The sequence below is a fragment of the Mytilus edulis genome, chromosome 4 (assembly GCF_963676685.1).
Source record: "Mytilus edulis chromosome 4, xbMytEdul2.2, whole genome shotgun sequence".
NCBI classification, from domain to species: Eukaryota; Metazoa; Mollusca; class Bivalvia; order Mytilida; family Mytilidae; genus Mytilus; species Mytilus edulis.
In genome coordinates this window covers 44,789,014-44,861,102 of record NC_092347.1, presented here as the reverse complement: position 1 = coordinate 44,861,102, position 72,089 = coordinate 44,789,014, and the positions used below count along the sequence as shown (strand labels likewise).

Here is a 72,089-nt window from a genome sequence, read left to right as displayed (position 1 = left end):
ATAAATAGATGGTCTGTTAGGCATGAATTCAACCTCCGTGGATCCTTTTTAAATATACATGCTCATGCCAATTTCGGAAAACAGTAATCATAGGTGCAAACAAAAAATACAATATATATTTGCGATTGTACTGGCATTTAAGTTTTAATGTTTCTTTTCGATTTTTCCGAATAGAATAAAATTACTCTGATGACGTTTTAAATAATATTTGATTGGCTCATGTTAAATTGTTCTTGGTTTTAAACAACTTACTTAAATCACACTGATACCGTTAATATGTTTTGGTGCTTTATGCTGATATGGTGAGCCGAGCGATTCAACTTATTTTAACAGTTTGTTCTACTGTTGCGACGTTACGCCATTGTCCCAGGTTTAGGAGAATGAGTGTTCGAAAACTTGATTTAACCAGTCATATTTCGAAAAAGAGCAGGCTAATGCCGCTACAAGGTATTACTCGCACCCGCAAAGTGGAAAGGGTTTAATATAAGTTGCAAAACTTGTTTCCCAATCCACTATAAGTAAATATGTTTAAACTAAGCAGTCATATGTTTCTAACCAGGAGCCGGTTTTATCAGTGGTTGTCGTTGGTTGCCTTGTCGTATATATCTGCTTTTTTACTACTCAATTAATGTGCTTAACAGTTTAGCAGTTCATATTTAGTGATGTCTTAATTTAATAATAATACCAAGTGCAAATATTTGAACTGATTAAGATGATATTGTAAGATCTTACTTCAATTTTTAATTGATAACCTTAATGTATAAGTTTATTCAAAGGATCAATAAGTGGAAGGTTTAGCAAGCTATAAAACCAGGTTTAATCCACCATTTTCTACCAAAGGTAATTACTGTTTCAAGTCGAGAATATGACAGTTGTTTTCCAATTCGATAAAAACATAAATACCAAAAAGGGGAATTTTTTAAAGGCCATTATTAATAGGCGCATTTTTGGTCCAAGAAAGTTTTGATAGGATCTTTAGATTTCCTCACACTATAGATAAATGCAAAAATAATAAGAAGAGATAGAAATAAGTTTGATAATGTTTTATGACGTGATACTTACGGGGCGCCGAATGGGACTCTTGTGGTTTTGTACAAAATTCAATTCTGTCATAACAAAATCATTTTTGTCTTACAAAACTATGTGCTACAGACTTGTTTTGTGAGAACTTCAATTTTGTGATGACAAAATTCATTTGTGTAGACAAAATTCATTTTTGTCATGACAAAATTCATTTTTGTAGACAAAATTCATATTTGTCATGACAAAAGTCAATTTTGTCTAAAAGGTATGCAAATATAAACATATTTGCATACAAAATTGACTTTTGTTACCTGATATGGAAATTAAATCACAAAAGTCAATTGTGTGAGGTAAGATTCAATTTTGTGAAACAAAATTGACTTTTGTGAGACAAAATTGACTTTTGTGAGACAAAATTAACTTTTGTGAGACAAAATTGACTTTTGTGAGACAAAATTCAATTTTGTCAATTTTGTTGAGACAAAAGTCAATTTTGTTAATTTTGTTGAGACAAAAAGTCAATTCTGTCAATTTTGTTGAGACAAAAATCAATTTTGTTGAGACAAAAGTCAATTTTGTTAATTTTGTTGAGACAAAAGTCAATTTTGTTAATTTTGTTGAGACAAAAGTCAATTTTGTTAATTTTGTTGAGACAAAAGTCAATTTTGTGACGACAAAATTCATTTTTGTGACGACAAAATTCAATTTTGTAACAACTAAATTGACTTTTATGAGACAAAATTGACTTTCGTGAGACAAAAATCAATTTTGTTGAGACAAAATTCAATTTTGTCAATTTTGTTGAGACAAAAGTCAATTTTGTCAATTTTGTTGAGACAAAAGTCAATTTTGTCAATTTTGTTGAGACAAAAGTCAATTTTGTCTCACAAAAGTCAATTTTGTCAATTTTGTTGAGACAATTGAAAAGTCAATTTTGTCTCACAAAAGTCAATTTAGTCAATTTTGTTGAGACAATTGAAAAGTCAATTTTGTCTCACAAAAGTCAATTTTGTCAATTTTGTTGAGACAAAAGTCAATTTTGTCAATTTTGTTGAGACAAAAGTCAATTTTGTCAATTTTGTTGAGACAAAATTCAATTTTGTCAATTTTGTTGAGACAAAAGTCAATTTTGTCAATTTTGTTGAGACAAAATTCATTTTTGTCAATTTTGTGTAACAAAAGTCGATTGTGAATCAAATTAGTTCACAGAAACCAAACTAAACTAATTTGAATACAAAATTGACTTTTGTCGCCCAATTTTCAAATTAGGTAACACGCAGGTCCGCTGATAGATAATTTTGTATGACAAAATTTTAAATTTGTAGTATGATACAAATTTTGTTAAACTGAACTTATTTTTGTTGAACAAAAGTCCCTTTTGTCCGTACAAAATTGAATTTTGAGTACAAAACCACAAGAGTCCCATTCGGCGCCCCGTAATACGGGGCGCCGAATGGGACTCTTGTGGTTTTGTACAAAATTCAATTCTGTCATAACAAAATCATTTTTGTCTTACAAAACTATGTGCTACAGACTTGTTTTGTGAGAACTTCAATTTTGTGATGACAAAATTCATTTGTGTAGACAAAATTAATTTTTGTCATGACAAAATTCATTTTTGTAGACAAAATTCATTTTTGTAGACAAAATTCATTTTTGTAGACAAAATTCATATTTGTCATGACAAAAGTCAATTTTGTCTAAAAGGTATGCAAATATAAACATATTTGCATACAAAATTGACTTTTGTTACCTGATATGGAAATTAAATCACAAAAGTCAATTGTGTGAGGTAAGATTCAATTTTGTGAGACAAAATTGACTTTTGTGAGACAAAATTGACTTTTGTGAGACAAAATTGATTTTTGTGAGACAAAAATCAATTTTGTTGAGACAAAATTCAATTTTGTCAATTTTGTTGAGACAAAAGTCAATTTTGTTAATTTTGTTGAGACAAAAGTCAATTCTGTCAATTTTGTTGAGACAAAAATCAATTTTGTTGAGACAAAAGGCAATTTTGTTAATTTTGTTGAGACAAAAGTCAATTTTGTTAATTTTGTGACGACAAAATTCATTTTTGTGACGACAAAATTCAATTTTGTAACGACGAAATTCAATTTTGTAACAACAAAATTGACTTTTATGAGACAAAATTGACTTTCGTGAGACAAAATTGACTTTCGTGAGACAAAAATCAATTTCGTTGAGACAAAATTCAATTTTGTCAATTTTATTGAGACAAAAGTCAATTTTGTCAATTTTGTTGAGACAAAAGTCAATTTTGTCAATTTTGTTGAGACAAAAGTCAATTTTGTCTCACAAAAGTCAATTTTGTCAATTTTGTTGAGACAAAAGTCAATTTTGTCAATTTTGTTGAGACAAAATTCAATTTTGTCAATTTTGTTGAGACAAAAGTCAATTTTGTCAATTTTGTTGAGACAAAATTCATTTTTGTCAATTTTGTGTAACAAAAGTCGATTTTGTATGCAAATTAGTTCACAGAAACCAAACTAAACTAATTTGATTACAAAATTGACTTTTGTCGCCCAATTTTCAAATTAGGTAATAATATTCAAGTCTGTGTAACAAAAATGAATTTTGTCATGACAAAAGTGACTTTTGTCTGCTGATAGATAATTTTGTATGACAAAATTTTAAATTTGTAGTATGATACAAATTTTGTTAAACTGAACTTATTTTTGTTGAACAAAAGTCACTTTTGTCCGTACAAAATTGAATTTTGAGTACAAAACCACAAGAGTCCCATTCGGCGCCCCGTATTTCTGCGCTTAAAGAACAATAATATCGTAATATTTAGGATTTGAAATACCTTTTTAATAAGTTTTCTACAGGTCAATGTCTAAATGTCTAAATGTTTAGTAGAAAATTTAAAGCTCGATCATATCTTCACATTTCCAGTAATTGTATCTAGCATACTTTCCTTTTTCGTTACATAAAAAGTCTTTCAACGAGTTTCAACAAATAAATATGCAATGAGATTTTTCAAAAGATTATTCAATTAAATATGAAAACTTTTTCTTGATAAGATGATCATGAGATTGTGTGGCAGTGTAGTGTCTAGAGTAGACAAAACATTACTGTCAACAGAATTGAAAGGGCCATCAAAATCATGTATTTTCATCACTCCAAAAATAATTAATACCATTATTTTCATAGAGTTTATTACAAAAGTTAATAACAAGTTCTTTTATGACTGTTTGAATCACTCTCCCATTTTTTTCAATATAGCGGAACTATATTGTCATACGAGTGGGAGCTAGCTGTAAAACGAAGTTTTTTTTCGAAAAAGTCTGTATCAAGCTAGGAATAGAGCAGTTGTTTTTCATTTGTTCCGTTGATTGATAGCCTTTTCAGGTTTAATGGAGTTCTCCTTTTTCAATTTGCATTGGAGTTCAGTATTTTTGTAATACTTCTTTAAATAAATTCAAAAACATTTTTTTTTAAGTAATTATCTTTGTTTTAACCCGCACATTGTTAGAGTTAGGAAATAAAATCTCTCTATTTCTAAAATAGGAACTAAGTAATGAATATGAATCAGTACCAGTTCATAAGACTGTAAAAAAATGTTGTGTTGTTAAAACAAAGTCTCAAGTTAAGTATTTCAAATTTCTAAAACTACGTTTTGACTAATTTATTCCAAAAAGATGTTATAAAAACCGTTTACTCTCAATCCTCAACATCTTCATATGACAAATCAAAATCGGAGTGTCCGGATTTGTATTTAGTATTTGAAGTACATAAAACTCGTAGCTCCCTCTGATTATTAGCTCCTAGCAAGTAAGGTACAATTACTGCTACTGTTGTTTTGGATTCTTCTAACCCAAGCACGTACTACCACTGCACTGAAATCTACGAAATTCAATATATTAATAACGTCTTTCAAAACACAAATCTCAATTCTAGATCAGTGTAAGAAATTCTCTTGAGATCATAGAAAAACTTATCTGATTGCTAACACAATTCTATATTAGTTACACAGTAATTGCTGTATTATACATAAAATGCCATAATTACAAACCTGATTTTGAACTATATCAAACTTTTCGAAAATTATCGTGACGTCACTTTTACCTGTGACGTCATTTTGTAGCGTAGCGTTATTCTGTAGGTGACAATGCAAGGTTATTTTGTACTGTTTTATGTTTTTGTTTTAATTCTGTGGGAAGTCATGAAAATCGCTTATATGGTCATTTTTATAAATTTACTGTTTGCAAAAGTAAAAACTATTCTAAATACTAAGAATTTTCTTATCCCAGGCATTATAGATAACCTTAGCCGTATTCGGCACCACTTTTAGAATTTTGGGTCATCAATGCTTTTCAACTTTGTACTAGTTTGGCTTTCTTTACTATTTTGATCTGGGCTCACTGGTGAGTCTTATGTAGACGAAACGCACGTATGGTGTATTAAATTATAAGCTTGGTACCTTTTGATAACTCTTAGCATGTTGAAATGTCCTATTGTAGTGTTTATTTGTGTATGTCTTTGTCCTGAATGTTCACTGTGCTTAAACGGCTGTGGGTAACTCAAGTTACCCACAGCCCAAGATGGAGCCGCCTTGCGTCGGTTAGATACTTTTCTTCTATAGAATAACAATACCACGAATGCATCAATTAAACAACTGAATTTAAAAGTTGTATTAATCGTTTAGGGAAACCCCTAAACTGGAAAGGTGATTAAATTCTACAAAATAAACGATCACAGCACGATTTTAAAAAACACTTAGGCTGTCCGTAACTTCAAAACAACTTGTCCGTAACTTTTTTCATCATACCAATAGAGATGTCCGTAACTTTCAAAGAATCGACATACGCGGATGTAATGTTTAAACTGATGATAGAGATTGCATCGAATACATATTCACAAAACGAAGTAGATGTCTAGTATGATATAATTCATTGTATCGATCGAAGACAAAATTGGGAAAAATATGAAAAAAAATCACGATAAATCCGCAAAAACTCGGGTATCATTTTGTATAATGTCGGGGTACCCGAATCGCCTAGTTCGGAAGGTTGTTTCCGATCATAGCAGATAAACTGTTGAAACATCATTGTTCGTTTTTATTTTTGAACAAGTAGACTACACAAGTATTTTTTACACATACATGTAGCATGTATACACTTACTGATTTTCTGCCAGCAACGACAAGGGTAGCGTGAATCCGGGATTTTGGAGGGGGACCCAAATTGCCCAGGCATGCAGTGGATAGACTATACGAGACTTAAGTGCACAAACTTTTCCCGTCTTTTTGAAAAAGCCAAAAACACTTTTCTCTCATCCCCACAAAAACAAATTCCATCAGCATTCACAGTAAAATAAAAGGGGTGTCAATCTGGACACACTGGGACGTTGCGCACGGTGATATTGCGGAACCCTGGCGAAGATTTACAGTAAATGGGAAAACTTAAAAAAAGGACATTTTGTATAAATAAATAAACCTAGTTTTACAGCTAGCTGCATATTTCATTTGTATGCAAGTTGCATTAAATCTCATTAAACTGAATAAAACTAAAAGACACAATAGGTAAAAGTCAGTGACAATAAAAGGAAAAGAGCAGTCAACATAGTGTAACAATTCGACATAGTATATAAAAATATAAATAACTACGTAGGACAACAGGGTAATTTAATAGTCTAACAACCCCTGATAACATACAAAGAGAGAAAAAAAAATATACTAGGAAACATATTCAAAAAATCATAACACTATAACTAACTGGTGGGATGTATAAATACCGAGCCGCGTCAAAGAGTATTCATCAAAATACACATAGAAAGAAACAGAGGTGAAGGTAAACCGCAAACATATAATTAAACTCAAAACATTAAAGAGTATGGAAAAGCCTTGGTCTGACAAGCGAAAAACGTCGATAAGATGCACATCAGTAAATAAAAGTTCAAACCATAACCAGGATGGAGTACCACAAACCCCACATAAAACTTCTGTGGTGTAAGTATGATGCGTTAATAAAATCACATTTGGTGGTGAATGAGTAGTATAAACTGCCGCGAAGGTTACAAATATGATGCTAATTGTCTTCTAATTGTTGAAATTATAATTCTTAAAATTTTAAATCAAAAGTTACCCACATCTAAAAATAAAGTTACGGACAGTCTGCTTAGTTCCGATCAAAAAGTTACGGACATCTTATGCATTTTTTAAAGTTGACCTTGCGCTTTAGTGAACTCTATATTAACAAATTTATAGTAATTGTTAGTCATTTCTTTATTCAATAATCCTATAAATATTTACATTCTGCATGAAAAACGTCGCAAAAGGTAGATTTTGTATGAATCAAATGTCAACGAGTTTAGAGTCCGCCATCTTGGGCTGTGGGTAACTTAAGTTACCCACAGCCGTTTAAGCACAGTGATGTTCTTGCATCTATTTGTACTGTATTCCTGTCATGAAATTATAAGAAATGTTAAGCTTTCTTCACGTAATTTATCTTCTTTTGCATTGGATAAATTATTAATTTCTTTTCACACGTTTATAAGTTTAGTTTAAAAACTTACATTTGACCTTTGCAACTGTCGCGCCGTTTACGAACTTATAAAACGCTATTGATACTGACATGAATTGTCATTGATATGGTTATATTTATAAATTTACTGTTTACAAATTTTTGAATTTTTTGAAATACTAAGGCTTTTCTACCTCAGACATAGATTACCTTAGCTGTAAACTTTTAGGAATTTTGGTCCTCAATGCTCTTCCAACTTCCTACTTTATTTGGCCTTTTTAACTATTTTAGATTCGAGCGTCACTGATGAGTCTTTTGTAGACGAAACGCGCGTCCTGGTGTATACTAAATTTAGTCCTGGTATCTATGATGAATTTATTTGAAATGTCATGCGTTAATTTGGTATAAAGATTAAAAGCTCTATGAGATACAATATCAAATTCACTATACCTCAAATTGAAGCACTCTGCATCTCTTAATATCTCTTGACTCCTTTTACTCTGTCGACAAAAATCAGAAAACAAACGTTGAGCGTATCGGAAAATCAGAGCAATTGTAGGTTTAATCGAGATCCAGCCAGCGTTCTAAAATACTCATATCAAACAAAACTCAATAATGAAGGCTTGTACTTGTAATCATACATAAAAAAAATCCTAACGAAGTATTCATAAAACAATTTATAAATTCAATTAAAGAAGGGCGAAAGATTCCAGAGGGACATTCAAACTTATATACCGAAAATAAACTGACAATGCCATGGCTAAAATCGAAAAAGACAAAAAGACAAATAATAGTACACAAGACACAACATAGAAAACTAAAGATTGAGCAACACGAACCCCACCAACTGGGATGATATCGTGTGCTCCGGAAGGGTAAGCAGATCCTGCTCAACAAATGGCACTCGTCGTGTTGCTCATGTTAGTGCAAACCGGATAAATAGTCTTTTTCGGTAGGTCATAATCGTGAAAAGGAAAAGTAAAATGTTACCAATGAAAACCTTGTAATTAATACGATGAACGCTTATACAATAGGTAGTTAGGTAAGTGACCAAGGCCCGGGTGTTGTAACACTCAGTGTAACGTTGTTGCATGCATAATACATGCATTTCTAGAGGAGATCACCCAGGCCCTCAGATTTTACATATTACTGCTTCTTAAGCAAAAATTGTATGAATATGCTATATGGGAGATTTCCAATAAAATGATATACGTACGCAACTCGACTGGGGCCTTTTATTGATAACCTATAATATAAGATTCTGATTTATTGTCAAATTCTGGTCAAAGATTTTGAGTAGAAATAAAGTCAGACTTTTTGAAAGTTTAGCAAAATCATAAAAACCTAATACCCCGTTCACACTATATATATATGCCTTTTTAAACCGGGTTTCACCCGAACTGATTAATCTGGGTTAAATGAAGTAGTGTGAACGCCTTGACCCGTATTAAAATTACCCCTCAATTGAGGGGAGTTAATGTTGGGCGAATCCGGGTTTCCTCATTTCTAGATATACAGTCGACAGATGCGGGTTACAATTTTGGCGCTAACATTTCTATTTGTGTTGAGTGGGAAAATCCCAAACCGGGTTAACCTTTTATCAAGTGTGAACTGGGGTAATTAATTCGGGTTAACTAACCTGGGTTCAACCCGTTGCAGATTTTATAGTGTGAACACGGTATATGTAATGTTGCATTGATTATCATTTAACGGTTGACAAGTGTTTTATTCAACTCAATCATTCAAAATAATGATAAGTATTGTATGTTTTGTCTTCATGGTCATAAATAAGTTGCAATGTATCTGCCCTAGTACGAGCGATGTCAAATGATAATTTTATTTACTCATTTAAATTATCATTGATTTTGACATGTGTTATAGACCAATAATATCACAAATTATTCATAGCCATGCCTTAATCATTAACATATTTAATGCATGCACTCAAAGTTACGATTCGTAGAAGGTGTGATAATATTACGTTTATCTCCGGAATTTGCGTTCTATATGTGATATAAATCTAAGGTATCTTATCACAGTAATTCAATTCCCAGAAAACTAGCTAATCTCTTAGAGATGTGTAATGTCATAATCATTCTTAGAAATGTGCATCCTTTATCTATTATATTAAAGTTCTATGTAGTCTTTATATTGATCTATTCTTACTAAATTACGTAATTGGATATTTTGAAAGTTATACTTCCTCTAGAACTATATGTTGTCAAACATCAGGTAAAATGGGTATTGAAACATCGCTTGATTCATTTTACGATCCCAATGCAGAACATGTATGTATACAAAATATGAGTCGTCCATTTAGTTGAACAAGGTACATTATTTCTTAAAATTTTAAAATTAAAATGTCAAATGTTTTTTAATTTAAATACAATCGTCTTTACGTCAGCCATTTCGACAAGATCGGATTTGTTCCTAAACCCTAAAATAGTACAATATGAGAATTTCCTATGATTATTTCTTTTCAATTCAAACTTCAAATTGTAAATATATCTGAGTAATAAATCTCAAAGAATCGCGAAAATGTGGAGATTATCAGTTCACAGTTAATTGATTCGTATATATTTAGATGCCCCTTATATCGATGATCTATTTAAATTTTACTGAAATGAACTCGAAGTTAATGTCAAACTTTAAAAGGCCCCAAATGATATACTACTATATTTATAAATCAACAATATTTGTATATATATATATATATATATATATATATATATATATAGTAAGACGATATATTCTCTGTAAAGTAATATATAATATGCAATGGAAATTTATGCATCTAGAACTACTCTACCGAAGCCTAATTAAGAGCATGTCAGTATATTGTCCTCAAGACATTCATTTTTTTCCGCATCAAAATTAATGACAAATGAGGCAAATTTTACTCTTGGGTTCTCCTGTCACTGTATCTCATTCTTCAAACAGCAACTCAAAATGATGCTGTTGTACTGAATATTTCTGGTTCTTACCTAAACATATTAGGATTTTTATTGGGAACCAAATGAAAGTCTTCCATAGAGTTATCTCCTCTTGGTCAAGGTATTTAAACTTTGTCTGTTCTATTGTCCAATTGAAAAATAAATACAATTTAATAGCTTTTGTTCTCTGTGTAAGAGTATAGAATTTGTCAACTTATTTGTAATAATTCAACGCATCCGAAGAATAAAAAAAAATCTCTTAGCTAAGAGACTTTTTGCAGACGATTGCCTACTGTACCGAAAAATTAAAAATAGCCAAGACCAACAAAAACTACAAACAAATTTGTAACAACTAGAAATCTGAGCCGACAAATAGGGGATACGATTCAATGCCAAAAAGTGCTATGTCTTATCTATTAACAAAAAAGCAGACAAATTATAAACACTCAGTAATAAACACATCCTACAAGAGATACAAGTGAACCCATACTTAGGGCTCCAAATATCAAACGATCTGAAATGGAGTATCCACATAAACAACATCAGTAAGAAAGCCAACGTCACCTTGGGCTTTCTCATGAGGAACTTGAGAAACGTACCAGAGGCATGTAGGAAAGTAGCATACATAACCCTAGTAAGATCGACAATGGAATATGGCGCAACAATCTGGAACCCATATATGAAAGGGGATATTGACAAACTGGAACGTATCCAAAACAGAGGCATACAATTCATAAAGAAAAATTACAGGAGTCGAGAAACAGGGTCCATAACTAACATGAGACGCCAGCTTTAAATGGAGACGCTACAGAAAAGAAGACACATACTCCGTCTTATCCTGATTTACAAGGTGGTTGAGGGTCTGCATGGTGCCGGCTCTACCAGCCGACAATTTTGTCATATCAGCACGACCTTACCGAACTACCAAAGCCAAAGTATATTCAAACTGTGAAACTCAAACTGACAAATAGTATTATTGAACGTCAAATAATCAATAACACCAGATGACTTAAAGTACTTACCAAACAACAACAAACCACAGTATAAACATTCATCAAAGTTTTTCGTGGAAATAACTATTCACTGGCACCAACTACCAGATAAGGTTGTGCATGCAGGTTCTGTAGAGGCATTTAAGACCGCACTACAAGAACACCGTCGGCGCTCTTCTCCTCCGTGTATAAAAGCTTTAGACAGCAACCATTTGATTTTCTGGGGGGGGGGGGGGGGGGGGCTATGGTTTTTTTTCTGGACAAATTTTTTTTTTCGCGACAACTCGAAAGCAATTTTTTTCTTTCAATTTTAGCATTACGTATAGTGGCAGCTGAGGGTGAAACAAACAATTTTTTTTTTTCTCAGAATCAAAAACAAATTATTTTTTTCTCCAAAAACTGGAAACATACTTTTTTTTCCAAAAAAAAACCATAGCAGTAAAACCGTGGAACTAACTATATACAGTGAATTTGAATTAAACTTTAAAAACTGGTTAAAAACAGTAGGAGCCTCAAAGGCTCTAGAGGTTGGACACTAGGGCCTTGAAGGCACCTAGTGTCTCTGCCTGTGGGATGTCTGGTGGTAAGGCGTTCCAGTCCCTTATAGTCTGTGGTAAGTATGATGTCTTGTGTGCATCAATACGTGAGTGCGGTACTTGGTATGCCTTAGGATGTATATTTCTCTCTTTTCTTACTGATGGTGTGAGTCGTCCTTCTTTTTCTATTGCTACCATATTATTCTCTATTTTATAGAACATCACTAGTCTGGTTTCCTTTCTTCGTTGTTGCAGTGGTTTCCATTTTAGGTGGTCTATCATTTCTGTGACACTTGCAGTTGGTTTGTACTTATTTGTCACGTATCTTGCAGCTCTTCTTTGTATCTGTTCTATTTTGTAGATTGATTCTTTTGTTGCTGGGTCCCAGACAGATGCTGCATATTCTAATTGTGGTCTTACTAGTCCAATATAAGCTTGGCTCTTTACTTTTGTTGATGATATTCTGATGTTTCTCCTCAGGAATCCCAGTGTTTTATTTGCTTTATCAGTTATCTGTTGTATATGTTGGTCCCATTTTAGGTTGTTTTGAATGGTGAGACCTAAATATTTGGCTGCCTGCACTTCTTCCAAATTGTGACCATGGAGATTGTATGAAGTTTGAATTGGTGTTTTCTTGTTTGTTACCCTCAGTATGTTGTATTTGTCGGGGTGGAATTTCATGCACCATAATTGTTCCCATTCAGCTAACTTATCAAGGTCTTCTTGTAGTATTTTTCCACTGTCTTTTGATGTTATTGTCAGGTAGGCGATGGTATCATCTGCAAACAGGCGAACTGTAGCATTTAAATCTTCTTGCAGATCGTTGATGTATTATAGAAACAATCTTGGCCTAAGGACTGAGCCCTGTGGTACTCCTGAGTCAACAGGGACTGATGTTGAATTGCATCCTTCTAGTACAACAGTTTGTGTTCTTCCACTCAGCCAGTTTTTTATCCACCTATTTGTGTTGCCTTTTATTCCGTAAGTATGTAGTTTGTTTACTAGTAAGCTGTGGTTGACCTTATCAAAGGCCTTAGCAAAGTCCATTATCAGCACATCTGTTTGTTGTCCCATGTTCATGTTATTAGCTAGGTCGTCAGTAAATTCGATAAGCTGAGTTTCACAGGACCTGCCTTTCCTGAAACCATGCTGTAATTTGTACAGAATTTTGTTGTTTTCACCATGGGTCATAATTGATGATACAATTATATGTGCCATTACCTTACAGCAAATTGACGTCAGTGAGATTGGTCTATAGTTTGAAGCAGTATACTTTTGGCACTTCTTGTAGACCGGAGACACGTTAGCTGAGCGCCAGTCATTTGGAACCACTCCAGTATCTAAGGATTTTGAAAACAGTAACTGTAGGAGAGGTGCTGTCTCACTGTGTAGTTCTTTGAAGATTCTAGGTGATATTCCATTTTGACCTGGTGATTTGTTTGGGTTCAGGTTTTTCAGTAGTTTGTTAAGCCTTGATAGGGACATTCGTCGCCATCATTTATATTATAGAGATTACAATAACTGCCTTTTCGGCAGATCTATCATTATTGAGAAATCTGCTTCCAGTTTCAATTTGCAAAATCTTATGGTTTGAAGTGATCAACGATTAATGACACTCAACGGAATTTACACAGTTAAGCCTCAGGCGTTGTGTGTGTGGAAACCCTTACCGAAAAATAAGCCCTGCGGCAAACATACATTTGCCGCAAGTTTGCCGCAACCATTTTACCATGCAAATGAAGTTGGCGGCAAGCTTGCGGCAAACATAATTATGCAAAAAAAACAATTGCCGCAAGCTTGCGGCAATTGTTTGCTGCAAGCTTGCGGCAATTGTTTGTTGCAAACTTGCGGCAAACTTGCAGGAACTACACATATATCAATGTCATGTGTGTAGACACATTCAATTTATCTCTTTCAAATTACACAGAAACATTTTTAAAAAGTCAATTCCTGTCTTCATACAAACAGCCATTGAAAGAATTCTTGCAAACTCGTGAGATGTGAGGAAATACATACATGCATTTGAGTTTTGAAAAAGTGGCAGAAGTCATTCTCAAATGATATAATTATATATGATATACCTGTATTAAAAACTGAAAAAGGTAAAATCTCAAGATGTATTGAGTATAAAGCTAGGTATAATTGCATTACAGAATTTAACTTAATCTTATATTAATAAACATGATCATGATGGTGCAGTACATCAGTAACAAATTCAAACTTATAATAGCTTTAGTTTTTTAATCACACATACATGTATATATAGTTGCTTACTTAATTATGTATTATGATAACATTAATTATTTTATTAAAACATGCAGTTCTATGAATCATTTGTACTTACACAATTACATACTGATTATCCCATATTATTGAACCAAAATGCCTCCTTGATCTCTTATATGTGAAATGCATTTCCAAACACAAACAACATGACCTAGCCACAATTTCAAATTTTTAGCATCCAGGAAGTGCCAACTAAGCATGCCCAGTCAATATTGTGTAATTCTAGCAATGTTCTGGCAAACATTTAGAATGGTCAAAGTTTTCTGCAATCTTGCGGCAAACATATTGAATGGTCAAAGTTTTCTGCAATCTTGCGGCAAACATTCTTTATTATTTTAAACTTTCTGGCAATCTTACGGCAAACATTGATGTTTCTGCAAACTTGCCGCAAGCTTGCAGCAATGTTTGCCGGAAGTTTGCAGCTAGCGGCAAACATCTGCAAACACTATTTTCTGTGTTCCTGCAAACTTTTTGTTTGCCGCAAGCTTGCAGCAAGTCTGCTGCAAGTTTGCGGCAAACAATTCAGTTTCATAAGGGAAGCCGGGGGTTATATCCACCAGGGACTTTCCCCCTTTTTTTTTTATAAAATAAATCTTTTATTATGCATTTCTCTGCTGTTTACAACTTACTCGACTCACAGCATTCAGTGGGGTATCCAAGTAAATTAGTAACTGTTTAACCAGGGAGATTATACAGTAAAAATTATGCCTACTAAATATGATTAGTTTTACAATATTAATATATAAATACATTGATTTTGACAATTTGTTTTTTTACAGTTTCGTCATATTACGTAATTACGGAATTTGTTCTATCTATTGTCTGATATTGTTTATAAGTTAATCCTTAACCTTGATCAAAATTATTGGTACGAAAAATCACTTTCAAAAATTGATTTCATTAAAATTATTGTGATATATATATAGGTCTATACTAAAGCATGAACATTCCATTTGAAACCTGTGAAATAAATTATAAGCCTTTGTTTTAATTCAAGTGAAACTATAATTATTTAGAAAGATTTCAATAAATAGATCATTCTTCCACCAGGATATTAGTCCGAACATTAGCATAACCCGGGAAGTCCCATATCTATAAATAGATCACATCGGTGAATTCTGGAAATTTCCAATCCTATTTATATATTATGTGAGCGTCAGTAAGCTGGACAAAAGGTATAATGCAACGTGTTTCCAAAAATAGCAAAGGGAACAATTTTTAATCATTTTATTTTAATATCTGTGTCATCCTAACGTTGCAAATATTGTTTTCCCACCATTTCACTTGAAGTTGTTCCTGTTGAGTGTTGTAGTATTTATTTATAAATGACGAATAATGAAAACTGAGTTCGATATGTTTGTAAGTAATCCAACAGATCGGTCAATAGAAATTATGCTTGCAAACATGACATGATAGGATATGCTACAATGCGTTTAAATGCCTTTTTATCTGAAAATCATATAAAACTTGAACCTACATGATGTAAACTTGAAGAAAGTTCTTTAGTTATACTAGTTCCTGGTTGGCTAACCAAAGATAAATAAACATGAACTTGGCTGATGCTGATTGTGAATTATAGATTTGTCTACTTACATGTATTAAAAGCTTTTGTTTATATAAATATCACTTTTGAGTCTATGCTTTTACAACCCTATGAAGTTATTTAAAAGAAGCAAAATTAAATTCTCATATCTACATTTATAAAATACTATTAAAATGAGATTATAGCTAAATAAAGTTTTCATTAGTTTTCATAAGCATTATGATGTAATAGTGTCATTGATTGGACAAGGAGTCATAATAATGTTGCATTTTTTTTTTTTGGTAATGGACAGCACATTTTAAACCTGCAGAATATCTAGCTTTAAAGGCAGCCTTATAATCTAATGAGCTAAAAAAATATCTTCCTAGACTCTACCATGTTAGAACCCCTTTATGTATTAAATTACTCAACCATTATTTTGTCATGCCATTTATAGCATATTACTAGTACACACCCACAACATTGACGTTCTTGACTGAATTAAAGTACCTAGATGCCTTATTTTCAACCTTGATTTTTTAGTATTCTTATTGACAGTGTTGTGTTGATTATAAGGTTCACAGTTTTCTCTGCTTTTAAAATCTTTCTGTTTGAATCAGTCCTGGTTTTCATACTACAACTGGAAACAACTTGAAGATACATTTTTTGGGTGTTAATGAATGAACTAAGTAGTGTTAATCCCTGTATAATAACAAAGATCAGGTTTCTTAATGACTGGTGTATATAGCAAATCCCAAATACACTGTTTGGTGGTGCTTCTGACAAAGGTGGAATGCAGTACAGATCAGGTAACAGGTACTACTTGTAATGTCACGGAATAGAAGTTCCTTCATAATATAAGTTCCAAAAGGAAAATATATTCTGGAATATTATTTCCACAGGAATAAATATTACAGTATATGTTCCTAACGGAATAAATGGTATAGAATATTTGTTCCAACAGGAATAGATGTTATGACAATGTTTATAACAAAGTTTCCATTAGAACTTCTGTTAGGCAGAACAAATATACGTTGACAGTACAAGATTCAACCCAGAACTTTTTTAATTTTTGGTAGTATTAATAACGTGGAAAACAAAAGGGCCTGATACATGTGAAATGGTGTGATTTTTAATCAACATCATTGTCTTATATTATTTATATATTGTAAATTCAGAAATTAATGCAAGGTTTTTATTGTTGCAAAAAATGCGACAGAGTTGTAAACACAATAATTTAAACTAGCATTTTGATGTTTCTTTGATTCATCGTTTTTACATCATGGCGGCTATATTTTCGACCTTGTTGTTTTAGTAGTATAGATGATATGGTATGGGTTTTGAAATATTTTATATGAATTAAATAGGATTTTTCTCAAAATCGTAAAAATTAAAATCGCATCTATGTCTAAAATGACAAAATTGCAATAATAAATGCATGCAATAATTTCTGAATTTACAGTAATAAGTGTTTCTTTGATTCATCGTTTTTACATCATGGCGGCTATATTTTCGGCCTTGTTGTTTTAGTAGTATAGATGATATGGTATGGGTTTTGCTCATTGTTGAAGGCTATGTAATGACCAATAGTTGCATCATACCTCAACATCATTTGGTCTCTGGCTTGATCTAGATGTCTCTTTGGCAATCATAACACATCTCCTTATAAGGAAAGATACCAAGGAATTGCCTTTCTTTAACAAAAGCAAATTGGGCAACATTTTTGATGTAAGAATTGGCCTCACATTATATAGAAAAGCTTCAATATTAAGTTACTGCAAACATCAATCTTTCAGCTATTATTTACGATTTGAGCCAATGACTTAGAAATAGATTTTTCTGTTAGAGAAAAAAATAATGTTAGCTTATTCTTATTCTCTTTATACAAATTACAAACAAAAGTGAACCAACACCTCTTTATACAAATGTATATAAAATATTCAGTTTTTTGTTTATTTTAGGGTATGTATAATCAAATCCATATATGTAAATGTATGGTTATGATGACACAGAAAGTGCCAGTTTGCCAACCAATGCCACCATAAATGTGAATGGAACAACAGTAACTCTTAGTGAATCAAAGCCATACGGTGAGTACTATGACTTACTAATCCTTAGGGTTCTCAGTAATGGTCATCTTGTAAACATATATTTCTTGTCCCCTTCTGATGCTGCTATATGTTTTTATACAACCGCAAAAAAATTTGCGGTCGTATATTGGTATCTCGTTGTAGTCGTCTGAAGACAAATGGTTTCCGAATAATAACTTTAGTATACGTAAATAGAAATCAATAAAATTTTAACACAATGTTTATAACCACAAAAGAAAGCTTGAGATTGATTTTGGGGGTTATGGTCCCTAAGGTTTACGAAAAAGGGGCCCAAAACAAGCATTTATCTAGTGTCAGTACAAAAAGTTTTGTATAAGTATTTCAATTGTTCTAAAATTGTTCTACAATGTTTAATACCATAAGTAGAAGGTTTGGGATATTTTTTGTGGGTTATGGGGCAAACAGTCTAGGAATAAAGGGCCAAAAAGGGGCCAAAAACAAGCATTTTTGTAGTTTCAAGACAATTAATTGGAGTTTTCTTTCTTTTTCCAGAATGGTTGTTGAATCACCTAAAACCAATGCTTTATGAAATCTTCTTTGAAAATTGGAGTTATCTTTCTTTGTCAGGAATAGTAGTTGAATCAACTTAAATCAATGCTATATACAATATACAATGCAATATTCACTTTACTACCAACTGATAAATTAAAGCAGTCTTTACCATTCAGTGATTACAAGCACTTTGATTACCATTCTAGGGTTAATTTATGCCCCTTTATAAATGGAATAATTGAAGAATTTTTTAGTTTCTGTTCCCTTAACTAAATTTAATGAAATGTGTATACATAATGCTTATTACCTCTAAACTCAGTTTAAGTTCAATTTTTGGCAGCTTAACTTTTACAGTTCTTGAGTTATGTCCCTTTATAACGTTATATGCTAGCGGGGGCATCATCTATGTCCACACATTCCCCATTTATTTTTTAGAAATTACTATTAATTAGTAGTGATTTTAACCATGACTGTATGACATTTAATATTTTAATATTTTATGATGATGTATTTAAATGCGTAGTTATTGTTTCAAACTTCATTAGAAATTTGAATTGAGATTATTTTTGGAATAAGGGAAAGGGGGAGGTGAAAAAAAATGGGGGGGGGTTCAATTTTTCTCATTTCAGTTTTCAGAAATTAAAAAGAAAATTTCTTTAAATATTTATTTTTTTGAGAGGATTAATATTCACTAGCATAGTGAATTGCTCAAAAGCAAAAAAAAATTTAAGTTCATTAGACCACATTCATTCTGTGTCAGAAACCTATGCTGTGTCAACTATTTAATCACAATCCAAATTCAGAGCTGCATCCAGCTTGAATGTTGTGTCCATACTAGCCCCAACCGTTCAGGGTTTGACCTCTGCGGTCGTATAAAGCTGTGCCCTGTGGAGCATCTGGTTAGATATAGAAGAATGGAAAGACAATAATGATATGGTACTATTTCATTGATCTTGTACTTATTGCAAATTCAGAAATTAATGTGATCTTTTTAATAATGGCAAAAAATGAAAGTGTCAGGTTCACCATAATAAAATTCACATTCATAATTACATTACTGATTTTACACATTTTGCAATTGCATATTAGTTCAATCTGATTATCTCTCTTTATTTATGATTCCCAATAATAAATACATGCATTTATTTCTAAATTTATATTTAATGATGTAAATTTTCATATGAATGCTTTTCAGATGAGCCACCATCCTGGAGAACGAGAGTTACCTTAACCACCTGTCACACAGATTCCAGTAAACTTGATGGTATACATAGAAACATTGTGTCATTATTTGAGGGTCAAAATCTCCATTCAAATTTAGTTCAATTATGGAAAGAATTGAAAAAACAATACAATGCAGTTCTACAGAAACTTTTGACCCAGGCGGGGTCACATCAAATTGTTTTAGACATGTACATGTTTTCCAAAAGAGGGCATGAGAGCTACAAGAGAGAAGTATCGGACAGACGATTTTCTAGAATTTTAGTGTTACTATTCGAAGAAATGAGTGAAGGGAATATTGATAGTACAGACACATCGTTTAATGTGAGAACTGAGAGGGATGAAAAATTCACGGATCCAACACCACCAGAATCTCCAACATCTACCACAATATCCATTGGTGAACAGAGTTTAGATTCATATAGTTCATTTTCAGAATCTATGGCTTTTGGAGGTTTTCCAGATGACCCTTATGGAACTGTGCAAGTAAGTTTGAAAAATGATCTATATATATATATATAACCTCTTAAACACTGAACATGCTGAAGGTCATGCCTGGTGCTTATGAAGTTCCTAATTTCTGACAAATAGAACTTTCACTGTTCATTTGCAAATTGTTAAAGCAGATCATATGTTATAATGTGAGCCAAACCTGCCAAATCTCATCAACTGAAAATATTCTTCATTGTGAAGACTTTCCCCTTACTTAGTTCAAGACTACCTGTTAAGGGAGGTCATCAATGTCCCATTCACACAAATCATTCAAAATTTGTCTCTCTCTTTTTTTACCATGAAGGTGATAGCAATAGAAATAGTATTTTAAAAGAATCTTATAACAATGTATTATGCAGACATTTTATAAAGCAAAATTAAACTTCTTGCTTGTTTTTCTCATGCTTATATATATATATATATTTATATATATATTTTCTAACATAAGTATATAGTCAGTAATCATGGTAATAGATTAACTAATCCACAAATATAAATGTAAAAAAAACAATTAACAGAAAAAAACACCTATTTATGAATGCACATACATGATATAATAGGAGTGATTCATCTATGCTGTTTAGTCAAGATTTTAATGTTTTCTTCTATAGGAATTCTTTGATTACCGTATTCTTTTTTTCTGTAATTTTTCATAATAGATAGGGGACATAATCAAAATAGAACATAAAACATAAAATTAAAAATATAATGAACAAAATTTTTTTCTATGTGTTTTCACTTTGTTGTAATGCAACCTTGTTGACAATGTCTTGATACATAATTGATGTATGATGTTAGAAGATTGAAATTGCAGGATTCTTGAAATATTATAAGTTTTTATTTGACTGAAAAATCACAGTATGTTGTTACAACCAATGTGATGATATGATTTAATTATTCTCATGTGTTCTCTTTTTCAGGAATTCCTAGAAAGCACCCCAACTGAATCTCCATCAGTATCTCCAATAAAAGACACTCAGAGGTAATGTACATTTATGTAACAGGAAGAACAATACTTTAGTTGCCGATTTGATGATTTAATGGTAGCAAATGCAGTTTTACCGTGTAGCAGAGATAGTAAAACAGTTATTTGCAACCATCAAATCAAAATAGTTGACAATGGCAACTCTTCAGCTACAGTATTGTTATTCTGATTCTAATGCATTACAAATAAGAAATGATACATGAGCTTGAAAAAATGTATAAATAAAGTAAAGTTCCGCTAAAAACTTCACAAATGATTTTTGAGCATACACGTCATATAAATATACATGATAAATGAGAATTTATATTATATTGCTGGTACTTCTACAATCATGACAAGTCAAATTTTGTTAAAATCACAACAGTGTTTTTCAGAGAGGTTTTATTTTCAATAATATTGTAGTATTTGAACATTTATAGAGCCAACTATTCAAAATGGCATGTCACTACTTAGTTACAACATGCCAACTGTGAATTTGGTGGTTACTTTTAGCCAATTAAAAAAAAATTGATACATTAAAATTTTATTAAAATGTTTAATTACATGCGTTACTGCAATATAAAAAATTATTAAATACATTAGACATCAATCCTTTATCTAATGTTTCAATTTTAAATAGGTGTTCTTTGAAATAAGAATAATAAATAAATTCTGTTGGTTTTCCCATTTGAATTGTTACAAATTTTTGTCTTGTCTTTGGCTTTTAATGTTAACTATATGCAACATCAGTTTTGAACATCGATGAGAGACAAACTGTGAAATTAAGCTGCTTAAATCCACTTCATTTGGATTCTGATGTAAAGTTGTCTCATTGGCTGTTTTTTGCTCTTTGGTTGAGTTGTTGTCTCTTTGCTGCATTCCCTATTTCCATTCTCAATTATCAAAGATACATATTTATTTATGATATAAATTATTTTGATGAACCCAATTTAAACATCATTCTTTTTATAAATCTTGCTACATGCAGCATCATTGGAACATAATTAAGTTAATTTTTTTTTTTTTTTAAATAACAAAAAAATTCTTAAGTCTGTTAGTTGATGCAACATATCCAGCACAGCAAAATGAGACAGATATATAACTTTTTTTTGATATTTCACAGTCATGACAGGAGACAAACAGTCATGTTGGTGGAAGCTGGAGCACAGACCAATGCTGGTTTATCAGGTATTGTTACAACTTTCAGTCAATACAAAATGCAATCATTATTGCATTTACCATGTTTACTGGCTATCTTTCTCATTTAAAAAATTACATTAAAAAAATTGGTGTTATTTCCTAAATGATAATGAGTTACACCCATTTCATTCTCATGATACCATCACTTTGTTTCTTAGGTCAAGAACTTTATTTTAAAACAGTTTTTAATTTTCATGAATAAGGGCAATGAATTCATTGATGTTTTTTCACACATGACACTGTTTTAGAATATTTTGTTTTATTTCAGAACTTATTGTCTGTGATTTATTGGAAATTGTTACTAAGTACTATGTCCTTTTGGTCTAATAGTTTATGAACCATTTTACCAATGCTTTTCAAAATATTGTTACTGATGACAAAATAGAGGTCAAATTTGTTTTATAGAATTTTCACTTGTACTATTCTGTAGTTATTGTCCTTGATAGATTGGAAAAATGGCACTTTGTGAAGTTTCTGTGCAAAAACTTATAAACTGCTCAACAAATACTTTTAAAATTTTAATATGTTGTTATTAATGACAAAATGGTGGTCATATGCAATATTGACAATTTTCACTTTTCTGTTCAGGAGATATGGTCCTTCATAGATTGGAAAATGTCACTTTATGTCGTTTCAGTGCATTAACTTATGAACTATTCTTCCAATACTTTTAAAATTTTAATATTTTGTTACTGATAACAAAATGGAGGTCAAGTTAAAATTTGATGATTTCCACTTTTGTCGTTTAGGGGTTATGGTCCTTAATAGATTGGAAAATAAGCACAAAACATGGCAATGGTCAAACAAGCCTTAAAGTGCCTTCAACATGTTCAAGATACAGAAAACTTGGTTTTGTTGTCAATTTGGCAGCTCATTTAATGTCTGATATTCTTTGTCATCCATATCCACAGGGGTTAAAAAATCCACTAGCCCGACGCCCAGGACTAGATCATTTGCGCCTCGGGCAATCAAAACGTTAACCCAATATGCCCAACGGACTAGTAACAAAAAATTATTGGCGTTTCCAAAATAGATAGTGGAAAATCCCTTCATCCCTATCCTATCTTAGCCAATCAGTTTTAATTACGTCATCCGGGATTCAAAGCATTTGAACTGGTTTGTACAGGTCTAGGGTTGCGTTCAATTTTGTAGCTGCTACTAAGCTTAAGGACTAAGATTTATGACTATTGAACGTGTAGCTAGCCTAGCTGCTACATAGATATTGATAGCAGCTAGGCTAGCTATTTGTTCAGTAGACAAAAAATCTATGTAGCACTACGTAGCCGCTACGATATTGAACGCAACCCTGTTGTACAGTTACATGTTTTAAAAATAGAACAAGTAACTCAGGGTATCCAGGTATCATCTACTGATCGCAATATCTCACACTTTCTAAATCGATTTCTCAAAACTGGGGGTATTGTACATTGCTTCTGTCGAGATTTTCAATTAAGGTAGCACAATACAAAGATTTTTTCACTCCCAATCAGACATCTTTAAACTAATGTAATTCATTTAATCCTTCTTTATATTTTGTAAGTGAGGTACCAAAAGAAAGAAGAAAGATTGATCTTTCAAATTGTGATAATTTCATGATGACATAATTATTACATAATTAATGATTATGTAATTAGTTGTTATATTGTGATGTCCACACTTGAATGAATTTAGCGTCTTTGTTCTTAATGGCATCCAAAAATATTTTATAGATTCTTGTTCAACACAGCTTGACCTTCAAAACTGTGTCTCAGATTTCCAAAAACATCAATAGAACAAATGTTATACCTATTTAGAATTAAGTGGTCTCTTATGAATTGGTGTTGCAAACTTCATTGAAGATTTATGAGAGAATGAAATACAATAGGAAAAATCTGAGACACAGTTTTGGAGGTCAAACTGTGTTGTGCAAGAATCTATAAAATATTTTGGGATGGTATGAATAACAAAGAAGCTAAATTCATTCAAGTATGGACATACCAATGTGGCAACTAATTACATAACAATTAACTATGTAATCATTATGTCATAATAAAATTATCACAATTTGAAAGATTAATCCTTCTTCTTTCTTTTGGTACCTCATTTATAAAGTTTAAAGAAAGATGAGTGGAATTACATCAGTTTAAAGATGTCTGATTGGGGATGAAAAATCTTTGTATTGTGCTACCTTAACCCTACCGGTTATTGTGTATTGGTCTTGTCGGACAACTATTGAGCACGAAACAATACAACAAAATATTTCAAAATATATTAGAACGGGCACCCCAGGAACTTCGTCAGTTTCAAAGCAAAAAATCGGTAGATGAAGGGGGGTACTATTGAGGCTGAAAATTCATCCAGAAAAAATGTAAAATACGATCGGGAAAAGCGGAAAAGAACATATCTAGTGACATGGACAGAAAGATTCCCCTGGGCAAGGTCGGCTGTGGTGCCAGGATGAAATTTCCAAGACCATGTTCTGCGAATATTGCCAGTGTTTTCCCGAGCACGCCAATAAAAGGTCTCCCTTGTATGTGTGGACAACAAATATAATTATTAAACCACTTGTTTCACACGATAAAACCAATAAACATGTTTTCTCTGCCAGAAAATAAACTAGTTTAAAACGGTGTATAATGTCCCCGTCAAAACATGACACCCACCATGTATTATGCAGCAAACTCTGATTTGAAAGGCATACATGGGCTAGCAGGTCAATTTTGATGGGCTAGCAGTTCTTCGAACAGGGCTAGTAAAATCCTGCTGCCAATAAGTCCTGGGCTAGTTATCTGTTACAATATTTTTTAACCCCTGATCCAATTTTAGTGTGTGGATACAAGCAGTAATTCATTGATGTACCTTGCCTATTTGTTTATGCTATCAAACATTAGATAATTTATATCTGATTTTTCTCCCCGTGAAGGGGTATGAAATGCAAAATACAAAATTTGTTAAATGGTTTTTTGTTCAAGTTTAAAGGCTCATGCTTTATGGATATTATGCATTAAAGACAATTTTTTAAATTTCTTTGACTGGAAAGTATCAAGCTTAAGCTAAGTGTAGCAACTGGATCTCAATTCATTGTTTATTTATATAATTTTCAGAAATGCCTGGTCCTCACCCATTGTCTTCAAGACAGATGAATCCAATGTCTTCAAGACAGATGAATCAAATGAAAAATCAGCTTGAAGCATCCTTGACCAGAAAGCTGACTGATGTGAGAAATACTCAAGCAAAAGACAAGATGGATTTTGTGCGAAGAATTGACAAGTTAGAAAAAATTATAAAGCAGAGCAATGAAACGTCTGAGCTGATGCAGGCTTCACAGAAAACAGCTATAGATGAAGGACTTGACCGAACTCGCAGAACTTTACATGGTCTTTCTGAAAAAATGGAAGACATGGAAAGGATGTTTGAAGAGAAATTGCAATTAATGACTGAAACAAGGTCAGGTCAAAGAGATACAGAAAAAATTCAAGATTTAACCCAAGAGGTGAAGGACTTTAGGAAAAACTTTGAGGTGTATCAAGTAGAAACAACAAAAAGGTTAGATCTTGTTGTAAATACTGTAACCGAAGTTAAATCTGCGGTAGAAAAATCAGTGTTAGATATTAAAGAAGCATTTACTGGTACACGTTATACCAAAACACCACCAAGAAGTCCTCCTTCTAGTCCCAGATCTAATACTCATGTTCACTTGCAATCCAGTCGTCAGCCTGAACATCATGATAACTCATCTACATTACCCAAAATATTAAGTGGAGATTCTCATCTCTTCACTAGACCATCAGGAAGTACACAGAGAATTGACCAACCACAAGATTCTCATGATATTTCAAGATTTGGTAGTCAAAGTATCGGATTAGGTGTTGAAGGGTTAATTCAAAGAGATGATAATGTCAATAACGTCCATTCACAGTCACCACAAGGATATATCAGACTGTCTCAAAGTAGGCCAGAAAGACAAGAACAGAATCCCAGATTTGAAATGCATAGTGATATAACAAGATCTTCTTCTTCCTTATTTCCAAATACTCCACCAGAGCTTGAAGAGGCATTCAAAATGGCAGAAGAAGAAGGGATTCTGCCAAAAAGTGGATCAGATGAAGAAAATCTTGAAAGAGAGGAAAGAGAAAGTACTCATTTGCCAACAGTTGAAGGTGCTACTGGTTTTAGTGATGAACATATGTTTGACAATGGGCAAACTCAACCACTGTCACCACTCAGTACACATGGTACAGAACCTTCATTAGGTGGAGACACACAGCCTCTCCTGAATGAAGAAACTATTTTGGCAGAAGTTCAGAGAACTACCCAAGCAGGTATATGTGTTTTATCAAAACATGCAAAATAAGCATATTCTTTTTTATCAGATATTTTAATGAAGACACCACTAATACAATTAAGGACATGACATTTTAAAAAGTGGAATAAAATATACTTTCTTTTTCTGGAGCTCCCAAGTTCACCTTCAGTTTGTTTATGGCAATGTTTTGTAGATTATTGTTGATTTTTTTATAATGACCTCATGCTCACAGTATGTTTGGATCAAATTAGAATGGCACTTTATTGTTTACAACATGATAAAATGTTATCAAGTGTAATTTTTCTTTGATTTAAAATTCTGTATTTTGATTATGTTTTTTCTTTTAGATGAAGGAATTGTATTTGAAGCAAATGCACTGCAGATATCAGCTGACCTTCCATTTACTGGCACTATTCTTAAAACTTTGGTAAAGGCATTGCAAGGTAAAACTTATTGTATATTTGACTGATGTTAAATTATGCTCCCAAACCCAAACAAGTGCTATCTATTAATTTTCTTGCAATTGGTCAGTTCAATTAGGAGCTATTTAACATATATATTAAAAAAACTGTTTATTTTTTGATTGACTGTGCGTTAGGAAACTTATAAAATATGCCTGGAGTAATTTACTTTGTAAAAGAATGATAAATATAAAATAAGTACAAACACTTAAAAAATATATTCCTTCAAGTGTCCCTTGGTCATCAGATGGTGGTTGAAATAGATAATGTTATGTCTACTTGGGATAAATAGCTCAAACAGATCTGAAATGGTAGAACTGTTAATTAGGGTCTGTTTACTAGAACCTTGAAAATTCTTCAGACAGCATTGCTGGGATAAAACATTCGGTCAAGTGATCTCATGTGAGAAGTTAGAAACATTTTCAGAAATCATATCATTATAGAACAATCTATTCTCTAAAAGACCAACTTTTCAAATAATTTCTGTCACATAAAACTGAGGCTAGCCAAACTTGGAATGCAGTTGTAACATGAGCTTTTAGTGTGTTGTATACCAAATTCAATCACTCAGACATTTGACACCTATGAAAGTTAACCCTTGTCTGATGGCTTAAAACCTAAAACTTAAAATGTCATCTTTATAACACTGAATTTCATACTAGCAACAAAATAAATGTACTGGGCAAGTCTGGGGGTATTTTAACCCCGTATTTGTCCTGATATGTGGACAGCCCATGTTTTTCCCAAAGAGCTCATTGTTCATGTTTGTGTTATTTTTTTACAGGTAGTAAGAGTAATGTTCCTGATACATCTGACGGTGGAATAGATACAATACTCTGTTTAGATATATCACAAAGCACAGAAGGCAAAGCATTTGACCAGTTGATTTCTGTTTTAACAGATTTACTGAATGGTAACTATTATAATTGATAATTTTGATATTTATGACCTTATCTCAGAACTAATGGTTGCAAAATTTTAAAACAAGAACAAGAATATATAAAAGCAGTTATTTATACAGTTACCAGTTGAAGAGGTACTGATGACATCACTTTTGCCAAAAGATAAAAGATGACAAAACAAAGTCAATAAAACACTATGCCCAAATCTAAAAATTGAGCTCCACAAATCACACAAGGTTCTTTAGCTCCAAAATAAAACAGTATTGGGCTAACTGCAGTTTAAGACAACCAGCTTCATTGAAGGCTTTTGACACAGGACAGATACACACAATTTTAACAGATCTAAACCAGCCAAGTGAACACTAAATCATTCCACTTGTCCCTACCAGTACAACAAAAGCAATCAAATACAATAAAAACAATCTACAACAAAAAGCTTTAGTGAAATAAAATAGGAGATAAAAACATATATGCATAATGGGAAAAAAAAACATTGCTTGAATCAGTTGCTTTAAAAATCTTTTATTATACCTAGATGCAGAGGAGTTGTCACTCAACAGAGAATTGTATGAGAACATTGGAATTGTAGTATTTGGTTCACAGACTGAAATACTATCACCTTTAACAATGGACTACAGTGATCTAGTGGCTAAGATATGTAAGTATTTATGATTGCTATTCCTGGCAGTAAAAAGAAATGTCGAAAGGGACATCCAAAATATAGCTTTTGTAGGATTCTTATTAATCACAAGATGTACTTTTGCTTTTACTTTTTAATCTGAATTTTTTATAGGATTATCTTTTTTTGTTGTATCTGCAACTGCTCCTGAACCACTAGTCAGAATAATATGACACATTAAAAGAACCTTAATCACAAAAAGTACTTTTGCACTTATTTTCTACATCTGAATGACTTTTGGGGCTTACTTTTTTTTTATTGGTTTCCATTCTCTAACTTTTGTTTGCCTTAACAAAATGTTATGAAACTTATTCACAATGCTTATTACTATAAAACACATATCAAGTTTAAATTATGTGGCGTTGTTTTTACCTTTTAAGAGTTTTGCCCCTTTACATATGGGATTTTTTTTTTTTTTTTTCGGTTTCTGTTCTCTCAACCAAATGTTATCAAACTTATATAAAATGTTTATTACCATAAAACACAGGCCAAGTTAAAATTTTGTTTGCTTTACTTTTACTGTTCTAGAGTTATGTCCCTTTACAAATGAAAATATTGTTAAAATTTTCATTTCCATTCTTTGACTTTAGATTGCCTCAACCAAATAATATGAATCTTATACACAATGCTTATAACCACAAAACATAGTTCAAGTGTGAATTCTGATGGCTTCACTTTTACTGTTCTAGAGTTATGTCCCTCTACAAATGGAAAAATTACTGGATTTTATACTTTAGAATAAGTTAATAGAAATCTATGAAATTTTAACACAAGGTTTATGACCACAAAAGGAAGGTTGGGATTGATTTTGGGAGTTTTGGTCCCAACAAAGTTGGGGCCAAAAGGGGCCAAAATTAAACTTTGTTTGATTTCATCAAAAAATGACTTATTGGGGTTCTTTGATATACCAAATCTAACCGTGTATTCAGATTCTTTATTCAGATTCTTGACTTTTGGTCCTGTTTTCAAATTGGTCTACATTAAGGTCCAAAGGGTCCAAAATTAAACTTAGCTTGATTTTAACAAAAATTGAATTCTTGGGGTTCTTTGATATGCTGAATCTAAACATGTACTTAGATTTTTTATTATGGGCCCAGTTTTCAAGTTGGTCCAAATCGGGGTCCAAAATTATTATACTAAGTATTGTGCAATAGCAAGAAATTTTCAATTGCACATTATTGCACAATAGCAAAGAATCTTCAATTGCACAGTATTGTGCAATAGCAAGAAATTTTCAATTGCACAGTTTTGCGCAATAGCAAGAAATATTCAATTGCACAATATTTTCCCATTTTCAAATTGGTCTTCATTAAGGTCCAAAGGGTCAAAAATTAAACTTTGTTTGCTTTTAACAAAAATTGAATATATGGGGTTCTTCAATATGCTGAATCTAACCATGTAATTAGATTTTTAATATTTGGGCCCAGTTATCAAATTGGTCCACATTGAGGTCTAAAGGGTCTAAAATTGAACATTATTTGATTTCATCAAAAATTGAATTCTTGGGGTTATATGATATGCTGAATCTAACCATGTATTTATATTTTGGATATTGGACCATAATAGGTAAATGTCCAATTTAAAATTTTTAAGTTTTTAGATTTAAGTTTTTAGACCACATTCATTCTGTGTCAGAAACCTATGTTGTGTCAACTATTTAATCACAATCCAAATTCAGAGCTGTATCAAGCTTAAATGTTGTGTCCATACTTGCCCCAACTGTTCAGGGTTCGACCTCTGCGGTTGTATAAAGCTGCGCCCTGCGGAGCATCTGGTTCATTTCTGTTCTCTATGTTTAGTTTGCCTCAAGAAAATGTTATGAAACATATACACAATGCTTATTACCTCAGATCAAGTACAAATTTGAGTAGCGTCTCTTTTACAGTTCTTGAGTTATATCTCTTTATAATATTAAATGCAATCATTCCCCATTTATTTTACACTACAGTACACGTATGGGATGGGATATTTTGCAACTCTGCTTTAGTTTCTGATTACAATTTATTAAAATTAACAGACAATCTTAACTAGATAATGCTTACCAAGATAATTTTGTAGATCAATTGAAACCTGAGGGAGCATCAGCACTACATACAGCTTTAGTTTTATGCAGTATTGCTCTCAAAGAGAAAGGTACAGTTGTAGACAGATTTTTTTTAAATAAAATTATACTTGAATTTTGCTCTATATATTAAAGCCTTAAGGGCATACCATACAGTTACAGTGGAGGTTATGAAGTTGCTAATGTAAATTGTTATTCTCGCGACGTCAAGTTACGACTAATTGGGAAAAGATTCAGTTTTCAACTGATTTTTATCATTCAAACTTATTGAACTTGAAAATGAGTTCATGGACCCCTCTTTTTTAAAATGCCATTTTGTTTGATTATGTTAGAAGATTATGTGTGCCAATTTTTATGAAAACGTAAATTGTGGATTTTTTTTTGATTTGATAAATATACAGCAAATAAGGATGTTTTTTCTACATTCGTGAACATTTGATAGATATGAGTTATTTGAAAAAACAAATTGCACAAATTTAAAGGACATTTATATAAAACAGAATTTACAAATAATTTAACAAAAAACAGCTTTTGTTTATCTTTTAAAACGAAAAGTTATGTATTTCTGTCGAAAGGAAAAATATGTCCACAAATCTGAATTTTGAGCAAATATATAAAATTTGGACCTCATTATACTCTAAAAATAGTACGTGAAGGTATATTTTTTATTACATTTTTGATTTAATAAGGCAAAAAATAGCCTATCTGCAAATTGTCAGCAAAATTTAAATATAGGATCAAAACTGTATCGTATGCCCTTAATGAGCAGACAAGGGTTTTTGTTGATGGCAATAAATAGTGAAATACCTATAAAAAAAACATTCAGTTAATAATATTGAGAATGAAAATAGGGAATGTGTCATCCAATAAGCAGAAAACAGCTCACTTCTAAACTGCATTCTTCTAAAAAATAAAAACTTTGACCAACTTAAGCTTGAAAATTACCATTCAGACATATTGCAATTCAATTTTTTGTTAAAATATGGAAGCCAAAACTCTTCCCTATGCCCATTAAGACTTTTAGTGAATAGAGCAAAATACAATAGATTAAAAATTTATTGTAAAAAATTTACCAAACATTTCAACACAGAAAAGCAAAATTGCATACAGGCAAAGCACATAAGCAAAAACGGAAATCAAGAATACACATTCCACTTTTTGATTGACATTTTCTTAAAATTCTAGAAAATTACAGTTAAGTTTCAGTGGTCAGCATTTTGTGTGTGAATGTGTCTTGGCTTATAAAATTCCAAATCATATTTAGCCATGCCTTACTCATTAACATACATCCACTCAATGTTACCATTTTTGTCGAGCCTTCGACTTTAGTCGAAAAAGCGAGACTAAGCGATCCTACATTCCGTCGTTGTCGGCGTTGTCAGTGTCGTCGGCGGCGGCGTCCACAAATATTCACTCTGTGGTTAAAGTTTTTGAAATTTTAATAACTTTCTTAAACTATACTGAATTTCTACCAAACTTGGACAGAAGCTTGTTTATGATCATAAGAAAGTATCCAGAAGTAAATTTTGAAAAAATAAAATTCCATTTTTTCCGTATTTTACTTATAAATGGACTTTGTTTTTCTGCGAGGAAACATTACATTCACTCTGTGGTTAAAGTTTTAAAAATTTTAATAACTTTCATAAACTATCCTTGATTTGTACCAAACTTGGACAGAAGCTTGTTTATAATCATAATATAGTATCAAGAAGAAAATTTTGTAAAAATAAATTTCCACTTTTCCGTATTTTACTTATAAATGGACTTAGTTTTTCTGCGAGGAAACATTACATTCACTCTGTGGTTAAAGTTTTTAGAATTTTAATAACTTTCATAAACTATCCTTGATTTGTACCAAACTTGGACAGAAGCTTGTTTATAATCATAATATAGTATCAAGAAGAAAATTTTGTAAAAATAAATTTCCACTTTTCCGTATTTTACTTATCAATGGACTTAGTTTTTTTGCCAGAAACAAAACATTCACTCTGTGGTTTAAGTTTTTAAAATTTTTATAATGTTCTTAAACTATCCTGGATTTCTACCAAACTTAGACAGAAGCTTGTTTCTGATCATAAGATATTATTCAGAAGTAAATTTTGTTAAAAAAAAAAATCACTTTTTCCGTATTTTACTTATCAATGGACTTTTTCTTCCAGTTAACATTACATACAGTCTGCAGTTAAAGTTTATACAACATTTATTAGATTCGTAAACTATCCTGGATTTTTTACCAAACTTGGAAGCTTCTTTCAATCAAAAGACAGTATCAAGAGGGAAATTTTTATTGATGTTTTTCCTCATTTTGTTGAGTCTGCGATTAACAGCAAAAGTAGGCGAGACACTGGGTTCCGCGGAACCCTTACGAATTTTTCAACATTACATATATTAATTCATAAAAGGCATACTATGTATATAACTAAGTAACTTAATGTGGTTCTTTAGTCAATCTTTACAGACATTTCATGTTTCTTCTGTTTTTCATCACAAAAAAGTTTTTAAAGTTTGTGTAATACACATAAAAACTAAGAATTTGATTAAAATGAGAAATTGCTTTAAAAAGAAAAACAACATAAGATAAGTACACTGTTGATTTACAAGGCTGCTCCAAACTTTTCATGAAGATTTTTTTTTTTGGTTTTTTTATTTCAGGAGGGCCTATGTCAATGGGAGGATATATTGTACCACCAAGAATTGTTGTTTTCTCGGATGGAAGACCCACAGATGATTCTCAAATGGATGACAAATTATCAGAGAATGCACAAAAGCCACCTGAGGTAAAGATGTCAGACCACCAATTAACCAACTCCAATTTTATAGGAAATATGTAAAAGAAGCCCTTCTCAAAGAAATAGCTAATGAAGTTACATGAATGTAACTTTCTGATTAATGAAATATATTTTGATCATTTTGAGCCCAAATTTACTAGTGCATGAAAAAATTGCAATACAGTTTTAAGATAGATGTGCCCAATTACATACTAATGAAGATTTGTATGGCCCCACAATGAAGTTGTTGGTGCCATATAGTTTTACCCTTGTCTGTAATTCTGAAATTCTGTAATTCAAAATTCTGTCATTCTGTCATTCTGCAACAAACCATTATACAGAGTTTTTTTCTAAACGCCTTCGGATATTGGGCTGATTGCAATACAGTTTTAAGATAGATGTGCCCAATTACATACTAATGAAGATTTGTATGGCCCCACAATGAAGTTGTTGGTGCCATATAGTTTTACCCTTGTCTGTAATTCTGAAATTCCGTAATTCAAAATTCTGTCATTCTGTCATTCTGCAACAAACCATTATACAGAGTTTTTTTCTAAACGCCTTCAGATATTGGGCTGATTTTTTGTATGTGAGTTAACCATGATGAGTTGCAGATCAAGTTTTAGTTTTGTTCTACTCCGCTAATTTTGGCCGAAATTACGGGCTTTGGACTTTGATAAATTGTTGAAATTCACAGTTATACACACTTTTTAGCTCACCTGACCTGAAAGGTCAAGTGAGCTTTTCTCATCACTTGGTGTCCGTCGTCCGTAAACTTTTACAAAAATCTTCTCCTTTGAAACTACTGGGCCAAATTTAACCAAACTTGGCCACAATCATCCTTGGGGTATCTAGTTTAAAAAATGTGTCCGATGACCTGGCCATCAAACCAAGATGGCCGCCATGGCTAAAAATAGAACACAGGGGTAAAATGTATATTTTGGCTTATATCTTTAAAACCAAAATCTGACGCGGGGTAAAATTGTTGATCCGGTCAAGATCTATCTGCCCTGAAATTTTCAGACAAATCGGACAACCTGGTGTTAGGTTGCTGCCCCAGAATTGGTAATTTTAAGGAAATTTTGCAGTTTTTGGTTATTATCTTGAAGACTATTATAGATAGAGATAAACTGTAAAACAGCAATAATGTTCAGCAAAATAAGACCTACAAATAAGTCAATATGACCAAAATTGTCAGTCAACCCCTTAAGGAGTTATTGCCCTTTATAGGCAATTTTAACAACATTTTCGTCATTTTTTGTAACTTGTACAAAAATCTTCTTCTCTGAAACTACCGGGCCAAATTTAAACTTACTTGGCCACAATCATTATTGTGGTATATTGATTAAAAAATGTGTCTGATGACCTCACCTACCAAACAAAATGGCCGACATGGCTAAAATTAGAACATAGTGGTAAAATGCAGTTTTTGCTTTATATCTTTGAAACTAAGACATTTAGGGCAAATCTTTCAAGATTTAAATGTCCATCAGAATAAGATCTATCCCCTCACAAGTTTTCAGATGAATCCTACAATCCGTTGTTGGGTTGCTGCCCTAAAATTGGTAATTTTAAGGAAATTTTGCAGTTTTTGGTTATTATCTTGAATACTATTATAGATAGAGATAAACTTTAAACAGCAATAATGTTCAGCAAAGTAAGATCTATAAATAAGTCAACCTGACCAAAATTATCAGAGAACCCCTTAAGGAGTTATTGTCCTTTATAGTCAATACATGTATTGAACAACTTTTCGTCATTTTTGTAACTTGTACAAAAATCTTCTTTTCTAAAACTATGGGCCAAATTTAACCAAACTTGGCCACAATCATTACTAGGGTATCTATTTTAAAAAAGTGTCTAATGACCCTGCTTACCAACCAAGATGGCCGACATCAGTAAATACAGTAACAGGTGAGCGACACAGGCTCTTGAGAGCCTCTAGTTTTCTAAACATTTTCAGATAATGGACTGATATTTGGTATGTGAGTTAACCATGATGAGTTACAGATCAGGTTTAACTTTTGTTCTGGTCTGCTAATTTTTGCCAAAATTACGGGCTTTGGACTTTGATAAATTGTTGAAAATCACAGTTATACGGACCTTTTTTCTAAACTCTTTTAGATATTGGGATGATTTTTGGCATGTGAGTTAACCAAGATGAGTTACAGATCAAGTTAAAGTTTTGTTCAGCTCAGTTAATTTTTGTCAAAATTACGGGCTATGGACTTTGATAGATTATTGAAAATCATAGTTATACAGACTTTCAGATATTGGGCTGATTTTTTATACATGAGTTGAGCTACAGGTCAAGTTTAAGTTTCGTTCCGTTCCGCTAATTTTTTTGTCAAAATTAAGGATTTGCAACTTTGAAGATTGTTGAAAATCTTAGTTATACAGACTTTTTTTCTATATGCCTCCAGATTTTGGGCTGATTTTTGATATGTGAGACTACCATCATATTTGTGTCCACATGTGTAATTGAAATAGCAGATTTTTCAACTTTTTGAGACGGGGCCATTCGTGTCACTTTGACACATCTAGTTAGTAATGAAACATGCTATTTTTAGAAGTAAGGCACTTTCCTATCATCAAGTGTCACTACATGACTTTAACAATTTGTTGAAAATTGACATAAAGATAATTGATACATGCATAAATCAGAATATGCACGGTTTTCATGAAGTTGAACCTACGGGAAAATTTTAAGAGATCGCTGAAAAATTGCAAATAATGGCTGATTATAGAGGGATTTTTTAATAAGTGGTCCTACACCTAAAGGTTGCATTTATAATTTGTTTTGTTATTATACCCCCGCTTTAAATACCCCCGCTTTAAAAAAGGGGGGGTATACTGTTTTACCTCTGTCTGTCCGTCCATCAGTCCATCAGTCCGTCCGTCAGTCAGTCCGTCCCATGAAACTTTCGTTACATTTTTCTCAGGAACTACACATCCACCCTTTCTATAATTTGGTATCAACATTTATATATGTCAGCCATACCGTGTGATGCGTTTTCAGATTCATCACTTGACAACTTCCTGTTTACCGAACACTTGTCTGATTTTACACATGATAGCCAAGTTGAAAATTTTCATCACATTTTTCTCAGGAACTACAATACAAGGATTTCTGAAATTTGGTTTCAGGATTTATATAAGTCAGCTATACCGTGTGATGCGTTTTCAGATTCATCACTTGACAACTTCCTGTTTACCGAACACTTGTATGATTTTACACATGATAGCCAAGTTGAAAATTTTCGTCACATTTTTCTCAGGAACTACAATACAAGGATTTCTGAAATTTGGTTTCAGGATTTATATAAGTCAGCTATACCGTGTGATGCGTTTTCAGATTCGTCACTCGACAACTTCCTGTTTACCGAACACTTGTATGATTTTACACATGATAACCAAGTTGAAAATTTTCGTCACATTTTTCTCAGGAACTACAATACAAGGATTTCTGAAATTTGGTTTCAGGATTTATATAAGTCAGCTATACTGTGTGATGCGTTTTCAGATTCATCACTCGACAACTTCCTGTTTACCGAACACTTCTATGATTTTACACATGATAACCAAGTTAAAAATTTTCGTCACATTTTTCTCAGGAACTACAATACAAGGATTTCTGAAATTTGGTTTCAGGATTTTTATAAGTCAGCTATACCGTGTGATGCGTTTTCAGATTCATCACTCGACAACTTCCTGTTTACCGAACACTTGCATATTTTTACACTATTAATATTATCCACTTGCGGCGGGGGTATCATCAGTGAGCAGTAGCTCGCAGTTTCACTTGTTTTCTTCTTGTTTACTTTAATTCAGTCAGAGTCAAATGTAGTAATTTAAAAACTAAGCAGATAGGGTAATTGATTCCAAATGAAACAACTATCAATGACTTCACATTTATAAAAGTTAAAAAATGTGGTCTTTGTTTTAGTTAGGAGAGAGAGTGAAGATTATGGTTCAGAAGTTACACCACCAAGGATATACAGTGTTTACTGTTCCAGTTGGTAGTCATTTTAATAGGGTAAGTTGTTGTTCAGAAGTTACTCCACCAAGGATATATAGTGTTTACTGTTCCTGTTGGTAGTTTACTGTTCCTGTTGGTAGTTATGTTAATAGGGTAAGTTATGGTTCAGAAGTTACACCACTAAGGATATACACTGTTTACTGTTCCTGTTGGTAGTTATGTTAATAGGGTAAGTTATGGTTCAGAAGTTACACCACCAAGGATATATAGTGTTTACTGTTCCTGTTGGTAGTCATGTTAATAGGGTAAGTTATGGTTCAGAAGTTACACCACCAAGGATAAACAGTGTTTACTATTCCTGTTGGAAGTCATGTTAATAGGGTAAGTTATGGTTCAGAAGTTACACCACCAAGGATATACATTATATTCTAATCGTCACCTCAAATGTATATAAAGTATTTATTAAATAAAACAAACACTTGTTCCATAGAAATAGCTCGCCAGCATATGCAGCAATACTGTTATATTTTATTAAATCAAAATATTGAGTTTTGATGTCATGATATAAGCAACACCGCTGCGTAGTACACAACAGCCTACAAAATAGAAAAACAAAATCAGAAATCATATATACATATATATCTTAATAATCAAATAAACAATGTCCTACTGATAGTATAAATATCTATCTATCTATGCGTGAAAACATTTCAAATATACTAGCATCTAAATCCGGGGGGGAGGGGAGGGGGGTCTTTACCTAAACTAAGCTGTCTTACTAAACAGTATACGAGCTTCGAATGACAATATATCTTAAATTACTTAAACAAGACAACTATTCGCGCTTTAAAAATCCCGTGCTATTTGCATAACAAATATCGTACTCAATATATTTAAGCAATGTGACAAATATTGACCAATCCAAAATATCATATATTTAAAACACAAACCTGTTTATCTTATATAAACACCAATAGATGACCACTTATAATGTGGACACACAATCACGTGTGATTGTTTACATAATAGAAAACGCGTGTATGCTCAACTTTAATAAATACATTTGTTTACTGTTCCTGTTGGTAGTCATGTTAATAGGGTAAGTTATGATTCAGAAGTTACACCACTAAGGATATACAGTGTTTACTGTTCCTGTTGGTAGTCATGTTAATAGGGTAAGTTATGGTTCAGAAGTTACACCACCAAGGATATACAGTGTTTACTGTTCCTGTTGGTGGTCATGTTAATAGGGTAAGTTATGGTTCAGAAGTTACACCACCAAGGCTATACAGTGTTTACTGTTCCTGTTGGAAGTCATGCTAATAGGGTAAGTAATGGTTCAGAAGTTACACCACCAAGGATAAACAGTGTTTACTGTTCCTGTTGGAAGTCATGTTAATAGGGTAAGTTATGGTTCAGAAGTTACACCACTAAGGATATACAGTGTTTACTGTTCCTGTTGGTAGTCATGTTAATAGGGTAAGTTATGGTTCAGACGTTACACAACCAAGGATATACAGTGTTTACTGTTCCTGTTGGTAGTCATGTTAATAGGGTAAGTTATGGTTCAGAAGTTACACCACTAAGGATATACAGTGTTTACTGTTCCTGTTGGAAGTCATGTTAATAGGGTAAGTTATGGTTCAGACGTTACACCACCAAGGATATACAGTGTTTACTGTTCCTGTTGGTAGTCATGTTAATAGGGTAAGTTATGGTTCAGAAGTTACACCACTAAGGATATACAGTGTTTACTGTTCCTGTTGGAAGTCATGTTAATAGGGTAAGTTATGGTTCAGAAGTTACACCACTAAGGATATACAGTGTTTACTGTTCCTGTTGGTAGTCATGTTAATCGAGTAAGTTATGGTTCAGAAGTTACACCACCAAGGATATACAGTGTTTACTGTTCCTGTTGGAAGTCATGTTAATAGGGTAAGTTATGGTTCAGAAGTTACACCACCAAGGATATATAGTGTTTACTGTTCCTGTTGGAAGTCATGTTAATAGGGTAAGTTATGGTTCAGAAGTTACACCACCAAGGATATACAGTGTTTACTGTTCCTGTTGGAAGTCATGTAAATAGGGTAAGTTATGGTTCAGAAGTTACACCACCAAGGATATACACTATATTCTAATTCGTCACCTCAAACGTATATAAAGTATTTATAAAATAAAACAAACACTTGTTCCATAGAAATAGTGTTTACTGTTCCTGTTGGTAGTGTTGGAAGTCATGCATGTCATGTTAATAAGGTAAGTTATGGTTCAGAAGTTACACCACTAAGGATATACAGTGTTTACTGTTCCTGTTGGTAGTCATGTAAATAGGGTAAGTTGTTTTACATCACCAAGGATATACACTGTTTACTGTTCCTGTTGAAAGTCATGTTAATAGGGTTAGTTGTTGATTATGTTTTAAGGCTTTTTTACCTGAGGGGAATAAGTGACTAAGAGTAAAGAGAGGAACATGAAAAGCTTCTCTTTCAGTGAATGATTGGTTGTTATACTGGTTCAAAAATTAATTCATTTACACATAACTGTATATTTATTAAAGTATAATGTTACAGGTAATAGGAAAAAGTTTTCTACAAGACCAAAATAAAATAAGAAGAAAAAGTCAGAAAAAGCTACCCAAAAAACAGAGTATGGTTTGCTCTATCTACTAATATTCATGATTGAGTCCTATTTCAAGAAAATTGTCTCATAAAATATGTTTTTGAGACTCAATCCACTCAGTATTCATCATTATGTCTATAAACTTTGAAAATTTTTATTGAACCAACATTCTTATGAAAACAAATATTACTTGTTTTAACCCCTGGTTATCGATGGCAGTATACATAGCTGTTGTGGTTGTTCGTGCGTTAGTTCATGCAGATATTTGTGTATTGATCATCTTAACATACATCTACACTTATCTACACTTAGCAAACAATAGGAAGTTTTTAACGACCTTGACTGGCTATACAGCCCTTGCACGGTAGGTCTACACTTAGTTTGCATCTTCTCTTTCACTAATGATAGGATTTCAATGAACATTCCATAAAATACTCAGTACTATAGGCATCGTTTATCATTTGAATGAGTTTTGGGGCTTCCCATAGGAAAATGTGGACTACTGTGGATTCATTTATTTTCGTGGTTTGAGGAAAACTTGCATATTCGTGGATGTTTAATTTCGTGGTTTTGACAAAGTATGCATATATTCCTTTAGAAAATTTGCAATTCGTTGAATATTTAAATTCGTGGTTTCCCGGTACCCACGAAATCCACGAAAATTGGTATCCAACGAATAATAATGAATCCACAGTATGCAATATATTACTATGTATGGCAGGATATCCATTGGCAACTTGTATCTCCAAGTCCTCGTTAATAACTCTAGATTGAAACATTTCAAGAAGTATAGTTCTTTCATAATGCCATCTTATTTATTAGGTTTAGTTTTTTATCTGCATTATTTCTGATCAAAAGATTGACTTTTCCCAGAACTCTTAAAATGAATGAATTAGAACCTAAATCCCATTCTTTGAGAACATGGAGTCTGTTTCAAAAAAAACCTTACAACTAAAATTGATCATAAGTCCTGAACAATTCATTATATACTTATGATCAATCTCAGTCATATGGTCTTTTGTGAAAAACGACACATGTATTATCATGTATTTCACATAAAACTGATTTTGGCTATATAAAACAGAAAGAAAATTTGAATGAAATGTTGTTTTTTAAATTTTTTATAAAATTTATTTACAGAAGTTTCTACAAGATATGGCAAATATAGGAGGTGGAAAGTTGATAGACATGGGAGATGCTAGATTTATTAAGAAATACTTTCATTACCAGGTCAGTGAAACACTTTATAAATTAGAATGGACAAGAAAGGATATTGTGTATCAAATCAGGTCGCCGAAAATTACTACATGCACAAGAAAAAACCAAAGCAAGTATTAAACAGTGTTTTTGTTTCCGCTCTACATCACAATGTCACAGTGAAGCCTTTATCAGATCTGTATTAAACATTATATATAATTAACAGTGATTAGGTGTTGTTAATACATAAACTGTTAATTCAGAGTTAAATGATTACTGCGAAAGTACTTTAATTCGTGGGTATCAATTTTTGTAGTTGGAGCAATATTTACATGTTCGTGGGTTTTTAAGTTCGTGGATTTAAGTTTTCCAAAAAAAAAGTAATTGAAAAATTAAAGCCTTTAGAAACGAAGGTTACAAATAGTCTGGATTGAAGGAAATTGCAAAATAAACATTGACCCGTGTAAATCGTAGTGATCACACTAATTAACCCTAAAGTGATCAACAGATTAAAGACTATTAAAGGTGTTAATTAGGCCATAAACATGTCACCTTAAGAAAACATTAACATTACAAATGCTATTTACGTATCTTAAATTGTCAAATAATTCTTATCAAATCAAGCCCAGCATGAAATTATCATTTCCCATATGTACGAGAACTATATATATGAGGATATAAAATGAACACTTTATCATAGTAGCATATCAATACCGGAAACTTGACTTTCATCGATCAAAAATTAAAAGATCAAAAGTTGTACAGTTTAGGTTATTAAAGATTAAATGGGTATAATCCTGCGGTTGTAGTTCTGTGACTGCTATTAAAGTATTTTCAGATTTGGCGTTATATTCAACATATTCTCTAGATGATATCAGTAGTCAAAACCTACAGATGGGGATCTTTGAAATTCCATATCTTGATTTGGACAATGGTTGTTTTATTTCGTTGGACACTTAAATTCCTGGATAAAGTCATCCACGAAAACCACGAAAATTTTTACCCCACGAATAAAAGTACTTTCACAGTATAGTCGCCGTCACGTAAAATTGGCACCATGTTTTTTGTCAAAATTTTCTTAAATATTGACCGCGTTTACTAAAGATGATGTTATTATACCCCCGCTTTAAAAAAGGGGGGGTATACGGTTTTACCTCTGTCTGTCAGTCCGTCCGTCAGTCAGTCCGTCCCATGAAACTTTCGTCACATTTTTCTCAGGAACTACACATCCACCCTTTCTGTAATTTGGTATCAACATTTATATATGTCAGCCATACCGTGTGATGCGTTTTCAGATTCATCACTTGACAACTTCCTGTTTACCGAACACTTGTCTGATTTTACACATGATAGCCAAGTTGAAAATTTTCGTCACATTTTAATCAGGAACTACAATACAAGGATTTCTGAAATTTGGTTTCAGGATTTATATAAGTCAGCTATACCGTGTGATGCGTTTTCAGATTCATCACTCGACAACTTCCTGTTTACCGAACACTTGTATGATTTTACACATGATAACCAAGTTAAAAATTTTCGTCACATTTTTCTCAGGAACTACAATACAAGGATTTCTGAAATTTGGTTTCCGGATTTTTATAAGTCAGCTATACCGTGTGATGCGTTTTCAGATTCATCACTCGACAACTTCCTGTTTACCGAACACTTGCATATTTTTACACTATTAATATTATCCACTTGCGGCGGGGGTATCATCAGTGAGCAGTAGCTCGCAGTTTCACTTGTTCAATTAGCGGAAGAAAAATCCTGTCCAAATATCCACTACTGTCCTACCTTTTATTGTGTTTGCACTGTATAATCCTGACCATCACATAATCAAAGATTATTTTGTATGGTGGAATCCGACATTGTTATTACCAGAAGTGTTGCCGTGGAGTTCCACGTGCTCTCCATTTTCTTGTGTCTCTTGGAGCTTTTCCTCATCTTTACAAAAAAAGCGCGAGAAATTGTATCATCAATGACAATTATATTACCGGAGATTAACGAATGTTATGGAATAGGGGATCCTCATAGAAACCAAGATGGCGGTTTTACAATGTAAATAATCTTGAAAAATGTGAAGGTCAGGAGTATACAGTGCAAACACAATAAAAGGTAGGACAGTAGTGATTATTTGGACAGAATTTTACTTCTGCTAAATGAAAAACATCATCTTGAGTAAACGCGGCTGATATTAAAAAAACAATTGACAAAAAACATGGTGCCAATTTTACGTGACAGCGACTATAGTTAGTGTTAATACTGTTAATTCAGATTTTTTTGTAAATATAGGTGTTGTAAATACATGTATTGATAATTCAGAAGTTAATGTGTGCATTAATTGGTGTGAATCTTCAATAATCGACAATAATGCAAAATTATTAAATGCAATTTATTCGTTCTTCTTTTATTTTAACAAAGAATAAACATCACATTAGGACATTATGAAGAAATAAGTTAATTTTTAGGAGATCTTATTTGTGCAGACATGAAAATTCTAAATTCCAGAAACTGTATACATTTATTTTTGACCTTGTTATTTCATTTGTTAGGTTGTCGCTGGTAATGTGATACAAAAATGCCATGAGACAGGAAATCCTAAAAGTTATCCAGAATATATACAAAGAGAAGTAAATCAACATGAATCTGGTCTCGACTCAGATGATATTGTAAGTGTTTTAGAATCTGTGGACTCTTATTTTCATGGGATACCAAAAAGTAAAATCACAAAAATACTGAACTCCGAGGAAAATTCAAAACGGAAAGTTCCTATTCAAATGTTAAAATCTAACAACAACAAAAAATCAAACGAACGGACAACAACTGTCATATTCCTGACTTAGTACATACATATATACAAAAAGACTCAACATTCTCACCAATCTGAAAATAAAAATAAAACATGTTATGGAGTGAGTTACAAAAAAGAATAAACATTCATTACACTAAGGTCAGTAGAATACATGTATATTTTCATCAGAGTGCCATTTATATTCAGATGGGTTTTTATTTTAGGAAAAAAACACTCCTCCCCCCAAAAAATGGCTGTGAACCTTATATAGGGGTGCTCTTTTTGTTATACCAAAAAATATAAGACTTCATACAATAGACCACTTTCGAGTTCATCCGTCACCGGAAAAAACTCGTCAATTATGCGCGCCTTTATGACGTCATTTACCAGATAGAGGGGTCGCCTGTATCCATGCACTATTTACATTCATCAAGCGTCTTAGTAATCAAAATTGTGCAGGATAAACTAGAAATAAATCTTGTTCTGTAGGTACTTTATGACAATTCCCTAATGACAGCAGTGCTAATTGTCAATTTTGAGAATTCAATTTGCCGAATAATTCGTACAATATAGATTAAAAGTTTTCCAACCACTCGCTCAACATTGGAATGGATGTGATGACGCCCCTAAACGCACAAATGACGTTCACTAAAACCAGACTTTTTGACGGAAATGCATCGAAATCGAAAGTTGTCTATTGGAAGGTTTTTTTCTGGGCGGAATAACATTTGTAGGAGCAGAAATTTTCTCTTGCAACTGGCTACCTAAAACTCCAAGAATTGTTTTAAGGGTTCTTTAACCTATAGAGATCATTTTACTGTCTGTACACAAAGCATCAGATTTAGTGTCCCTAATCTGACTGGCAGTGGCTGTATATGAATACATCCAATACATCCAAACTGAAGCCCAAGTTTAGCAGGGTTTTAGATAGTTTTACTGCCGGTAAAATGTATACCAAGATGACCATAAACCCAAATTATCCTTGGGGTTTTCAACTGTTGAAATGTCTTTTCTAGATAGTTGACATCTTGACATCTTTTTTATTCTAATAATCTTAAATATATCATTCGTTTAATAATGAATTTTCTTGTTTAATATTTTATTTGTAGAGTCATATAACAGAAATTATCCACAATTCCAAAGAACTTGATGATGAGGAACATGACAATTTGCCCTCTCTTGGTAGCAGAGTACAGATATTATCATCAGAAGCCACATCTGAACCTTTACAATATGGAACAACGGTACAGAATCTCCCTGATGGTAAGTCTGATAACAGCAAAGGTGACATTGAGAGAAAGAGGGGCAGAAGGACCTTTTCTGGACATCAGGATTAGGCAAGAATTTTGATTGGGCCTTTATTTTAGTTGGAGTTCAGGTAGATTATTGATTATTATTTTTGTCATGATCCAGAAAAGAATGCTTTATTTTTCAGAGAATTTTGGAACACATCCCTTCCTACCGCCCTTGTGAAAGTCTTCTGAACAGCTTTCTCTAATCTTATACAGTCGACTCTCGTTATGTCGAAGTCAGCCGGACCAGAGAAATATTTCGAGATACACGTAGTTCGACTCAAACGAACACCGGAAGTTCAACAATTTAAGGGACAAAACTTTGCTTAGCTTGGTAAAGCTAAACTATATCCGGGTGAATATGGCAAGGGGATCGATATTCTAGTATCAGATCGATGTATTTGTATGTCACAGTCTTTTATTATTTTTAGCTCACCTGGCCGAAAGGCCAAGTGAGCTTTTCTCATCACTTGGCGTCCGGCGCCCGTCGTCGTCTTCCTGCATTAACTTTTACAAAAATCTTCTCCTCTGAAACTACTGGGCCAAATTTAACCAAACTTGGCCACAATCATCCTTGGGGTATCTAGTTTAAAAAATGTGTCCGTTGGCCCGGCCAACCAACCAAGATGGCTGCCATGGCTAAAAATAGAACATAGGGGTAAAATGCAGTTTTTGGCATATAACTCAAAAACCAAAACATTTAGGGCAAATCTGACGGGGTAAAATTGTTTATCAGGTCAAGATCTATCGGATGAATCGGATAACCCGTTGTTAGGTTGCTGCACCTGAATTGGTAATTTTAAGGAAAATTTGCTGTTTTTGGTTATTATCTTGAATAATATTATAGATAGAGATAAACTGTGAACAGCAATAATGTTCAGCAAAGTAAGATCTACAAATAAGTCGACATGATCAAAATGGTCAGTTGACCTCTTTAGGAGTAATTGCCCTTTATAGTCAATTTTCAACCATTTTTCGTAAATCTCAGTATTAATCTTTTAGAAAAATCTTCTCCTCTGAAACTACTGGGCCAAATTAATCCAAACGTGGCCATAATCATCATTGGGGTATTTTGTTTAAAAAATGTGTCTGGTAACTCGGCCAACAAACCAAGATGGCGGCCATGGCTAAAAATAGAACATGGGGGTAAAATGCAGTTTTTGGCATATAATTCAAAAACCAAAGCATTTAGAGCAAATCTGACAGGTAGTTAAATTGTTTATCAGGTCAAGATCTATCTGCCCTGAAAATTTCAGATGAATCAGAATTTCTGTTGTTAGGTTATTGCCCCTGAATTAGTAATTTTAAGGAAATTTTGCTGTTTTTGGTTATTATCTTGAATATTATTATAGATAGAGATAAACTGTAGACAGCAATAATGTTCAGCAAAGTAAGATCTACAAATTAGTCAACATGACCAAAATGGTCAGTTGACCTCTTTAGGAGTAATTGCCCTTTATAGTCAATTTTTAACCATTTTTCGTAAATCTGAGTTATCTTTTAGAAAAATCTTCTCCTCTGAAACTACTGGGCTAAATTAATCCAAACTTGGCCATAATCATCATTGGGGTATCTTGTTTGAAAAATGTGTCCGGTAACTCGACCAACAAACCAAGATGGCGACCATGGCTAAAAATAGAACATGGGGGTAAAATGCAGTTTTTGGCATATAACTCAAATATTTATAAAAATTCTATAAAAGATAATCTTAGGTAAACACTCATGGAAATAGCATGTCATAAATCAATACAGTGGTCAGTGACCGGAAATTTAATTACACGTGTATTGTCAAATTAACTCTTCAATCCATTTAAATCCCGGAGGTCATGTTTTGACATATGTGTATTAGTTCGAGATAAAAAATGAATTTTGAATGCTTTTGTTAACCTTGGGACCGTAAATTTAGTTCGACTCAACCGAAATTTTGACTCATCAGGAGTCGAATTACATACTTTTGTATGGAATAAAGTTCGTGACCACCTGAAAACTTCGACTCATCCAAATTTCAAGTCAACCGAGTTCGAGACGAGAGTTAACTGAATATTGAAAGATTCAAGGATCATTGATAATAAATAGATTTATAACGTTAACAGATGGTGTGACTTTTCTCCATTTTCAATGGTCAGTTGGACTTTTCTTTGAATTGTAATTAAATTGTTTGCAGGACTTATTTATTTTTTAGAATTTAGATAACCATGTTATTATGTTGTTTTCAAACCAAAATGATTGATTACCGAAGTGATTTTAATTACAGGCTGGATAAAGGTTCAGCTAGATAATGGATTAATCAATTTTTACCACTATGTAAATGGTGACAAAGAGGATGTCAAACTAGTCAGTGTACCACGTCTGTTAAAAGAGGATCAGCTGATTGAAGTTGGAGTATTTGTTTGTGAAAAGGGTAACAGTAACTTAAGTCCTTTTTGAATGAGAATAGTGTATATATATTCTTATAGACTGATTACTTAAACACCAAATTTTATACATCCATACAATTTCATGGCAGTCAGTGATGTTTGAATCAACTATAAATGGTTGCTCTACTAACTTTCAACATGTAAAAACAGAAAAATCATCACATTCAGCTAGATTGCATGCTTAATATGGTATTTTAACAAATATTTTAGCAAATTAAAATATTACTTCCTTCCATATCCATTTCTGGTTTTGGTCTGATTGTCTACCTCCACTTATCTGCATGTCCACTGAGACACTTAGATTTGATAGTGTCACATGCTTCTTAATGATTAAAAAATCTCTTAAGATGGTTCTTTCTTTTCCTTTTATTTTTTATTATTTTTAGGGAAGGGATTTTTATTTTCTTTATGCCCCATTTATGGGCATTATGTTTTCTGGTCTATGCGTCCATTCGTTTTGTCTGTTTTTCTGTCTGTCCCGCTTCAGGTTCAAGTTTTTGGTAGAGGTAGATTTTGATGAAGTTGAAGTCCAATCAACTTGAAACTTAGTACACTTGTTCCCTATGATATTATCTTTCTAATTTTGATTCCAAATTAGAGATTTACCCCCATTTTCACAGTCCACTGAACATAGAAAATGATAGTGCGTGTACTGGGGACACATTCTTGTTTAAGTGTTAAAGTGTCAGTTAGTGAAAGATTTAGCTCCTGTAAAAAAAATGAAAAAAGAAAAAAGATCCATCATGTTTATAAATCATAAAGCAAATCCATATTTAGTAAAAATTAATTATGTCATGAAAGTTTTATATATAGTTTCATTTTAATTCTAGGCAAACCTCAGAGAAAAGGAATAGTGTTTAGAGTAACAAACTCTGGATTTGTTGATGTAAGTATAGGTAGTATACAACTCAGAGGAAAACAATTTTAAAAAACTTAAAAGAAGCCTGAATAGAAAATCTTTGAATGATAATGAAATGAAATGGGATGTGGTTTGTTTAGATGTCAGAAACATTACATGGACATTTATCAATTATTTTATGTAATATAGATAAAAGAAGTATTTGTCAATGAGACATCAACCTAATTACAAAAATAAACAAAGCGATCTATAGTATAAAATTGAGAATGGAAATTAGGAATGTGTCAGAGAGACAACAACCCGACCATAGAAAAAACAACAGCAGAAGGTCACTAACAGGTCTTCAATGTAGCGAGACATTCCTGCACCCGGAGGCGTCCTTCAGCTGGCCCCTAAACAAATATATACTAGTTCAGTGATAATGAACGCCATACTAATTTTCGAATTGTACACAAGAAACTAAAATTAAAAAAATACAAGACTAACAAAGGCCAGAGGCTCCTGACTTGGGACAGGCGCAAAAATGCAGCGGGGTTAAACATGTTTATGAGATCTCAACCTCCCCCTATACCTCTAGCCAATGTAGAAAAGTAAATGCATAACAATACGCACATTTAAAATTCAGTTCAAGAGAAGTCCGAGTCTGATGTCAGAAGATGTAACCAAAGAAAATAAACAAAATGACAATAATACATAAATAACAACAGACTACTAGCAGTTAACTGACATGCCAGCTCCAGACTTCAATTAAACTGATTGAAAGATTATGATTTCATCATATGAATATCAGGCACAATCCTTCCCGTTAGGGGTTTAGTATCATACCATCATAACATATATGAGAAGAACATAACCCGTGTCATGCCAACAACTGGTTTTTTAATAAATGTGTTTAGTTCCGATGCAAAGACCCTATAAGTGAATCAATATAAACGCCAAAATAAGCAATCTTTAGTGACCTGACAACAGTATCGTAACTATATCCCTTCTTGATAAGTCTATTTAAAGGTTTTGTTAGTTTCTGAGGTGAATACTGACATTTTTGTGCTTTATAAAGAATATTTCCATAAAAAATTGGATGTGAAATACCTGAACGTATAAGAAGTCTGCATGTTGAGCTATATTTACGAATGATGTCCTTATACCAATGATAAAATTTAGTAAATGTTTTGACTAGTTTGTGATATCGAAAACCCTGGTGTAATAATTTTTCAGTAATACATAAATTTCTCTCGTTAAAATCTAAAACATTGTTACATACACGAGCGAATCGTACAAGTTGAGATATATAAACACCGTAAGATGGTGACAATGGAACGTCACCATCTAAAAATGGATAATTAACGATAGGAAATGAAAAATCATCTCTTTTATCATAAATTTTAGTATTAAGCTTTCCGTTATTGATATAGATATCAAGATCGAGGAATGGGCAGTGGTCATTGCTAGTATTAGCTTTATTAAAAGTAAGTTCAACAGGATAAATTTCTTTAGTATACATACTGAAGTCGTCATTATTGAGAGCCAAAATGTCATCCAAATCTCTAAAAGTATTATTAAATTTGTTTATGAGATGTTGTTTCGATGGGTCTTTGCTGATTTTAGTCATAAATTGTATCTCATAGCAATACAAAAACAGGTCCGCAATAAGTGGTGCACAGTTAGTCCCCATTGGAACCCAATAACGGAATCTCAAAAGCGAACAAAAATGTTATCTAGTAAAAATTCACAAGAACTCCAAAAGTAATTAATTCCACTATTTTCGAAGGCCTTATTTGAACAATTTATTATCAGGTTTTTGATTGTACCAAGTGTTCTGGTAAGAAGAATAGACTTACATACAGTCTTCAACTGTAGATGAATGTTTACACAATATTTCAAGCTCCAAATGTCCTGATTCCATAAATGTTGGGAATAGATTTAATCAAAACATTCAAAAATCTTCCATGAGCACCAAGTTCTTCAAATAATAAAAAAATATTACGATAAGACATACGATCACCACTGACAAAGTTCCTGGTTTGGGACTGTCACATAAGAATTTTATATATTGTTATTATCAAATCATACCAATCATTTCACATCTTTATTTGATACAAATACAGGTTCGATGGGAAGATGGTACTAAATCAAGACACAAGTATGGAGCTGATGGAGAGTTCGAGCTTGAAATACAGTAAGACATAAATTTAAAATGATTTATACTACGACAGATTGAATGACAAAATAAAACATCTAGCAAATTGTGAAAAAAGGGGTTTATAATGTTTGAAACTGATTCTTCTTCTTGATAAAAACAGAAATGAATAAAATTGTTTGTAAAGCCAATAACAAATACTCCATTAAGCATGTTTAGTCTACCAAATCATACACAATTTTATTGGTGAATTAAATTCAAAGATTTATTTCAATACCAAATTGGTAAATACCTACATGTATCAAATTATTTTGATACATCATTTCAGTTTCTGTTTTATATACCTGTCTAACAAATGAACTGTTGTTTAATGTCCATCCAAAATTTCTCACAAGAACTAGAATATGCTTTAAGATCTTACCAAATTTTGAATTGAAAAATTCCATGGAGACTGGCTACTTTTTGACTTTATGATTTTTGGATTAATGGTCTGCATTTAGGCAATTTTCCTTGTGTTACAAGTCTGCAAATGTTTCAGCAATATTGATAAATCTTCAACCAATTCCTGCCATGCTTGAAGGTAGGAGACAATGTCAAATTCTGCCATCATATTTATTGCTTGTTTTGTTGTATACAACAACTGTTTTACTTATGACATCTCTAGTGGGTTAACCAAACTCTAAGGAGAAAGTATAAAATGCAAAAGATAATATTTATTTACTCATTAGAATTGTTCTACTTTTTATACGACCCCAAACAAATTTTGGGTTCGTATAATGGTATGATGTCGTCGTCTGCATCGTCGTCGTCCGAAGACACTTTGGTTTCAGGATAATAACTTTAGTTTAAGTGAATAGATCTTAATGAAATTTTATCAGAAGGTTCAATACCACAAAAGCAAGATTGGGATTTATTTTGGGGATAATGGTCCGAAACCGTTTAGGAATTAGGGGCCGAAAAGGGGCCAAAACAAGCATTTTTCTAGTTTCAGGATAATAACTTGTTTACTAGTATTTCAATTGCTCTGAAAGTGTACTGCAATGTTTAAAATCACATGTAGAAGGTTTGGATTCATTTAAGGGGTTATGGGGCCAAAGTTTAGGAATTAAGGGCCAAAAAGGGGCCAAAACAAGCATTTTTCTAGTTTCCAGACAATACCTTGTGTGTAATTGCATGGATCTCTCTGAAATTGGACCACAATGTACCATATAACAAAGGGGATACTGGGATTAAGTTTTGGGTAAATTTCCCAAAATATGTAGGAATTAAGGGCCAAAAAGAAGCATGTTTCTAGTTTCCAAACAATCATGACAATAACTTGTGTTTAAGTGTATGGATCTCCCTGAAATCGTACTACAAGGTTCAATATTACAAAGGAAAGCATGGGATTGAGTTTAAGGGTTATTGCTCCAAGGGGGGGGTTTCAATAAATTGGGAGGGGGGTCTCAGTTTACCATTTTTTTAAGGTATTTTTTTTTTTTTCAACATTTTTCAAATTTCAAATTTTGAAAAGTTTCAATAAGAAATATTCAATTGCACAGTATTGTGCAATAGATGTGTTAGATCTTGAACCACATTTATTTTGTGGCAAAAACCTATATTATGTCAAAAATTTGATCACAATCAAAATTCAGACAGTATCAAGCTTGAATATTGTGACCAAATTTGCCCCAACTGTTCAGGGTTCGACCACTGGGGTCGTATAAAGCTACGCCCTGCGGAGCACCTGGTTAAATTCATTTAGACATTAAAAATATTGGCAAAAATTGCATTTTACAAAGAAATCTGCATGAAATATTTGATACTATATTTGGACAGGTTTTTGTTAGCTAATTCATAAAGGATTCAGAAAATTGTTTTTATAAATTTTATAAATATTTGTCTTTTCTTTTTTAATTCATATATATATAAAGAAAGAAATTTTCTTCAATGTTTATATATATATTTTACTTTGCAGCAATGAAGTCAGTTATAATAAAGGTATGTTATTTGCAATATATGTAGACAAATCTACATTCTGTCTATTGGGGTATAATATTTCCAATCCAGTAAATTAACTTAATTACCACATTGTAGTTAATATTTATAACCCCTTTTACTCCTAAAACCCTTGTCAGAATTTAATGAAATTTTTTCAGAACCTTCAATATACATGTAATTTGATTGTGCAGTTATTTTATTTTTGATCTTGGTTCTTTTTAGGTCTCTCCAGCTTTCCATGGAAAGACCTATTGATTTTGTTCTGATTATTTATTTTTTTTTCATCCGCCTAATTTTTTTCTTGCGCTGTATGTGTCATTGTTTTATAAGATGTCACTTATATATTTGGAATATGATATCGTATAGTTTATATGCTTTTGAAAAATCACTGCTTTACCAAATTGCTCGTTATATCTTCAGGATTAGGTTGGCCATTTGAACCGAAACTATCCAGAGACTCCATATGAGAGTTATTTCCCTTAATGTTTTTGATATAAGTGATATGCATTTCAAATTGGTAAACCATAAGTGATTTGAGATCCTTGGTCCAAAAAAGTGAAAATCAGATCAAGGTCAAAGGTCAAGGTCATATTCTACATTTTGATTTTGGCTTATTTTCACTAATTTTCAAAAAACTTATAAGATATCAACCAATTAATTTTACTAAATTGTTAGATGCTACATGTCATAACAGGTAAATTTTTATTGCGAGGGTACATTGACCGTATAGGAGAGTTTTCTCCCTTTTTATATTAAAGATTACATGTATGGTGGTATAAATCATTTACCAAGTATATTAAAGACCTAGGGTAATTTGATTGAAGGTCCTTGGTCTATGACCTTGAAATTGAGCTCAAGGTGATAGCTGAATTTGACGTTCTAGATTTTGACATTTGCTTTAAATTCATATTTAAACACGATAAAGCCATGGGACTTTTTTCTTTTGGTTGCAGTTTACATTACCTTGATAATAATGGAAATGACTTTGTGCAAAGGGGAAGTAGCTTTGTTTTGTACTTATTTGATGCAAAAATATATAGAACCATATATATTTGGAATCAGTGTCAAATAAACTATCAAATAATGCCGGAAGTGACATTTTTTAGAATAGAAGTAACAAATTATTTCCCTTATTTTAACAAATTTTTTAAGATTCAAAATATTTTTGGTATCGGCGTACATTAAGGTATCATTTGACACAGGAAATGACATTTTAAACACACAGGAAATGACATTTTAAACCGTATTTTAATATTTTCATATCAAAATGAATTGTGAGAAGTGGAAAGACCTTCAATTGTTCTCTGAACAATTGGTTTTTAATTTGTGATTATTTCCCTTACCAAAGAATAGACTTTGCAAAGGGCAGGATTATCATTTTGTGTCCCAAGTATCTCTAGACCAGGTTATGACAATTTTCTCAACCGAAAAATTCCTGGAATTGCAGCTTGCACAATAAAAGATGCCACCATGGTCACATCAAATTATAAGCTCTTTAAACTAATTAAAATATAGGTTCATTGAACAAGATAACAAAAAATTGGTAATATGAGAAAGGTACTATATATAGAAGCAATACAAACTATTTTTCAGATACTACCAAATATTTCTTTAACAAAAGCGATTGATTTGATATTGTATTTATCTATTTGTAGAAATAATGAATTTGGTTAAATACTCAAAATGTATAATCTTTTAATACGAATTCACTTATGCAGCACTTTCTCTCTTGCAGTCTCATGGAAATGGCAGGAGCTGAGTATGCAGCAATGGATAAGTTTTGACGATGTAAACCAAACAAAAATAGAGCAAGCATACCAAAAGAATGCTAAAACATGTGTGATAGATATGGACAATAATAGGTACAGTTGATAAGTGCAGTATTAGTTGTGATATTATTGTACGTTGGATTTATTATTATTCGTGGGATACCAATTTTGTTGGATATCATTTGAATCGGTAGACCACAAATTTTATGTTCAAATTTTCTATGGGTTGAAGTTTGTATAATTATCAGACTTAGGGAAACCATGAAATCAAATATCAACAAAAAACAATTTTTGGGGGTAGCCCATGAAAATGGGTACCCACAAAAATAAATAAATCGACAGTTCTTATCCCTGTAGTATATAACTTTACTGTAAGCATGCTTATCAAATTAGACACAATATATGGATAATTATGCATAATTCTCTATCTGCTAGATAAAATGAATTGTGGTAGCACAGTTTTCAGATGAAAAATCAGAAATTGCATAAATACTGAAAAATGTGTAGTAATTGAGAAAAAAAAGAAGGTATTTATTATTTGTTGTAATAGTAGGTTTCTAGTAATAGTAATAGTAGGTTACCTTGAAGGTTTTGAACATTTAATAAAGCTGTTATGAACTAATTGTTTTTAAATTGACTCTGGTACAGCTTTTTCAGCTGTATATTTCCTATACTCTTCCAATCTCTTGGATAAAAGCTAGTCTTTAATGTATACCAGGACCAATGCAGAAACAGCTAGTGAATAACACTATTGTTTTGGCCCAATGCAATATTGCTTGAAAAACGCCATCAGTAGGTACCGGTATATATATATGATGTTCTTATCATTTCACTGCCTCAGTTTTGATGAATATTAACACTTGTAGAATATCAAATGCACTAACAAGTTTATGTATGTGCAACATAACATTTTTCTCAGGATTATATTCACAAATAATTATATGTGCAATAACCCAATGATATAGATACAATTTGTATTGGAAGGTGTATATTATTGTATAGAAAAGTGATGCATTATTAAATATTTTCATTACAGAGCAAGAATTGTATTTGATAAAGGACACCTGAAATTCATGGGAGAAGATAATATTATTTTACCTGTAAGAAGATTTGATGACAGCTGACAGATGGAAACTTTAGAATAATATTTTAAATTTGATAACAACACTAAGTACACACCTGAAATGATACGATGAGATACATAAAATTGTTTAAGTATATTGTTTACAATATATATTTATGCTGTACGTTTTCTTTTGAGTATGAAAAATATTGTTTTTGGATTTTTAAATTTGTTTACTGAAATGAAATCACATAATTTACACTTTTAAATTTGATTAATCACATAATTTGCATATAGGATTTTTAAATTTGTATACTGAAATGTAAATTATATGAATGAACATATGACAAAAAAAGAAGTTTTTCAATTTGTAAAATATGCGTGCTTGCACTTTTTTTTTTGTAATTGAGATTTTGATATGTAATTTTATCTGTAGCATACTAGAAATCATTAAGAATTTTTTACCTTTTTTTAAATTAGATAATTGCTATTTTAGTTCTACAATGTAGATTTTTTTATGATTCTCCTTTGCATATTGACAAGTTGTAAACAGTTATTTGCCATTAATGAAAGTATATATTATTTATATAGCAACCGTTATGCAGTAAAAAAAAAAAAAAGGGGGGGGACTACACATAAGCAAAATAACAACAAAAATTTACACTTTTAATTTGGTGCACTTTTGTACACTAAGAAAGTAACTAATCAGTTTCCTCCATTTGTAGTTGTCTGGTGAAATTATTTAGTTCACTATATTAATACATGACATTGATCAAAATTAATTAATAATCTAGTAATGTTAAATCCTGATGACCTTGGGGAAATTACCTTTTCAATTTGATATTGATATAATATTTTTTTTATTTAAATGACATATATGCATGTTCACATTAATTGCTCATCAACTCCCGATACTTATAGCCAGGGTATATGTGAGCAATGGTTAACAGTTCGACTTCTGTTATTTGGTGTATAAAAAAAAAACATTCAGATAAATAAGTGGGTCTCATTGGGTTCTAAGCGTGACGCAGGATTGCCGATTTTTTGTAAGCTTGACACGTGAAAGTCAAATTATTGTAACGGGAAATGAGGTCTAGCCGGACCCGGGAAATGACCAAAAAAATGAGAATTGCTTACGTACATAGTGTAAGCGGGATACAGGAATCCGACAAAACAGTAAGCGGGATCCGGGATCGGAACCCCCCCCCCCCCCTCCCCCCCCCCCCCCCCCCCCAGTGAGACCCCCAATTAAGAAATTTTTTTTGTCATTTTATCAAAATATATGAGAGTGCCATGCTTGCTGCAAACACTTAGAGGAATTTGTAGTTGACCTCTTAAAATGTGAAATATTTAAACCTTTCAAAATACCCTCTAGTTACATAAATGATCATTTCCCTAATGTTTAGTGATGCTCTATTATATTTACAACTTAACATGCAGAGTTAAAATCAATCAATATATAAATGAATATTATTTATTGGCTACCGTATTTTGAATTTGTATTTGTCAATATTATTGGTTGTTATTTATAGTCAATAGTCAAGAGTGTAATCAAAAGTAAATATTGAAAAATGTATACACATTCGAGAAAAAAGAAATTCAAGCATTATCAGTAGTAGCTCAAATATAGGATATTAGAAATGATTCATTTTGATATATCATCATCAAGATACTATATGTCACATGCAAGAATAGTTTTTCTTTGTTCTACTCTAAAGTGGTGGCTTTTAATTATCCAAATAATTATTTTTAGTGCTCTGTACATTTTTAAACATTTGTTCTTATTTTATGCTAATTGCCTCGGTGGTTTTGTGATAGTTAGTTTATGTCAAGTGAGAAGGCCAGTGGCGGATCCAGAACTTTTCCTAAGGGGGGGCCCTCTCCAGTCAATGAGTCATGCTTCAGTGATTCCCTATATAATCAACCAAATTTTTCCCACGAAAGGGGGTGCCTGGGCCCCCCAGGGCCCCCCCTGGATCCGCCTATGAAGGCAGTGGGATTTTCAACAGCTAGACTAATCCACACACTTTTGTGTATTTGCTGCTTCTCCCCCAAGCATGAAAAAAGATTGGTTATCTCAGAGTCATAATAATGTGTCTTAGGGGATGACATGCCTTCCTTTGAAATTATACTTTAACCGATAAATTTTTACCTACTCAGAATAGTTAGCTAAAAGGTGCTTGTGGGCACCAAAGCGGTGTAAAGATTACAAGACCTGTATTTTGACAATATTTGTAATTGAGTTATCTCCCTTTCTTCATAGTAATAATAATAGGTAGAACTGATACACCAATTCAATAATTTGTGTAATTTTCAATAAAATGTTTTTCCTAACAAATATATACTCATAAAATTATACAGATGATAGATGAAATATAACTTATTGGTTAGATGGTCATTATATAGAGATTTGATTGCATTCAATGCAATTCTTACCCCTAAAAGTCTAGCATAATCATTTTGTAAGTTAACAGTTAAACCATCTGAACTTGTGTATGTAATATTTACCACAGGATCATTTAGACTAAAGAGTAAATTGAAATGGCATGTACAAATATTATATTATTGGTTTTTAAAAGATATAAAAGGGGTTTGGTACTGGGTTTCTTCATAGGCTCTCAGCTGCTTGATGCTTTCCAAAAGGATGGAAGGTCCCCCTTTAATTGCATAGAAAGTAAAACAAGCTCTATGTAATATAATATCCTACATATATATGTTACATTAGAAACGTACATCAAACTATAGTTGACATAAAATGTAATTATTTTTTATACTTATATTGTTATACAAGATACAAGATATATGGGCATTTAACGCTTATTACTGCCAAAAACATAATTTTATCATGTTTTGTTATTCGATCTAGTATACCTGCATCCTCATTATTATTTATTTCCTTTACCATCATATGTATGAAAGTAAATTAAAGAACAAAATGATATAGAAGCAAGTATTTGAATAATGTATGCAGATGTCATGTATCGATTGCTATTGTAAGTTTCAGTATAGTCAACATGACCACTCCTTAAGGAGTTATTGCCCTTCATTATATACTTAGTAGTAAATACAGATAAATTGTATGTGTAATACAATCAATGGCAAGTGTGCTGTATCAGCCACCCGTGATGATATCGATATCAGCACGGTTGCAAAAGCTTTATCACACCTTTAATCTGTATGACGTCACGTCATCGATTGCAGTCACTGTTGGAAAGGCTTTTTCAAAACCCTTATCTGTATGACGTCATGTCAAACCTATAATCTGTATGACATCATGTCACATAAAAAACATCTACTTGAGATATATGTATATAATAAAGTGTATATGATATGGCTTTTTCAATATCTCACACTGTATCAACCCTCAACCAATATAATCCCTCCAGCAGAGCTCTTGGGATGATATTGGTGTCTCGGGTTGATATGGATGCGATATTGAAAAAGCCATATGATATTCTCTATTTATAGTCAACTGTGGATTAATTTATTTTCGTGGATATCAATTTTTGTGGATTGCTGAATTCTCGCATATTTGTGGATATTTGATTTTGTGGTTTTGCTTGTCTCTGTATTCAAAGCCTATTTAAAATATCTTTTTCGTTGAACATTTTAATTCGTTGTTCACCTGTACCCACGTAACACACAAAAATTGGTATCCAAGGAATAATAATGAATCTGCAGTATTTAGTCTCAGATTGAATTAAATTGATTTTAGAACACTTTTTTACATAGATAACTTTCAGCAATACACTTGGAATTTTATCTGGTTTATTTCATCATTTTGTTTTTACTAATATTATTAATGACTTTTGTTTAATTGCTACTTTTGCAATTTTCTCATTCTCTTGTTTATATTTGTATTTACCAAGCCTATGTTTCTAGTATAGCTAATGTAATGCAGTATCAATTGTAACAGAATTTTTGCTGACCTTGAAAAAGAGATGATTTTACACAATATAGCATGTAGGACTTGTGAGCTTGATTTTGCCCTACAAAATTTGTGTGAATTGATCTGATCCAATGTTTTTTTTTTACTCAGATTGTAATATCTTGATCTACCAACTCCAATTAATGATTATGAATAGTTTGTTCAAATGCGATTTTACACATTGTGGTTCAATTTTGATTTTTTATGAAATAGGCAGCCTGAAGTATGTGTATTCTTTAATAATTTAATTTTTGATATAAAGCGTCTTCTGATTGGCTGTCGTTGTTTTGTTTATCAGCTCATAGACATTATTTTGTCATGTGTTCGTGACGTCATCAGTGGTTTTTATACGCCCGTCAAAATTTTGACAGGACGTATTATGGTATACAAATGTCCGGTGTCCGTCTGTCTGTCTGTCCAGCGTAAACATGTTGCACTGTAACTTGGGAACAACTTATCCAAATTTCATGAAACTTAACAAAGTTGTTTCTTATAATGGTCAAATGATCTGTATACTTTTTGGTGAAAATAAGATTTAAACTTTTTGAGTTACGGCACTTTGTAACTAAAACAGGGGTGTGGTTTTTTTTTCACATGTCGCACCGTATCACAAAAACGATTCTTGATTATTGCTTCAAACTTTACAAACTTCTTAATTATATTAATCTTAATAACTGTATACTTTTTGGTGATGATTCAAAATTTCATTTTTGAGTTATTGAGTATTTTGTAAAAAAGGGGGAGGGTTTTTTACATGTTGTGCCGTATCTCAAAAATGATTTATGATTATTGCTTAAAACTTTACACACTTCTTTGTTATATTAATCTTAAGATCTGTATACTTTTTGGTGATGACTAAATTTTATTTTTGAGTTATTGAGTATTTTGTAAAAAAGGGGATGGTTTTTTTTTTACATGTCACGCCGTATCTCAAAAACAATTTATGATTATTGCTTGAAACTGTGCACACTTCTTTGTTATATTAATCTAAAGATCTGTATACTTTTTGGTTTGATTCAAAATTTTATTTTAGTGATATTAAGTTTTTTGTAAAAAAAAAAAAAAACAGGGTTGGGGGTGGGGGGGGGGGGGGGTTTCACATGTCCCCCTGTGTCTCAAAAACAATAAATGGTTATTGCTTAAAACTTTCTCAGAAACTATTGATGATTATTGCATAAAACTTCCACACAAGACGTCGGGCGTATTATGCGCTCATGGCGCAGCTGTTTATTTTCTATAGTTTACTCTGGTTTAAAATGGATTTAGAATCAAGGTGGTACCCAACACTTTAACTAAAATTAATTTGGCTCGTTTAATTTTCATTAAATTTTGTCAAAGTATTTACTTTGACCCTTTAACAAAAATATAAAAATTTCAAAAACTTTGAACCAACTGTTATGTCAGAAAAATTACACTGGTTATATAGCAGTTTGACAAACTACAATTTTGATCATTGAGAAGCTTAATATCCCTTTTACCTCACAACGTAATTAAAACGTTTAGATGACTTTACAGAGTTATCTCCCTGTAGTGTTAGGTACCACCTTAAATCAAAAGAAATGATTGTGATATTTTTTTCTGTCTATTCAAAATAACATAAAAAATGTTGTGCACACTTTAGAATAACCCGCTTCACAGGTTATTCAGTGTGCACTACATTTTTGATGTTATTTCGAATAGACATAAAATATTACAGTCATTCCTTAATTAGGTATCACAGTTATACACATTTAAGAAAAACCTTTGAGAACAATATTTCTATACAATTTTGAATTGTTTTACATTTTTTATGATTCAGCCTTTTTAACAAAATAAAGATCAATAGCTGACTATACAAAATGGGTTTTGTTCATTGTTGAAGGACTTGCAGTATCTTAAGTTACAACCAGGTCATTTTTAACTCTGATAGATAGTTGTGTCATTGTCAATTATACATACTTTTTATGGCCCCAAAACAAAGTTGTTGCGGCCGTATAGTTTTAATCTTGTCCCTATTTCTGTAATTCCATCATTCCGCAACAAACCATGATATGGTTTTTTTCTGAACGCCTTCAGATATTGGGCTGATTTTTGGTGTGTGAGTTAACCATGATGAGTTATAAGTCAAGTTTATGTTTAGTTCCGCTTCAATAATTTTTGTGGAAATTACGGGCTTTGGACTTTGATAAATTGTTGAAAATCTCAGTTATATGGAGTTTTTTAAGCCTTTTGATTTTTTGGTCGTAAATTGGTATGACATTGGCGTCGTCATCCGAAGACTTTTGGTTTTCCCACTCTAACTTTAGTATAAGTAAATAAAAATCTATGAAATTGTACAACAAGGTTTCATATATTACAAGGGATCTGATGGGATCAAGCTCCAAGGGGGGATTTAAAACATTTTGGGGTGTTCCAATTTTTTTAAAGGGTTCAATTTTTTTTCTCAAAATTTATAAAAAATCAAAATTTTTTGAAAAGTTTCAAGGACAAATCTTCAATTGCACAGCATAGTGCAATAGATTTTTAAGATCTTGACATTTTTTTGTGTCAGTAACCCATATTATGTCAAAACAAAAATTTGATCACGATCCAAAGTCAGCTATATCAAGCTTGAATGTTGTGTCCATACTTGCCCCAACTGTTCAGGGTTCAACCTCTGCAGTAGTATAAAGCTGTTCCCTGCAGAACATCTGGTTGGCTATTATCTTGAATATTATTATAGATAGAGATAAACTGTAAACAGCAATAATGTTCAGCAAAGTAAGATCTACAAATAAGTCAACATGACCAAAATGGTAAATTGACCCATTAAGGAGTTATTGCTCTTTATAGTCAAATTTTTAACAATTTTTCGTAAGTTTTTGTAATCTTTTGCAAGAATCTTCTCCTCTTAAACTGCTAAGACAAATTTTACCAAACATGTCCACAACCATCATTAGGGTATCTAGTTTAAAAATGTGTCCGATGACCCCACCCAAGATGGTTGATATGGCTGAAAATAGTTCATAAGGTAAAATGCAGTTTTTGGCTCATATCTCCGAAACCAAAGCATTTAGACAGGATTTTCAAACCAACAAGGCAACCTGTTGTTGGGTTGCTGCCCCTGAGTTGGCAATTTTAAGAAAATTTTGCACTTTTTGGTTATTATCTTGAATATTATTATAGATGGAGATAAATTGTGTACAGCAATAATGTACAGCAAAGTAAACCCACAAATAAGTCAACATGTCCAAAATGGGCAATTTACCCTTTAAGGAGTTATTGGCCTTTATAGTCAATTTTTAACAATTTTTGTAAATTTCTACAAAATATTTTTTATTGTAACTACTGGGCCAAGTTCGTTATTGATAGAGATAATTGTAAGCAGCAAGAATTTTCAATGAAGTAAGATCTACAAACACATCATCATTACCAAAATGAATTCAATTGTGTCCTTTGTTTAACATGCACATAGACCAAGGTGAGCTACACAGGCTCTTAAAATCCTCTAGTTATTCTTGGATTTATTATTGCTTCCACAAATCGTTTCACTGAAGTTTAAGCTCACTTCTGCAATGTGCATACCAAGAAAAGTGAGATAAAAAACAATTGGAAGAAATATACACAAATAATGTGAACTATATATGTGACAGGTCAAGAGAAAGACTATACCAGCTCACAGTTTGCTCCAGTAACTAACCTTTACTTTTACTTAGTTGTTCAGATCTCTTTGGTGATTAAATTCACATACAATTTCTGTCTATTGGGTTTTCTGCATGCATTTTGATATTGCACAATATCAAAATCGATCTTTTCTGTTATTGAGCACAGCAAAAGTTTATAAAAAAAGCTTCATTTTGTGTTGAGTAGCTGTTTTTATACGACTGAAAAAATGTTTTTTAGATTGTATAATGGTATGATGTCGTCTGCGTCTTCAGAAGACACATTGGTTTCTGGACAATAACTTTAGTTTAAGTGAATGGATTTCTATGATTTTTTTAAAGAAGGTTCATACCTGTGCAAGGAATGTTTGGATTGATGTTGGGGATGGCGGTAGCAATGGTTTAGGAATAAGGGGCCCAAAACAAGCATTTATCTAGTTTCAGCACAATAACTTGTGTTTAAGTATTTCATTTGCCCTGAAATTGTACCACACAAGTAGATTTTTTTTATTTATTCTAAGGGTTATGGGGCAAGCAGTTTAGGAATTAAGGGCCAAAAGGGGCCAAAGCAATAAAATTGAGAATGGAAATGGGGAATGTGCCAAGGAGACAACAACCCGACCATAGAGCAGACAACAGCAAAAGGTCACCAACAGGTCTTCAATGCAACGAGAAATTCCCGCACACGGAGGCGTCCTTCAGCTGGTCCCTTACAAATATATGCTAGTTCAGTGATAATGAACGCCATACTAAACTCCAAATTGTACATAAGAAACTAAAAGTTAAAATAATACAAGACTAGCAAAGGCCAGAGGCTCCTGACTTGGGACAGGCACAAACATGCGGCGGGGTTAAACATGTTTATGAGATCTCAACCCTCCCTCTATACCTCTATCCAATGTAGAAAAAGCGCATAACAATACGCACATTAAAATTCAGTTCAAAAAGTCCAAGTCTGATGTCAGAAGATTATAGAAAGGTATCATTTCTGACGTAAACATTATGTCCTCATTCTCGCTGAGCGCAATCACCATCTTACTTTCCAGTCACTTATAACAAGGATTTGTATAGTAATATACTATACAAATCCTTGCTTATAATTAAGAGTCATTGTAATTTGTATAAGTCCTAGATAAATATTCGCCACAGGACTTTCCAGTGTTCAGCGAACACAACAATTAATCACTAGTCAATATAAAGGATAAAAGCAAATCTAAATATCAAATGTAGAATCACAAATATCGATTTTCAAATATAGTTTCAGTTCAATTATATATTTCGGAGTTTAGTATGAGGTTCATTATCACTGAACTTATACACATTTTTATTTAGGGACCGTCATTTGAAAGTACGCCTCCGGGTGCGGAATTTTATGGCAGTTTTCTGCATGCTCTTTGGTCGAGTTTTGACTCTTTGACACATTCCCCATTTTCATTCTCAATTTATATATCGAAGTACGAATCTCAAACGATCCCTCGCTGTACAATTCTGTATTATTTTTTCAAAGTCATCCAATAATCTGTACCCAGCATATGAGTATATCCATATTTGAATTTGCAAGGTTGAAAATTTGCTTGTATGCAAATTCTAACAAAACAAATCATCGTGGTATTAATGTAGTGTATACAAAGGGGCATTAGCTGTCAAATTCATGTTTACCGATTTGACTCAAATTCTCATATTTCTCATATTTGATTAATAACATGCTAAGACGTATAAACAATCAATAAGCCTGAAATAGTAAAAATGCATGTACTCGATGAGATGAATAAGATGTTGTGTGTATTTAGACTTGACGCCATCTAATAGTCTATCATGATGACCTCCGAAGACTGTCAACGGTCAAAATGACATTCTTTTCTTTTTAACACGACTAATATCTGCACAATCAGTCTCTAGCTAATGGGTTGAATTGAGGGTCACAAGAATACGGTTTCAATGAGGTCGAATTATTCACTTGCAAGTCAATAATTCTGAATATCGATGTTTCTTTGCTTATTTTGACAAAATTGAACCAAATAGCTGCAAAAACCGAATTATTAGTTCAATATTTCACTTTTATAAATGATTGAAATAAACAAAATCATATTCTTACTTGTTTCATATCTCGTAGCTAATTTCCTTTTAAAGGTCAAAAATGTATTGCCACGAACCAGGACAAGTTTTCCCGCAATGAGGAACATGCACACCACTTTTGAGAATATCTTTTGGAAAAAGGAAGGATATAGGATGTTTGTTAGAAAAACTTGTTAATTTCACCGAAAAAGCGCTTATGCCAAATATTCTCTGTCATGTGTGTCTTTAGCCATGATTTCTAAATAAAGTTTACTTTGATTTTTTGCACTTTCTTTTATTAATAAAATATTCAGACAAAGCTATTCTTCTGTCTCCTGCTTTTAATATCTGAAAAGAGAAATAATTGCAAGTAATTAAAAGGGCTAATATTATATTTTCCAAATAATTATACCGAAAAGTATCGTATATTATAATATTTGATTTAAATACAATTAAAAACAAGATTTATTAGTTTATTTGTTGGTTTTGCATGGTAAATTTCCAGTGACTAATAGTATGCGTAATTAATTTTGGGAAAACATACCGTAGTATTTCTCTATATTCCTAATCCTTATATTTTTGTTTTTTTCTGAAGTTTCTTGTCCTTTTTCTTGTCAAACAGTCGGTACCGTATTCTGTAAATCTAAAAATACACAAGCTTTGAAGATATACATTTTTTTTTAGATGTAAACTTATATATATATATTGCTGTGTCATGTTGGTCTCTTGTGGACAGTTGTCTCATTGGCAATCATACCAGTCAGAATTGGTGTCTTCAACGTATATATACCACATCTTCTTTTTTATATTAATAGCTAATATGGTTTCTATTTTACGATATTTGCAATATTTATTAGCGAGAATAAACAATTGAACCAAGAAAAGGGTCGAAATAATGTACAACTAAAACTAATTTCTGAGTGAACGATACGGTGATCGAAAGTTTACATTGCATGTATGCATTGCGGTATTCATAATTACAAACAAATGCGGGATTCGTTGCTCTCAAAGCATTTAATTTTCTAGATTATCCTTCACATTAAAATGTACGGAAAGATGGCATAATAGCTATATATAGTCATGTATCCCAATCGAATAACAGACTTAAAAAGTTAAATCTGCTGTATCCGTTAATAATTTAAATTTTGTTGTCCGTTTTTTTCCCTCTGGTATAGTGTTACACATATTTTAAACCATTTTTTTTTAAAACTGTGCTCAATAGTCAACATTCTTCTGTTTAACCTTGCTAAATTATCATTTACATGGTTCATACAGACTTACCAGACGAACAAGAGGCCAACAAAAGCACCCTTCTGGTTGTACCTGCTCTACTGGAGTAACATTTTCGTTATTGGCAATACTGGCGTCTGCTGTCCACGGTATTACTGCAGATGACAGGAATCCAGACATTTTCACAGGAGGATGGACTATAGCATCCTCGGCTTCTGTCAGTCTTTCATCCAAGGCGAAAGTTCCTGTTTCCGTTGTCTTGGAGTCCGTTATAACGTGTCCAGAAACAATCGGTAATAAGGAAGATTTATTTTCATTTGCAACTTGTTTTAGAACAAACTGAGCGCAATTTCTTCTTCGTTTAATTTTGTTTTCAACTTCATCATTGGTAAAATCTTCTATATAACGGTTGTAGTTAGTATTCACGAAATCATGAAGCTTTAATGAAAAGTTTAGCCATTTTGATGTTACCTCAGTGGCAAAGCTTTTGGCGCCTTCACCTATTTTTTCGTCCTCTTTATTGATTTGTAATCTAGTCTGAATACTGTTGTCCTTATTTTCATCGTGTTCTTTCTGTTCATCGATTTCGAAACATTCACTTCCACAATATGCGATTTGAAAACTCATGACTGCTGCTGCAAAATGAAAAACGTACAACAAATGTTTGCAAACTATTTATAAAGCCTAGGCAACAACTATCGACGTCGTTGACCATTACTTTTATGACGTTCGGTCATTATAACTCTTAATTAAAAGCACAACAGTTTGCATCTGTATTATAATAATAATAATAATAATAATAATAATAATAATAATAATAATAATAATAATAATAATAATAATAATAATAATAATAATAATAATAATAATAATAATAATAATAATAATAAAATATTCTTTATTTAAAAAGGGCTACCTCAAATAGAACTAGTCTAATTTTCATTGAGGCCCTCAAACAAACTACATGCATACAGTTAACATTCATACATTCTTGCATTAAAATACAATATATATTACTAGTATATACACTATTCAATCCTTCAAATATACAAATGGTAATATTTGATAAAGTTTTGTTTAATATTCTTCTTCTTACAACAACAAAAAAAGAAAGAAAGCAAATTATTTGATTTGCATATAATTTTCAAGAAAATGATTACAACAATGTTTCTTTCATAATTCCACATTACGACATTTGTTTATCTATTTATTTTTCAATATGCAGCTTCTGCAAAATTTTCACTTATAATGTTGTATAACTCTATTTTCACACGATTTCCAAAGCATCAGTAAATCCAGGTGAGCGACACGGGCTCTTAGGAGCCTCTAAATTTATTGGTAAATATGTCTCACTGATATTTAATTAATTATTACATTACATTAACCTATCCAATTTGTTTTATTGGGAATTTGATCAAATCTGATTAATGATGCTGATGCCCTCCCTTCATGTTTAAGAGCTGTAGTTGTTCCGGCTCAATCTACCTCATCGTCAAATTTTAGATGTAATTCAAGATATGAGACATACTTAACTGTATCTGTTCAATGTCATCTTCGCTAGCCAAGGGTTACGATCCACTCCTGCTCTCTCCACGAGAGCGGGAGTGGATCGTAACCCTTGGCTAGCGAAGATGGCGAAGATGGTTCAATGTATGTTTTGAATAAATACTAAAATAAACAAAATTAAGGTTAGCATTTGTACTTGGTAATGTCATTACATATTATCCATGTAGATTCAGGAGGAAACTCGCAATTTTCCGTCATGATTGCTTCTGAGAAATATTTGCCACATTTCGACTTCAAATCAGGACCAAATGAAGATAGTTTGTAGAAGATGTGTTCAAATTGAAACTTGACCTTGACCGCATTTCACGGATTAGTGATAAAATATGATTTTTTTTTGTGATCAGCTCTATTTCGTCAGATACTATAAGCCAACAGAAAAGCAACTCATAGGATAGATGGTGGATGGGATCATTTTTGTTGAGCCTGCGACTTTTGTCAAGAAAGCTCGACATAGGGCCGTGATAGTGATCCAGCAGCTACGGGGCAGGCGTCGTTAGCTAACTTCTTAAAGCATTATATTTCAGAAGGTGGAAGACCTGGATACTTCATACTTTGAATTGTGCTTTGTATATAGATACCTCATGTTATGAAGTTTCTTTCAGTCACATGTCCAATGTCTTTGACCTCATTTTTATGGTTCAGTGATTACTAAAAAAAAGTAATGTTTAATTCTATCTTGTAATAAATAATATGATAACTATATTTGGTATGTGCGTACCTTGCAAGGTCCTCATATTCGTCATACAGTTTTCACTTGATCTCGACCTCATTTCATGGATCAGTAAACAAGGTTCAGTTTTGGTAGTCAAGTCCATATCTCAGATACTATAAGCAATAGGTCGAGTATATTTGGTGTATAGAAGGACTGTAAGGTGTACATGTCCAACTGGCAGGTGTCATGTGAACTTTACCTCATTTTCATGGTTCAGTGGTTATAGTTAAGTTTTTGTGTTTTGGTCTGTTTTTCTTATACTGTTTGCAATAGGTCTACTATATTTGATGTATGGAATTATTGTAAGGTGTACATGTCTAGCTGGCAAGTGTCATCTGACGTTGACCTCATTTTCATGATTCATTGGTCAAAGTTAAGTTTTTTTAGTTTTTGTCTTTTTTCTAATACTATATGCAATAGGTCAACTATATTTGTTGAATGGAAATATTTTATGATCTTTATGTCAGTCTCGCAGGTTTTATTTGACCTTGACCTCATTTTCACGGTTCATTGCTCAGTTTTGTTTTTGTTTTGGTCTATTTTTCTTAAACTATAAGCAATAGGTTTACTTTATTTGTTGTATGGAAGAATTTTTAGCTGTACATTTTGCCTAGCATTGTTAATTTGACCTTGACCTCATTTTAATGGTTTATTGGTCAATGTTAAGTTTGTGTGATAGTTGTAATAAAGCTTTATATTTAGGACTCTCAACATAATATATCAATGATAAGTAAAGAAGGAGACATTTCAGGGTGTGCACTCTTGTTAGGTTACCATGTATTCTAGCAGAGTTCATATGACCTTGACCTAATTTTGGAGAAAAAAACGATGAAGTTGTTTGGCTTTATAACTATTTTGATATGAGCGTCACTGATGAGTCTTATGTAGACGAAACGCGCGTCTGGCGTACTAAATTATAATCCTGGTACCTTTGATAACTATTATAGACAAAAGCATACACAAAGTGATTGCAATAGCTCTCATGGCCTAAAAGGCTAGTTAAGCTAATTAAATAGGAGAGTTCCAGGATAGTTTTGCTTCAATGTGTAGAAACAAAAAGTATCACACGACACATGGAATGTAGATATCGACGTAAACTAGATGCTCCGCAGGGCGCAGCTTTATACGAACCCTGAACAGTGGGGGCAAGTATGGACACAACATTCAAGCTGGATACAGCTCTGTATTTGGATTGTGATTAATAAGTTGACACAGCATAGGTTTCTGACACAGAATGAATGTGGTCTAATGAACTTAATTTTGTTTTTGCTATTGAGCAATTCACTATGCTGTTGAATATTAATCCCCTAAAAATAATACTTGAAGAAATTTTATTTTTGATTTCTGTAAAAAAAATTGTACCCCCCCCCCCCTTACACAAATTCCTATTTACTCCCCCCCTTCCAATTTGTTTTCACCTCCCCTATCCCTTATTCCAAAAAAAAATCTCAATTCAAATTTCTAATGGAGTTTGCAACAATAGCTATTCATTTAAATACATCATAAAATATTAAAATGACATACAGTCATGGTTAAAATTAATATTAATTAATAGCAACTTCTTAATTTTTTTTACACCTAATCATCTCAAGACAATCTTAATACATAATTTTCAGGCATTGTAAGGGAGGTAATCAAACATATATATAACAGTGTTCTTTAAATGGAATTGGGATTACCTCTCTTACACTGCTTTTAAATTATCTGAACTACCTTTAACTAGAAAAAAAACCTTGTTTTCACCCTTTTTGTCCCTATTTGCTAAATGATTTGAGCCATTTCCTGTGTAGTAAGAAACATTGCAGTAAAATTTCAGAGAGATCCAAACACTTAAAGTTATTGTCTGTGAACTAGAAAAATGCTACTTTTTTACCCTTTTTCAGCCCCTTATTCCTACAAATAAACCCCAAACTGAATCCCAGCCTTCCCTTTGTTATATGGAACCTTGTGGTACAATGTCAGAGAGATCCATATACTAGTAGTTACACACAAGTTATTTTCCGAAAACTAGAAATATCCCTGTTTTTCGCCCCTTTTTTCCTAGACTGTTTGCCCCATAACCCTTAAAATAAATCCAAACCTTCTACTTATGGTATTAAAGATTGTGCACAATTTCAGAGCAATTGAAATACTTATACACAACGTATTGTCTTGAAACTAGATAAATGCTTGTTTTGGGCCCCTAATTCCTAAATCTTTGGGACCACAACTTCTAACCTTCCTTCTGTAGTTATAAACATTGTGTTTATGTTTTATTGATCTATAATATTTACTTATACTATCAGTCTTCGGACGAAACATGACGACGTGATACCAATTAATATACGACCAAATTTGTTTCAATTTTTGCGGTCGTATAAAAAATGACCACTTTTCTATTTTGATCCATTCATCCTCAAGAAAACGTTCTACAAGTTAACATCATACACAAGTTAATTGACCTTGTATTGATCTAATGCTGCCAAAATTTCTGACATTTGTGTGTTAAGTTAGAGAACAGAAATGAAAAATTCAACAAATTTTTCCATTTGTAAACCGGCACGACTCTAGAACGGTATAAGTGACACCACCAAAATTTTAACTTGATCTGTATGTTGTTGTAATAAGCATTAAGCACAAGTTTCATAATATTTGGTTGAGGCAAGCATGAGTTAGAAAACAGCATTGTTTTCCATTTGTAGAGAGGCATATAACTTTAGATTGGTAAAAGTCACACCACCAAATTCAAACTTGATCTGTTTTAATTATCATGTCTTTTATGTGATATTTGACATATAAATAAACATTATATATAAGTTTCATATTATTTTGTTATTAAAGCAAACTAAAGTTGGAGAACTGAAACGAAAAATTCAGCAATTTTCAATTTGTAAAGAGGCACAACTCTAGAACAGTAAAAGTGACACCACCAAAATTCAAACTTGATCTGTGTTTTGTGGTAAGAAGCATTTTGTAGAAGTTTTATATCATTTGTTTAAGGCAAACTAAAGTTACTTAGAGAAGGGAAACCAATTTTGGGAGACATAGAGACAAGGGTATAACTTAATGTCCCCTCCCTAAAAGCGGGGGGTCATAAAAACAGACCATCTCGAACTAAAATATGTTGAAAGCTTAAAGTAACCTATCTTATGAAATCATCATCTGTGTCTAGTACATTTAATCATAAATATCTTTATCTTAGCCGATTATAGAGCCTTCTGTAAAGTCATTCTTTTGTGGAATGTTCTGACTTTCAACTTTCTACATAAATTGTGCTGTGCCAAATGACCCTTGTAATAAATCATCTTCCTTTTCTTGTTACATTTGTTCTCGTCTTGAATAAACATGAAATATATGCCTTAGGATGTTCAGACATGACCAATGAAATAGAGAAACATTCTGCTGGAGGTTTTCCCCCTAGATGCCCCCTTACCTAATTATCTGTATGTAGGTCTCTTAGCGTCTTTAATTTGGATTTA

The 72,089-nt window shown here is 32.4% G+C and overlaps 2 protein-coding genes across 3 annotated transcripts; one reads left to right on the top strand and one right to left on the bottom strand.

Annotated features, from left to right (window-relative positions):
• Positions 1-15,335: 15,335 nt before the first annotated feature.
• LOC139519784 (uncharacterized) lies at positions 15,336-55,896 on the top strand. The gene is made up of 21 exons (XM_071312044.1): positions 15,336-15,433; positions 17,742-17,870; positions 19,579-20,090; positions 21,017-21,078; positions 22,184-22,248; positions 25,344-26,561; positions 26,893-26,988; positions 27,791-27,919; positions 28,444-28,566; positions 30,646-30,720; positions 33,302-33,426; positions 37,364-37,453; positions 41,156-41,245; positions 43,765-43,881; positions 45,113-45,266; positions 47,550-47,696; positions 48,543-48,598; positions 50,677-50,747; positions 52,666-52,688; positions 54,424-54,550; positions 55,494-55,896. Exons 2-21 carry the CDS (start codon positions 17,771-17,773, stop codon positions 55,579-55,581), a joined length of 3,468 nt encoding a protein of 1,155 aa, XP_071168145.1. The 5' UTR covers positions 15,336-15,433; positions 17,742-17,770; the 3' UTR covers positions 55,582-55,896.
• Positions 55,897-65,375: 9,479 nt separating this feature from the next.
• On the bottom strand, positions 65,376-67,034 carry LOC139519782 (uncharacterized). Of its 2 annotated transcripts, XM_071312042.1 has the most exons (3): positions 66,405-67,034; positions 65,668-65,766; positions 65,376-65,471 (listed from the first exon to the last, which is right to left on the bottom strand). In XM_071312042.1, exons 1-2 carry the CDS (start codon positions 66,978-66,980, stop codon positions 65,695-65,697), a joined length of 648 nt encoding a protein of 215 aa, XP_071168143.1. In that variant the 5' UTR covers positions 66,981-67,034; the 3' UTR covers positions 65,376-65,471; positions 65,668-65,694. The 2 variants fall into 2 exon arrangements, with proteins under 2 accessions (XP_071168143.1, XP_071168144.1); XM_071312043.1 differs by lacking the exon at positions 65,376-65,471 and having other exon boundaries at positions 65,664-65,766.
• Between the last annotated feature and the right edge of the window lie 5,055 nt (positions 67,035-72,089).

Bases quoted from the DNA above. Each gene is read 5' to 3' on its own strand.
- LOC139519784 (XM_071312044.1), top strand. From the start codon at position 17,771: ATGTATGGTTATGATGACACAGAAAGTGCCAGTTTGCCAACCAATGCC. The intron at 48,599-50,676 runs GTAAGTATAGGT...ATACAAATACAG, and splicing joins CAAACTCTGGATTTGTTGAT to GTTCGATGGGAAGATGGTAC. The intron at 50,748-52,665 runs GTAAGACATAAA...TTTACTTTGCAG, and splicing joins GAGTTCGAGCTTGAAATACA to CAATGAAGTCAGTTATAATA.
- LOC139519782 (XM_071312042.1), bottom strand. From the start codon at position 66,980: ATGAGTTTTCAAATCGCATATTGTGGAAGTGAATGTTTCGAAATCGAT. The intron at 65,767-66,404 runs GTAAGTCTGTAT...GTGTATTTTTAG, and splicing joins GTTGGCCTCTTGTTCGTCTG to ATTTACAGAATACGGTACCG.